General features: G+C 42.8%; 1 protein-coding gene across 1 annotated transcript; it reads left to right on the forward strand.

Annotated features, from left to right (window-relative positions):
• The first annotated feature begins 5,349 nt into the window (after nt 1-5,349).
• LOC121282616 (26S proteasome non-ATPase regulatory subunit 13-like) lies at nt 5,350-56,454 on the forward strand. The gene is made up of 13 exons (XM_041196396.1): nt 5,350-5,489; nt 6,025-6,103; nt 8,989-9,023; nt 11,259-11,314; nt 14,883-14,926; nt 17,085-17,171; nt 19,677-19,848; nt 27,096-27,175; nt 39,933-40,058; nt 42,857-42,919; nt 51,219-51,299; nt 52,165-52,281; nt 56,284-56,454. The coding sequence occupies exons 1-13, from the start codon at nt 5,389-5,391 to the stop codon at nt 56,377-56,379; spliced, it is 1,137 nt and encodes a 378-aa protein (XP_041052330.1). The 5' UTR covers nt 5,350-5,388; the 3' UTR covers nt 56,380-56,454.
• The last annotated feature ends 15,635 nt before the right edge of the window (nt 56,455-72,089 follow it).

Below are 72,089 nucleotides of genomic sequence, written 5' to 3' on the forward strand. Positions count from 1 at the left end.
CGTCATGGGATGTTGGCTTCGCTGACTGGACCAGCATTTATTGCCCATCCCTAGTTGCCCTTGAGAAAGTGGTGGTGAGCTGCCTTCTTGAACTGCTGCAGTCTGTGTGTTGTAGGTACACCCACAATGTTGTTAGGAAGGGAGTTCTGGGATTTTGTCCCAGCAACAGTGATGGAACAGCGATATATTTCCAAGTTAGGATGGTGAGTGGCTTGGAGGGAAACTTCCAGGTGGTGGTGTTCCCATATACCTGCTGCCCTTGTCCTTCTAGGTGGTAGTGGTCGTGGGTTTGGAAGATACTGTCGAAGGAGCCTTGGTGAATTCCTGCAGTACATCTTGTAGAAGGTACACACTGCTGCTACTGTACGTCAATGATGTAGAGAGTGAATGTTTGTGGATGTGGTACCAATCAAGTGGGCTGCTTTGTCCTGGATGGTGTCAAGCTTCTTGAGTGTTGTGGGAGCTGCACTCATCCAGGCAAGTGGAGAGTATTCCATCACACACCTGACTTGTGCCTTGTAGATAGTGGACAGGTTTTGGGGAGTCAGGAGGTGGATTACTCGTCGCACTATACCTAGCCTCTGACCTGCACTTGTAGCCACAGTATTTATATGGCTAGCCCAGTTCAGATTCTAGTCAATGGTAACCCCCAGGATGATGATAGTGGGGGATTCAGTGATGGCAATGCCATTGAACATCAAAGGGCAATGGTTGGATTCTCTCTTGTTGGAGAAAGTCATCGCCTGATACTTGTGTGGTACGAATGTTACTTGCCTCTTGTCAGCCCAAGTCTGGATATTGTCCAGGTCCTGCTGCATTTGGACATAGACTGCTTCAGTATCTGAGGAGTCATGAATGGTGCTGAACATTGTGCAATCATCAGTGAACATCCCTACTTCTGACCTTATGATGGAAACAAGGTCATTGATGAAGCAGCTGAAGATGGTTGGGCCGAGGACACTACCCTGAGGAACTCCTGCACTGATGTCCTGGAGCTGAGATGACTGACCTCCAACAAACACAACCATCTTTCTTTGTGCTAGGTATGACTCCAACCAACAAAGAGTTTCCCCGATTCCCATTGACTCCAGTTTTGCTAGGGTTCCTTGATGCCACACTCTGTCAAATGCCGCCTTGATGTCAAGGGCAGTCACTCTCACCTCATCTCGGGACTTCTTTTTTCCATGTTTGAACCAAGGCTGTAATGAGGTCAGGAGCTGAGTGGCCCTAGAAGAACCCAAACTGGGTGTCAGTGAGCAGGTTATTGCTAAGCAAGTGCCACTTGATAGCACTGCTGAAGACCCCTTCCATTACTTTACTGATGATGGAGAGTAGACTGATGGGGCGGTAACTGGCCGGGTTGGATTTGTCCTGCTTTCTGTTTGCACGACATACCCAGGGAATTTTCCAAATAGCTGGCTAGATACTGGTGTTGTGGTTGTACTGGAACAGCTTGACTAGGGGCACATCAAGTTCTGCAGCACAAGTCTTCAGTACTATTGCTGGAATATTGTCTGGGCCTATAGCCTTTGCAGAATCCAGTACCTTCATCCGTTTCTTGATTTCATGCGGAGTGAATCGAATTGGCTCAAGACTGGCAACTGTGATGCTGGGGACCTCCGGAGGAGGCCGAGATGGATCATCCACTCGGCACTTCTGGCTGAAGATTGTAAAAAATGCTTCAGCCTTATCTTTTACACTGATGTACTGGGCTCCTCCATCATTGAGGATGGGGATATTTGTGGAGCCTCCTCCTCCAGTGAGTTATTTAATTGTCCACCACCATTCACAACTGGATGTGGCAGGACTGCAGAGCTTAGATCTGATCCGTTGGTTGTGGGATTGCTTAGCCCTGTCTATCACTTGCTGATTATGCTGTTTGGCATGCAAGTCGTCCAGTGTTATAGCTTCACCAGATTGAAACCTCATTTTTAGGTATGCCTGGTGCTGCTCCTGGCATGCCCTCCTGCACTCTTCAATGAACTAGGGTTGATCCCCTGGCTTGATGGTAATGGTAGAGTGGGGGAATATGCCGGGCCATGAGGTTACAGATTGTGTTCGAGTACAATTCTGCTGCTGCTGATGGCCCACTGTGCCTCATGCATGCCCAGTCTTGAGTTGCTAGGTCTGTTTGAAATCTATCCCATTTAGCATGATGGTAATGCCACACAACACGATGGAGGGTATCCTTATTGTGAAGCTGGGACTTCATCTCCACAACGACTGTGCGGTAGTCACTCCTACCGATACTGTCATGGACAGATGCATCTGCGGCAGGCAGGTTGGTGAGGGTGAGGTCATGTATATTTTTCCCTCACCACGTGCCGCAGACCCAGTCTAGCAGCTATGTCATTTAGGACTCGGCCAGCTCGGTCAGTAGTGGTGGACCCGAACCGCTCTTGGTGGTGGACATTGAAGTCCCCCACCCAGAGTACATTGTGCGTCCTTGCCACCCTCCGTGTTTCCTCCAAGTGGTGTTCAACGTGCAGAAGCACTGATTCATCAGCTGAGGGAGGGCGGTACTTGGTGCTCAGCAGGAGGTTTCCTTGCCCATGTTTGAACATGAGACTTCATGGGGTCCAGAGTTAATGTTGAGGACACCCAGGGCAACTCCCTCCTGACTGTATACCCCTGTGCTGCCACCTCTGCTGGGTCTGTCCTGCCAGTGGGACAGGAATACCCAGGGATGTGATAGTGGTGTCTGGGACATTATCAGGCTGTTGCTTGACTAGTCTATGAGACAGCTGTCCAAATTATGGCACTAGTCCCAGATGTTAGTAAGGAGGACTTTGCAGGGTCAACAGGGCTGAGATTGCCATTGTTGTTTCCAGTGCCTAACCATCAACACTGGGTGGTCTGTCTGGTTTCATTCCTTTTTTGTGACTTTGTAGCAGTTTGTTACAACTGAGTGGCTGGCTAGGCCATTTCAGAGGGCATTTAAGCGTCAACCACATTGTTGTGGGTCTGGAGTCATGTGTAGACCAGACCAGGTAAGGACAACATGTTTTCTTCCCTAAAGGGCATTATTGAACCAGATGGGTTTTGACAACAATTGACAATGGTTTCCTGGTCATCATTAGACTTTTAATTCCAGATTTTTATTGAATTCAAATTCCACCTTCTGCCGTGGCGGGATTCAAACCCGGGTCCCCAGAGCATTACCCTGGATCTCTGGATCACTCATCCAATGACAATACCACTATACTATTGACAGTCCCTGCAATTGGCTTATAACCCCTTTTCTTGTGTATTCCTGGAAGGGAAAAACAAACATATCTTTCACCCAAAAACTACTTTCTTTATATCCCACAGTCTGGGATATAACTCAACAGGAGATGATTTCTGTTGGGATGGTAATCAGTTTCCATTATCTCCACAATCACAGGAGCTTACAGTTCAATTTTTGCGTTACATCTTTTCCTTTGATGTGGCTCTGTCTGAAGGAGGTCTAAACACCTTTTTAGGTGCGATGTTCCATTGTCTCTGGGCTAGTTGGTCATGTGTAATCCACATAGGAATTTCCAGCAAGTGGTTACTTTACAGTCTCAGCCAGTTTTTGCTTGTAGGTCCTTTTTTAAAAAAAACTCATGTCTTACTTAAATGTTCAATATGTCAGTAAGTAATTAGGGGCTATGATCTGTGATCATGACAATGAAGGAGTGAGATTAATTAAGTAGTGGCTGAGGCTCACGGTGCAGTTTCTAGGATATTAACATTCACTCCTTGACCTTGGCTACTCCTGTGAGGTCATCAAACTTCGTATGGCACTGCATCCAGGCTTTGACCTCTGTTCCTATCTATTCACACTACGTTCTCATCATTTATCTGGAGGTCTCCTGCTTTTAACTGTATGAAGTGTGGCAAAGAACAACAATTTTACTGCAGAGTCCCCAGGAAGAACTCTGACAGATAACATCAGACAAGGTTCTTGGCCAAGGGAGGACAAGAAGAAGGTATTAAGAAATTTACTGCTGTTCTGCCTAAAGAGTCCAGGTAATATGCTGTAACTGCAGAATCAGTGAGGAATAGGAAACCTTTCTCTCCTAAAAACCTGACCTGCTGAATCCACCTGAAAAAGGCAAACGCCAACTAGTCAACTGCAGAAGCAATCACAGCTGCTGAACTAAGTCTCAAGTTACACCTTCACTGGAAAGAATGAATTCAAGCAATGGGCCTGCAACAATATCTCACAGAGACTGATTTGAAATCTCACCTTTGAGTATGTTTTTTCCTTTATCAGCATTTTAATCTTTGTATCCTGCATTTTAGTTAATAAGTTTATCACTTTTAATTAACTTTCAGCAGTAGTTTTGTAATAAGCTAACCTTTATCTTGGTGAAGAATAAAGGTTGACTGCTGGGTTATTTTTAAATTGAATCACTTGCAAATTGTAAGGGGACTACATACACACACAAATTCTTAGTTCACAGACCACTCTGAAGAAACGCCTTTTATGTGGCTGTGACAGAATGCAGCAATGAAGGGGTAAAGAAAGAAACAAGATGAAGACTGACCCAACAAAACAAAAAAAAGAGAAAACACACATAGAGCAAAATGGAAACAGGGGTTATGATCTAAAATTGTTCAACTCAATGTTGAGTCCAGAGTTGTTCGTCAACTCTGAATGTTAGAAGGGATATATATATATATATATATGTATATATCATATATCTGGGCACTTACCAGTGTGTCACACATACTCTTCGCGACTACCTTTCCTTATTTGTTACAGAGCGGTTGAGAGTAAATATTTATAGACAATCCCTTCATTCAGGGTATCAGGTGCCATATTTTGCTGGGACATCTTTTGGCAGCACGAAGTGCCAGGAGGGCAGCAAGTTCTCTTTCTGTTGATAACATACAAGCCAATGAGAACAAAGTGTTTCCAGGATAGTGGGGCAGAGTAACAGTTGGATTGACAATTATCAAAGCAGCAGGGGCAGAGTGAGAGGCAGACTGACAAAATTCTCTATCTGAGAGAGATAAGGATGCTCAGTGGGTGAGTTGTAGTGGAAGAGAATCAAGAGATATGGAGATAGGATAGCAAAGTAGAGCTGATGTGGAAGATCAACCATGATCTTCTTGCATAGTAGAACAGCTTGAAGGGGCTGAATGGCCGATAAATGCTCCGATTATTAAATTCCATTGAGGTCTCGATTAACAGTTTCCATTGCAGTAGAAGGAGGCGGGACGAGCCGGTTTCCATGACAGCGGGAGGCGGGCCGAGAGATGGTTTCCATGGTAGCAAGGGGCGGAGTGCGAGGCGGTTTCCATGGCAGCACGGGGCGGGGCGAGAGACGGTTTCCATGGCAGCACGGGGCGGGGCGAGACATGATTCCATGGCAGCAGGGGGCGGGGCAAGGCTGCAGTGCGGCTGTGGAAAGCGGGATGATGAAGGATCCGATCGGCTTCCTGCGGCGGCAGCAGGAGGCGGATAACGGGGATGGCGCCGAGCGCTGGCAGCGGATGGAGAACTTCTACAATAGGAGGTAGCAGGCCCCCCCCGGTGTCACCAGGGTCCTGGCCTCGGGCTGGCGATGCTCCAGTGTCTCTGGAGCCTGAGCTGGCTTCAGTGCCGGGAGAGGCTGCAGGACACGCCCTCCTTTACCCTGACATGGGGCTGGGCCGGAGTAAGGGATCGCCCCGCCCGCTGAGTTGCAGGAGGCTGGATTCGACTGGACCCCAAACCCGGCCCGGCCAGGCCATGGTGACTGGGCTAAAAACCCTCATCCTGCACTCCGCCTCCCCTACCCCCTACCCCTCCTCCCTCCCTCCCTCCGTCCCTTGGCTCCGCTCAGCACCCACCCTCTGCTCAGGCTCAGCCCCCCGCGCTCAGCCAGTTGGTTGATCCACCAAGGTCTGCATTTTCTCCATTCGGGTGCATTTCAAGCACCTTCTGTCCTTATTGCTATTCTTTGAAACAGTCCAGAGGGATAGGCTGCCTCACACTACTGTTTCATATGAGTCTTTGACAATCTGTGGCACTTCCTTAAAGATTAACCCTATTCTCTGCTTTCAATCCAGGCTCTGGCATCAACTCACAGTGGAACTACTGGAGTTCACACTGATTCCTTGTTTCCCATCTGGCGATAACCTTTTGCAGGTACGATTATTGATAGTTCAGACTAAATCTTCAAAAGGAAATATAAAGCAGATGTTTCATCAACTCGGTTATTGTGGGTGAAATAGAGGTGGAGTTTTCACTATTCTCATCTGAAATGCAGAGTGACAGATCTGGATCTGCAGTTGCAAAGCCTTAGACTGTCACAATATGTGTTTCGCCATCATTGAATACTGAGAACACTGCAAACGCTGGAACTGTGAAATTAAAACAGAAAATGCTGGATGCACTCAGCAGGTCAGGCAGCATCTGTGGAGAGAGAAATAATTAACATTGTGAATCATCAGATGAAATGTCCTTAATCCTAACATTAATTATTTTCTTCTTCACCGATGCTGCCTGAGCTGCTAAGTGTTTTAGCCCCCTTGAGTTAGCCAGTGCCACTTTACATCCACTGCTCAGTGTCCAACCCAAGTTTTGTCTGACTTCTAAACCATTTCCTGCAGCTTTGTTTGGAGTGTTTTCCCCCTTTTTCATTGCAGAAGGTGACAGGTTTCATACATAACCTCTGAGTCTTCCCTGTACAAATAGCTTGTTAGAAAACACAGTACTGTATAAACTAGTGACTTTTCGCTGCACGTTTATATAGACAGTATAAATAAGACTCGTAACCTGTCCAGACAGTATGTGCATTTGCTCCATTATCAACCTGGATGGATAGATCACACTTGAAATAGGTTGATTTGTTCATCAATCTAGAATTTCTTTGATTGATTTTGATAGATGTTTGATCAAATGATAGCCTGGTCACAACATTTATACAGCATAGCAAACCATCCCAAGATGCTTCACAGAAGTGAGGGTGTTGGGTGGGCACATGTGACTGGAGGCAGCATTGGGCAAGTGGGTCAGAGCCAGCAATGTGGAGCTCCAGCCTCGGTTTGCTTTGTTTGCTTAACTTTGTTGCAATTTCATGTTTGATTCTCATCTATTAGGTTTCCACCCTTACAACACTGCTGAAATGGCCCTTACCAAAGTCAAAAATGACATTCTTGGTGACCATGGCAAGCTATCCCTCCTCATCCTTCTGGACCTGTCTGAAGTCTTAGATGTGGTTGACCACATCATCCTCCTCCAACTCCACTGGGCTGGGTGGGACTGCATTCAACTGGTGTCATTCTTAACTATCCAGTCGTAGCCAGTGAATCATCTTCAGTGACTTCTCTTCCTGCTCCTGCACTTTCCTGATCTCCAAAAAGATCTGTCCTTAACCCCTTCTAATTCTCATCTACCTGTTACCCCTCAGCAATATCATCTGAAAAAAACAATGTCAGGTTCCATATATGTGCTAGCAACACTTACCCTATCACCATCACTTCTCTCAACCCTTCCACTGGCACTGATTTGTCATGCTGCTTATCTGACATTTGCTATTAGGTGGGCAGCCATTTTCTCCAATTTAATATTGGGGAAAGTTGAAGTCATGCCTTTGGTTCTTGCCACAAACTCTGTTCCCTGGCCATCAGTTCAACCTCTCCCTCTAGCAACTGTCTGAATCTGAGCACAAACCATTCACAGCCTTGGTGTAGTGTTTGATCCCAAGATGAACATTCGGCCACATATCCACTCCATCTCTTAGACCACCTGCCACCATCTCTGTAACATCTCTCAAAACTTTGCACTGTCTCAGCTTATGTGCTGCTGAAAGCCTCATCTGTGTCTTTGTTACCTCTAGACTGGACTATTGGGGGAGAGTGATGTGGTGGTGTTGTCACAGGACTGGTAATCCAGAGACCCAGGGTAATACTCTGGGGACTCGGGTTCTAATCCCACCATGGCAGATGGCGGAATTTGAATTCAGTAAAAATCTTGAATTAAAAGTTTAATGATGACCATGAGAAAAAGCCATTGTCGATTGTCAAAAAAACCTATCTGGTTCACTAATGTCCTTTAGGGAGGGAATTCTGCTGACCTTACCTGGTCTGATCTACATGTGACTCCAGACCCGTAGCAATGTGGTTGACTCTGAAATGGCCTAGCAAGCCATTCAGCTCAAGGGCAATTAGGGATAGACAATAAATGCTGGCCTAACCAGCGACGTCCACATCCCATGAACGAATAAAAAAAAAAATTCCACTCCACTTCCATCTACCAACCGACATAAACTTGTGCTCATCCACAACTCTGCTGTTCACAACTTAACTGGCACTAGATCCCCATCATCCATCAGCCCTATGCTTGCTGTCCTATGTTGGCTCCTGGTCCAGCAATATATCAATTTTAAAATTCTCATTTTTTTCAAATCTTTCTATGGCCTCTTATCTCTGTAACTTCCTGCAGCCCTATAAGCCTTTGAGATTATTTGTGCTACTCCAGTTCTATCTTCTTGTGCAGTCCTGATTTTAATCACACTGCCACTGGTGACAGTGCCTTCAGCTGCAATGGCCCTAAGCTCTGGAATCCCTTTCTAAACCTCTCTGCCTCTCCATGTCTCCCTCCTTCTTTAAGATGCTCCTTAAAACCTACCTCTCTGACTAAGAGTTTGGTTAACTCTCCTGATATCTTTTTATGTGGCTTGGTGTCGAATTTTGTTTGATAACGTTCCTGTTAAACACCTTGGGCCATTTTGCTATGTTAAAGGCACTATATAAATATAAGTTGTTACTGATGTTGTTTATATGAGGCTATTAGTTTCGATATCAGCATAGCCTGTTGGTGGAATCAAGTTTGCAGATTGGAGTGACTTCACTGTTGGGTTTTCATCAGCTTTTGATTTTGTCATTACCGTTGATATTTAGCAATTCAGAATAAAAAGTGACTGTAAAAACATGACCAGCTGTGACAAGTCTGCCTACAGAACAGTAACAATCATTCATACCACATGTGTATGCTCCAGATATAACACTGCCTTTTCTAATCTTTTGCAGTTATATGAACACTTCATAAGTGACTTTGAGCATAGGTAAGCATATGACAAGATAATGCAGGCCTGGGACATGATTGCAGACAATTTGGATTTAACCAGGCCTGGAACATATGATCTGTTTTTCCAAGAGTTCTAAAAATGAGCTGAGTTTAAACCTTTGGAGTCTGCACTCCTGACGAGAAACATTGATGAGAATTAATAGGACTCTGCTGACTGGAAAGTGTCAATGTTGGTGTGGCGCATAGTGGAGTGTTTACTCACTCTAGTCTGTGGTAATCACCTCAGTTTAAGATGTAATGGGAATAGAGTGACTTTTGGAATCAATAATAAAAGGGTACCAAGAACATTGTGAATGTGACAGCTATAATATGGCATTTTTAATACATACTCAAAATGATAATAAAAGGTGCTGGAAGTACTCAGGAACATTGGAAGAACGGAAAGGACAAATTAATGTTTTGGATAGATTCTTTGGCTCTCAAATGTTTTTATCCATTCCCATGATATAGACATTGCGAACAATAATGGCATTTATTGCCTGTAGCTAGTTGCTGTTGAAAAGGTGGTGGTTAGCTGCTCTACCTTGAACCACTAGTCTGTGTGGTGAATGTGCTTTCATAGTTCTGTTAGGGTGTTCCAGGATTTTGACTCAACAGTGATGGATAGATGGAGAATTGATCCTTCCTTTCTGCTCTATCTGGGCCCCTCATAATTTTGTATGCCTCAATTAAATCTCCTCTCAGCCACCCAAAGGAAACAACCCCAGCCTATCCAATCTTTCCTCATAGCTAAATTTTTCCACTCGTGGGAACATCCTCATAACTCCTTCGTACCCTCTTTAGTGTGATCACATCCTTTCTGTACACAGTACTCCAACTGTGGCCTGTGTTCCAGCATGGTCACTGGGCAGATAAGTGGCAGATGGAATTTAACCCTGAAAGGTGTGAGGTGATACAGTTTGGAAGGAGTAATTTGACAAGGAAGTATTCAATGAACGGCAGGAACAAAGGGACCTTGGCATGTGTGTCCATAGATCTCTGAAGGCAGAGGGGCATGTTAGTGGGGTGGTGAAAAAGGCATATGGGACACTTGCCTTTAATAATCGAGGCATAGATTACAAAAATAGGTAGGTCATGTTGGAGTTGTATAGAACCTTGGTGAGGCCACAGCTGCAGTACTGTGTGCAGTTGTGGTCACCACATTATAGGAAGGATGTGATTGCACTGGCGGAGGTGCAGAGGAGATTCACCAGGAAGTTGCCTGGGATGAAACATTTAAGTTACGAAGAGAGGTTGGATAGACTTGGATTGTTTTTATTGGAGCAGAGAAGACCGAGGGGCGACCTGATCAAGGTGTACAAGATTATGAGGGGCATGGACAGGGTGGATAGGGAGCAGCTGTTCCCCTTAGTTGAACGGTCAGTCACGAGGGGACATAAGTTCAAGGTGAGGGGCAGGAGGTTTGGGGGGATGTGAGAAAAAACTTTCTTACCCAGAGGGTGGCGATGGTCTGGAGTGCACTGTCTGGGAGGGTGGTGGAAGTGGGTTACCTCACATCTTTTAAAAAGTACTTGGATGAGCACTTGGCACGTCATAATATTCAAGGCCATGGGCCAAGTGCTGATAAATGGGATTAGGTAGGTAGGTCAGGTGTTTCTCACATGTCGGTGCAGATTCAATGGGCCGAAGAGCCTTTTCTGCACTGTGATTCTATGATAACCTCCCTGTTCTTACCAATAAAGGTATGTATCGCATTTACTTTCTTGACCACCTTGTCTAGCTATCCAGCCATCTTCAGGGACTGTGGACATACTCTGAGGAAAAGCTTCTCAGAATCCTACCATTCGTTCTGTATTCCCTTACCTTGTTTCTCCTCTCCAAATTCTCCCGATTAAATTCCATTTGCCATATTCTACCCATTATCTTCTGCAGTCTACAGGTCTCTTCCTCACTATCAACCACACAGCCAATTTTTGTAACAATCATGCCCCTAAATGTTGCCCACATCCCAAAAACAAAGCAAATTCCCAATTGCATGCACAGCACTCTGCGCTGCAGCTGACTTCAGAATACACTCGATGCTGCCAGTTGATGCATACTTGAGAGCTGCCCTTCTCATGAGTGCAAACATTCAGCAGAACGGCCAGGGGATTGATTTGTGACTAATTCAAATATTTTATTTCCATCTATTCTGAAATGGTTGAATTCAGTAGTCAACACTGAAGGTTCACTGTTATAGCACTAATTCTGGGATTAATGTTCTCTCACACAGAATAAATCCATTGTCCCTGGTGGAAATTATTCTACGTGTGGTTCGACAGATGAGTGGTATGTTTTTTAATTCCATTTTGGTATATCTATTTGTCTTGGCGGTTTGTACTTTACCTTATCAACCTTGCATATGTGTTTGTACTCCACATTTTAAAGATTTTAAATCATAATGTAAATGTCCTAAATTAATGGAAATTTGCCCAGGCGCGCAGACCACAGCTAGTTAGAGGGCATGGAATGTGTTTTTGCTGTGTCTGTTTTAACAGGCTGTGAAAGGCTACAGCACCACTTCAAGGCCCAAGTAAGAATAATAGGCATTAGTGTTATTCACTGATTTCAATCTACTGGGAGCATGATGGTGCAGCAGATAGAGGATATTATACTATTATATAATGTTATGGTGTATTTCTCCAAAATTCAGATTGGTTTTGCACTCAGGACTAGGAATGTCTATTAACCATGTGACATCATTGTGTATTAATTTGTCTTCTACGCAGTTCAGTGTTTTAGAGGCAGGACCCTTACAGTAAAAACTCCTGTCATATCTGGAACACTGTTTAATTTGCAGTAACGGGCCATTTGTGGCTAATTGCATTTCTGATCAGTGTGACAAAAGATGAGTAATAGACATCATTGTTGGTCATGTGATCTCTATGCACAGTGTATGGATGTGAAGATAATATAAGAAATAGGAGCAGCCTGTTAAACCTGCACTATCATTCAATACAATTATGGCTGATATGCCCCAACTCTGCTTTCCTGCCTGCTTCCCATATCCTTTGATTCCTTAAGAGATCAACAATCTATCTTTCCCAGCCTTGAATATACTCATTGATGGAGCAACTGCAACCTCTGGGGTTGAGAAATCCAATGATTCACAACCCTTTGAGTAAAGAAACTTCTCATCTTAACCTGAAGCGATCCCTTGTCTTGACACTGTGTACTTTAATCTCGATTTGTTGGTAACATGGTGAGATGAAAAGTAGAGAGGACAACATTTTTGTTCATTAAGAGTGCATTATTTCCTTGGTTACTGGCTGGTAGTGAACGTTTGTAAATATATGCATGTGAAGTACATTTACCTGTGTGGAATGAGTGTATTTAAGATGTTTTTAACTAAAATCAGTAGCTAAAGTAGTATATCTGCAAACACACTCTGTCTAGTCAGTGATCCCCAATCAATAACACTGGCTAGAGACCAAATTTTAATGGCCAGCTTTATTACAATATTGTTACAGTACTGTCCCTACTCTTTTAAAACAACATACTTTAGAACTTGTCAAGAGGAGCAATATTAGTGCAAGGGAATAGATCCCATTTCAGGCAACTAGTGTCAGCATTGAGTGCTCCCTGGTAAGGTACAGTATGAGCTGCATTTAGCATAAAGCTCCCTCTGTTCTGTATCAATAACAAGCCTCAGCTTCACTGAGTGCCCCCTACTGTACTAATGTGAGATTTATTTATCTTTCAGATCAGCTATCCTATATTAGTGATTGTTAATTAGTGCCGAATTGGAGACAGGTGCTATGTCTAATATGAACTGCATGCTAGCTCATTTCATTGCCAAGAGACAGTGGAGGGCTCCATCTCATAAGTCTGTGTGAAGTTGCAGCCAGGTCCTGGAGGTGAAAGACCACTACCACTGTGCTACCAATTCCCTAGTTCCCATTGAATTTAAGTGAGGTCTGAATCCTGTGTGCACATGGTAAACCTACTAGAACAACTTGAATTTAGCATCTTTAACATAGTAAAATATCCCAAGGCATTTCACAAGAGTGTTATCAAATAAAAGCTGACACCCAGCTTTGTAAGTATTAGGAAATATTATCAAAAGCTTCGTCAAAGAAATATGTTTTAAGGAGCTTTTTACAGAAGTTAGAGAAGTGGAGAGGTTCAGGGAGAGAACTCCAGAGTTCAGGATCTGGACAGCCAATTGTAGAGCGATTAAAATCTGGGATGCTCAAGATGCCAAAATTGGAGCAGTGCCAATATCATGAGGTTTTTTGAACTGGAGGAGGTTAATGATGGAGAGGGGCAAGGCCGTGAATGGATTTGAAAACCAGAATGCAAATTTTAAAATTGAGGTGCAGTCAGACCTTATGCTCCTTGGGAGTAATAACAGTTGGGAAAATAAACCGGTAAATCATTTTGACGTGACCTTTACTTTATCTTTTTCCCCCTGAAGGAGCTGAATGTTACTCAGTGTTTACCCTGGGACACTCTTAGCACCCCAATGCCATTTTTTGTGTGAGCCCTCGATAGTGCACAAGCTGCTAATCCATTTAAGACATCTGTCCTGAACCTTCTTGAAAGACTTGAGCTATACAGCTTGATTTATGGATAATAGTTGAGTATGGGAACCTGAGGACCTTTTCCCCTTCTGCAGCCCCTCCTCTCAGCCCAGAGGTGCTAGAAGCAGTTATAGAACTCCTTCAGCTGAGATGGGTTAGCTCAGCACAGACCAGCAGCTGCTGAGGCAGTACGAATAGGTGAATATTTAAGTTACAGAGGATGCATTAAATTGTGTAGACAGCATACACTCTCGCCAGGGATATCCTGATGGTTCGGTGAGTTAGCTGGCGGTCAGTGCTGCACTGAGCCATGTGGACCAGAAGGTTTAGACATTGATCCATGCAGTTGTTCCATCTGAGCCATGACAGCTATTGAGGTGCAACAATCTGTTTTTGATCCCAAAGGCGTTGGATGGGTGGGAGGGGGAAACTACCCTGATTTCCTACTACTCATTGTGAACCATTGAACCCTGCTGGAACGTGCATGTCTGCGAAGGTTGAAAGAAAGAAAAAAGACTTGCATATATATAGTGTCTTTTGTTACCTTGTTGTCCCAAAAACTTTAAAACCAATTAAGTACTTTAATGTGTAGTCGCTATTGTAATGTAGGAAATGCTGCACAGCAAGCTCCCACAAACAGCATTGTGAAGTTGACCAGAATGTGTTTGATGTGGATTGAAGGATAATTATGGGCTTAGAAACCAGGTTGAGCATTCCTCTTCAATATGGTGCTGTGGGATCGTTCATGTCCACCAAGGCACGTAGGAGGGGTCTCAGTTTAATGTTTCACCCGAAAGACATTGCAGCATTTTTTCAGTAGAGTGTCAGCCTGAGTTACATGGTCAAGTCTCTGAAGTGGGACTTGAACCCATGACCTTCTGAGCCACAAGTGAGGGTTTTCACTGAGGCATGGCTGATACGTTGTGTCGGGTGACGATGAGATCGGGCTTGACTCCCAGTTGGAAAGCCTTCCTATGCTTCTTTGTCTTGAATACTTTCCCTTCTGAAGGCTGCTATCAACTACAGAATTGTGCATTAGTGAAACCCAGCACTTATCGGTGGGGGGGAAGTGAGATTGTGTAGTAGCTGGTCCCTGACTTACCTGCCATGGTGACAGGATGGTCTTTGCACAAAATAATCTTTCAGATGCCTCTCTCATTTGAGGATTAAATGTGTCATTGTATCATAAATATGTTGAATGGTTTTGTGTAAAATGCCATCACAATGGAATGAAAATTAAAGTAGTGAAAGATCAATGAAAGGGTTGATTGGCGCCCATCCTGCAAATTGGAGATTTGCACCTTGACTTTGGTTTCCTTGTATTTCTTCCTCAGATGCACAAATGGCTTTAAATCTACTTGAAAAGACATGGGAGAAGGTAAGGTGGAAAAGACAGTATTAAACTGCTTCAGTACCTTAATATCCAATTTATATTGTACTTCAACCAGTAATTGCATTTGAAACTTTCAGAATCTGTTGATGTGTTGAATGCTTATTAAACTAATGCTTTTTCTTACAAAAGCCAAATACTGGGGATGTTGGCAATTGGCAATAACAACAAAATACTGGAAACATTCTGGCCGTACAATGTTTGGGGACAGAGAAACATTCACTGTTTCAGCTCGACCTTTCATAACTGGGAAAAATCAGAAATGTAATAGGTTTTAAGCAAGTGAACTAAAGGGAAGGTCTGTGATGGGGTGGAAGACAGGAGAAATTAAATAGCAAAAAAGTTGGTGGTGTAGGATCAAGGGGAGGCTACTTAATAAGATAAGAGCCCATGGTGTTGGGGTAGTATATTAGCATGGATAGAGAACTGGCTAACTATTGGAAGACAGAGTTGGGATAAGGAGGGCATTTTCAGGATGGCAACCTGTAACTAGTGGAGTGCCACAGGGATCGGTGCTGGGGCCTCAAATTATTTATAATATATATTAATGACTTAGATGAGGGAAGTGAATGTACTGTTGCCAAGTTTGCGGATGACACAAAAATAGGTGGGAAGGCAGTGAGGATGACAGTCTACAGAGGGATATAGACAGGTTAAGTGAGTGGGCAAAAACTTGGCAGATGAAATATAATGTGGGAAAATGTGAGGTTACGTACATTGGCAGGAAGCATAGCGGAGCTGAATATTATTTAAATGGAGAAAGCTTCAGCACATAGATTTGGGAGTTCTTGTGCATGAATCCCAAAAAGCTAACATACAAGTTCAGCAGTTAATAGGGAAGGCAAATGGAATGTTGGCCTTTATTTCAAAGGGAATGGAGTATAAAAATAGGGAAATCTTGCTAAAACTATACAAGGCACTAGTTAGACCACACCTAGAATACTGTGAACAATTTTGGTCCCCTTATCTAAGGAAAGATATACTGGCATTGGAGGCGGTCCAGAGAAGGTTCATAGGTTGATCCTGGGTATGGAGGAATTTTCTTATGAGGAGAGCTTGAGTCGGTTGGGCCTGCACTCATTGGAGTTTAGAAGAATGAGAGGTGACCTTATTGAAACACATAAGATTCTTAAGGGGCTTGACAGGGTAGATGCTGAGAGGTTGTTTCCCTTTTTGGGTGAGTAGGACCAGAGGGCATAATCTCAGAGTAAGGAGGCGCCCATTTAAGACAGAGATGAGGAGGAATTTCTTCTCTGAGGGTAGTGAATCTGTGGAATTCTTTACCACAGAGGGCTGTGGGAGCTGAGTCGTTAAGTATATCCAAGGCTTAGATAGACAGATTTTTAATCAGTAAGGGAATCGGGGGTTATGGGGAAAAGGAAGGAAAATGGAATTGAGGATTATCAGATCAGCCATGACCTCGTTGAATGGTGGAACAGACTCGATGGGCCGAATGACATACTTCTACTCCTACATCTTATGGTTTTATGAGTGGCAACGGGGCAAGTAAAGGAACGCATGCATTTTCATGTTTGGGTATGGTTCCACAGGGACGGGGATTGGTTCAGGTTTGGGTGCAGTTCCATGAGGACCATAAATGATTCAAGTGCTGGTTCAAAGATTTGTGCTGGGAAATTGGCAGAACAAGGCCTGAAGGTGAGCGGCAGTTGTTCCAAGGCCCATGGGAAATGGAAGGATTTTAGGAATGTGGTGTGGAATGGCAAACCCGCAGAAACAACTGTTAAGAGATCCAGTTCGAAGGGTGGCTGGGTAAATATTAGGAAATGCATAATTGGTCAGATGAGGTTGGGAATAGGCCAGAATCTGTCCAGGGCTTCAAGCTAGAATTCTAGAAATGAAGATCTGCTTTACACTAAGTATCTCTGTGAAACTGAAAGGTTAGGTATAATGGCAAGTGTTCAAACCTCTTGCATAAATTAGACCCTAGGAATGACAGAAATAACATGCATGACCTTCCTGTCAGCAATGGAAGTCTTTTATATTTATCGATAAAGGTACAGAGCGTTTGCATGTACTAACTTGATGGACAGCAGACCTGGAGTAAAACCATCTTGGAGAGATCCAAAAGCCATCCATGTGGGATGTCCCAGGAACTGATCACAACCTTTTGTCTTTGATCTGACAGGTGAAGGGTAATGATGAAGCCATGATTCTCTGTAGGACTGCTATTGCTGCCATTAAAATCAAAATTGGGGACCTCCAGGAAACAAAGGTAATAAAGAACACGAAAATTCTGTAGCAGGTGGACAGAGCTGGAAGGAGAGCCAGTGTTAGTCTTATCAGGGGGAGTAAAAAGAGTACAATTTAAAATGGAATATCACTGGCAGCTTTGGATAAGCTCAAGTTTACAGAGGATGCAAGATGGGAGGCTAGCCAGGAGAGCAGAGGTAACAATGGCATGGGCATAAGTGACTACATTTCAAAAGTAATGTACTGCCTGTGACGTATTTTGGTACGTCTTAAGCTCGTAAAATGTGTTATATAAGTGCAAATTCTGCCTTCCTTCCTGAGGGTGGCACCTAAACCCCTCCAACATTGCTGTCTGGTGATCAACTGGGAGTGAAGTTCAGCATATTGAGAATTCCTTGAATTCCAGAAAAAATCACTCCAGTGCATTTGTGATTTTTGTACTATGGGGAAGAATTTGCCCCCCAACCGTTGGGGGGAAGTGCAGGAGCATGCGCGTGTAGGCACGCCTCCGATCGGCACCTCTAATTGGGGGCGCGCCGCCATTTTACATGGGCGGGCCAATTAAGGTCTGCCCAGTGTGATGTCTGCCAAGAATTACTATGCACTCCCTGTGCGTGGCATGTGTGTGAAAGAACACACTCATCTCCCTGAGGCCATGTGTTGCCTCGGAGATCGGTGCCAAATTTAAAAAATGGTCAATGTACAAAAATAAAATTTCCCTGACATGGCCCCTCATGTGACACTGTCACGTGAGTTGGGAAATGTCCATCACTTTTAATCAAACTTCTATTAAATTTTTTAAAACCCTCATGAAATCTAATCCAGTCCGTGGATGAGGTTTCATGCTTTTTCTGAAGCCTGCTAGGGCTTCCAGCGTGCCTGACAACCTTAAGGTTGGACCAGCAGGTCCATTAATTACTTGAATTAGTTTTTAAATGGTCTCAACAGGCTGTTGACAGGTCGGTGGGTGCACAGCTGATTCGGCTGCGTCCCCGCCGAACTGAAAATTGAAATGACGCGGGTGACATCAGGAGTTCTGCGCAACATCATCCCGCATCATTTGACGTGTCGGCAAGCAGCCCCCCCACCCCGCTCACCAACCTCAATATCCTGGCTATGAAGTTGCTGGAGTGTTCTGTTGAGTTGCTGTGTGAAAATGTGCTCACTGAAAGATTAACAGTTATGAAATAATCTGAGAGTTTCGGGAATGATCTGAATCCTATGAGAATAATCTTTGTATCCGTGTATGTGAAACCTGTACAAATTAATACTCCAAAAAAATGGAAACATATTGAGAGACCCAAATAAGTTGCATGCTAAAAGATGAGAGGCATTCTGAAATATCTCAAATTTACAAATTACAAACTATGGCCAACCTTAATTCACCACATTCTTTTACAACTTAAAACATGGCACAGTGGGTCAGTACGGACAGCTTTGGGTTTTTGAAAGAAGCTCCTTACTCAGTAGCCAAAGCAGGCAGAGAAGCCATTTATCTCTGGGATTGACAGTTTGCAAGGCTCTGTCCCAGAGGTAGAACCCTAGGCTTCTCCACCTCAATCGATAGAATTTTGCCCTTGGCAAGTGGGCTCAGCGGTCGGGAAGCCAACTACTGCCCGAGATTGGCACCGCACCGCAATTTCACGTTGGCGGGCCAATTAAGGCCCGCCAGCATGAAACGTGAGCGGCAGCGCTGAGTGCTGTCTGTGTGTGGGGGGTGGGTGAGGAGGGCGAACAGGCCGAGCACGAAATTCGCGTATGAGTGATCGCTTCATAATCTCCCTGAGGCAGAGATGCCCCAGGGAGATGAAGAGATATAAAAAAAAAGAAAATAAAAATGTAATAAAACATGTCTCCCCTTGTGACTCTGTCACATGAGCAGGGACATGTGATTAATGAAAAATTAAAGTTTTTATTTTATTTTTTATTTGCTTTTGGTAACCTCATCCCACCCGTGGATGAGGTTTCTAAAGAAATGCAAAGGCCACTTGGCCTTTTCGCCTGCCCGTCAACCATTAGGTTGGACAGGCAGTGAAAAATTTACGTTAATTGATTACTTAATGGCCTTAACAGGCCTTTTAATTGTTGGCAGGTGTGCTGCCAGCTCTGGCACGCGCCCGCTGACCGAACCACCTCATGACTGCTCATTGACGTCAGCACGCTCGGCCGATGTCAACACGTATCATTTCACGCTCGAGTGGGTCAGGCGCGACCCCGCCCACCAAGTGAAAATTTCCCCCCTAAGCATACTGATGATGAACTCCCATTCTACTAAATGTTTTTACAATGCACACAATGACCATTTTGAAAATAAAGACATCCGCCAGAAAAAAAGCTGATGACTGTCCCTAAGGTGTCTATAATTTACAGGTTGCACTGTATATCAATTGGAGGCAGTGTACAGTGATAAAAGATGTGATTCTTCAATTTATATTGTAATCTTCCAATACATCATTATCTCTTCCTTTGTGTTTGTTTGGTGATATTTCCCAATCTAACCTGTTACATTGACCCTTCCACTTGTTAGAAAATCATTGAAGAAGTTGATGAGATGCTGCAGAAGTTGCCGGGGGTGACATCTGTCCACGGCCGGTTTTATGACACTTCCAGCAGTTACTATCAGGTGGTGGGTGACCATGCTGCTTACTATAGGGAGGCTCTGCGGTATCTCGGCTGCACCGAACTCTCTGACTTATCAAGTAAGTATCAAGCTCTGTTCCTTTTAGAAACATTGCAGTTTATCTCTTTTAGTGACTGCTGGTTTTAGGGAGCTTATTAGAAAGAATCTATATAATTTCTTGCTCTTTCCTCATTCCTCCTTTAACATTTTTTCTCAATTAATTATTTGCAAATCTTCTGCAAACTAATATAGATTCTGATTTCACCTCTGTTTTTGGTTTTACATTCTGGGGAATAAGTTGGATAATTATGAATCTTCAGAAACTTTGCTGTGAATTTAAAATGTGTCTCAAGACATGGCAAATTATTAGAGAGCTTGATTCTACACAGTCAAGCGATAGTGACCTTGAATGAAATGGAAGCATCCAGCAGTCAGAATGACACAACATTGATTCACCTTATTTGCAAAGGGTTTCAAATGTATTTTACTACAAGACAAATTCCTTACGTGTGTGTCTGTGTGTGTGTGCGTGTTTTGTCTGTATTAAGCAGATCAGAGAGCCTGATTTCAATGAGACATAAAAGTTGTCTGATACTCTGCCTCCACAAATTCAGGAGGAGATTTCCTCTGTGTGCAATGTGTAATAAACTCATCAGCTTGCTTCTTTACAGAAGTACATCTTCGTGATTTTGCTAAACGTATCACACGGAAACCACTCTAGCCTCTTAAGGCCAGTTGGGAGTCAACCTTGGCTCAGTTGGTATCACTTGAGCCTTTGAGTCAGAAGGCGGTGGATTCAAGTCCCAGCCCGGAATCTGAGTGCAAAAATCAAGGTTGATTTCCAATGCAATACTGAGAATGCCGTCTTTCAGATAAGTTGAACCAAGGCCTAATCTTCTCCTCAGGTGTACATAAAAGATCCCATGACACTATTCCACTGTCCCATGCCAAATGGCTTCCTTCTGTGCCATACCAATTTTGTGAATTTGAAGAAGAGCAAGGGATCAGGAATCCCCTGGCCCATATATATTCCTCAATTAGCATCACGGAAACTGATTATCTGGTCATTATCCTTTGTAGGAACAAGCTGTGTGCAAATTGTCTGCCAATTTCCTACAATGCAAATGTGACTACATTTTAAAAATACTCATTGGCTGTAAAATGCTTTGAAATGTCCTGTGGTCAAAGGTGCTATATAAACCCAAGTCTTTTCTTTTAAACTCCAGTCTTAGAACTGTATCGTTTATTTATCATTTTGTCCATTTTGAGCAAGATTGCCATTGAACAACAAGTTCTCACTCTTTTGTGCAATGACCTTGACAGCCAGCAGGAGTTAGGTTGAGATTGCCCAAACTTATTTCATGTAGCTTGTTGCTGATAGACAGAAGAGACATATTAATTGCACCCATGAGGTTAAGTATATGCAGGTGTAGGGCATGGATTGGATGGTTACTTGAGCACATATAAAGAGAGACACTGAGTCAAGCTAGGAGGTAAGGTAATCATAGTCCACAATCAAGTGAGACAAGTGGCTATATAGCTTGAGAGGCACCACTCCACACCAAACATTGGGTAAGGCATGGAGGCAGATTTCCATGAATTATCAGAGCTAGTAAGAGGATATAACCCATGCCATTAGGGATGAGTGACTAGAATATGATGGGAGTTTTTCATTTACGTTTGAAAGTGAAGTAGTTTCGGGAAGATGGTGGTGCAGTGACAATGCCGCTGGACTAATTACCAAGAGACCCAGGCTAATGCTCTGGGGACATGGGTTCAAATCCCACCGTGGCAGCTGGTGAAATTTGAATTCAGTTAATAAATCTGGAATATAAAGCTAGTCTCAGTAATGGTGACCATGAAACTACCACCGATTATCATAAAAGCCTATCTGGTTCACTAATGTCCTTTAGGGAAGGAAATCTGCCATCCTTACCTGGTCTGGCCTACGTGTGACTCCAGACCCACAACAATGTGATTGACTCTTAACTGCCCCTCTGAAATAACCTATTTCGATTCAACAAATCCTGGCCTTGTCAGTGACACCCACGTGCCATGAAAGAATAAAAAAATGTTCAATCTGAAGTCAGGGTGTTAAATTTTAACAAAGGAAATTATGACGGTATGAGGGGCAAATTTGCTGAGATGGATTGGGAAAATACTTTAAAAGGTATGACGGTACGTAGGCAATGGATCATCTTAGCATAGTTAGCAACATATTCCTTCAAGGCACAAAAACCCAAAAAGAAAAGTCAGTCAACTGTGGCTAACAAAGCAAGTTAAGGATTGTATAAAATTGAATGAAAAGGCCTATAAAGTTGCCAAAAATAATAGTAAACCTGAGGATTGGGAGGATTTTAGAATACAGCAAAGGAGAGCCAAGAAACTGATAGAGAAAGGGAGAATAGAATATGAATGTAAACAAGCAAAAAACATAAAAATGGATTGTAAACACTTCTATAGGTACATTAAAAGGAAATGTTTGGCTAAGACACAGGCAGTCAGGAGAATTTATAATGGGGAATAGAAAAATGGCAGAGAAGCTAAATGATTACTTTGTGTCTGTGTTCACTGAGGAAGAAACAAGACATCTCCCAGAATTAGAGATCCAAGGGACTAAGAAGAATGTGGAATTGAAGGAAATTAAGATTAGTAAGAATGTTGATTGGAGAAGTTAATGGGACTGAAGGTTGATAAATCCATGGGACCTGATATCCTGCGCCACAGAGTGTTGAAAGAGGTAACTATGGAGTTATCGGATGCATTTGTGATCATCTTCCAAAATTCTATAGATTCTGGAATGCTTCCTGCAGATCAGAGGGTAGCAAATGTGACCCCACTATTTAACAAGGGAGAGAGAAAGCTGACAGGGAACTATAGATCTGTTAGCCTTACATCAATAGTAGGGAAAATGCTAGAATCCATTCTGAAGGATGTGATAAATGGACACTTGGATAATAATGATCTGATTGAGCGTAGTCAACATGAAATTATAGCCACAGAAAAATAGAAGCAGGAGTAGGTCATTCGAGCCTGCTCCGCCATTCAATATGATCATGGCTGATCCTCTACCTCAACGCTATATTCCCACTCTCCCCATGCCCCTTGGTGCCTATGGAGTTTAGAAATCTATCTATTTCCTCCTTAAATATATTCAGTGACTTGGCCTCCACAGCCTTCTATGGTAGAGAATTCCACAGGTTCACCACTCTCCAAGTGAAGAAGCTTCTCCTCATCCCAGTGTACAAGGGCACCCAGGTCCCTTTGTACATCACCATTTCCCAATCTATCGCCATTTAAATAATACTCTGCTATTCTGTTTTTCCTACCAAAGTGGATAACTTCACACTTATCTATGTTATACCGCATCTGCCAGGTATTTGCCCACTCAGCCTGCCTAAATTATGAATGGGAAATTATGTTTGAGGAACCTATTGGAGTTTTCGAGGATGTTACTAACAGAATTGATAAACTTAGATTTTCAGAAGACTTTTGATAAATTCCCCCACAACAGGTTGGTTAGCAAAATTAAAGCACATGGGATAGGAGGTAATATACTAGTATGGATTAAGGATTGGCTAACAGGAGAAAACAGTAGGAATAAATGGGTCATTCTAGTGTTGGGAGGCTGTGACTAGTGGCGCACTGCAAGGAACAGTACTTGAGTGCATATTAATGATTTGGATGTGAGGACCAAATGTAATATTTCCAAGTTTGTGGATGACACAAAGGGAATGTGTATTTTGAGGAAGATGCAAAGTGGCTTCAAAAGGTTTTGGACAGACTTAGTGAGTGGGCAAAAACATGGCAGATGGAATATAGCGTGCAAAAATGTGACGTTATCCACTTTGGTAGGAGGAATGGATGTGCACAGTATTTCTTAAATGGCAAGAGATTAGAAAGTGTAGATGTACAAAGGGACCTGGGTGTCCTCGTCAATAAGCCACTGAAAGCTAACATGCAGGTACTGCAAGCAATTGGGAAGGCTAATGGAATATTAACATTTATCGCAAGAGGATTTGATTACATGAGTGATGAGGCTTGGCCTAAATAGCCAAGTGGTTATGGTACTGGGCTTGTAGCCCCAAGATCAAGAGTTCAAATCTCACAATGGCAAACTATGAAACAATGTAACTTCATCTGAATAGGAACAGATGGAAACGTGTTTGTACTCGAAAGAGTTACATGAGTAACGAGGTCTTGCTTCAATTGTATAGAAACTAGGTTAGACCACACCTGGAGTACTGTGTGCAGTTTTAACTTAGGAAGGATATTATTGCCATAGAGGGAGCGCAATGAAGGTTCACCAGACTTGTTCCCGGGATAGCTGGACGATCTATGAAGGGAGATTGGAGAAACTGGGCCTGTATTCTCTAGCATTTCGAGGAATGAGAGGTGACCTCATTGAAACCTACAAAATACTTAAAGGGATAGACAGGGTATATGCTGGTAAGATGATTCCCCTGGTTGGAACACAATTTCAAAATGAGGGAGAAGCCACTTGGGACCAAGATGAGGAGATTTTTTTTTTTTTACTCAGAGGCTTGTGAATCTTTGGAATTCTCTACCCCATAGGGCTGTGGAAGCTCAGTTATTGAGTATGTTAAAAGCAGAGATTGGAAGATTTCTAAATACCAATGACATCTGGGGATAATGTGGGGAAAAAGGCATTGAAGTGGATGATCTGCCATGATCTTATTGAATAGTGGAGCAAGCTCGATGGGCTGAATGGCCTACTCCTGTTCCTACATTCCTATTCTACATCACAATAGTCACCTAGCCAACTGAACTAACTAACCCCCACAGGAGTATTTTTTATTACCTATAATGATTCTACTTGCGAATTAGTCTATACCAAGTAAAGTTTGGCTCTGGATTTTTCCTTCACCAACTGGCTATCAGGAGTATAACTAGACGGACCTCATTGGCCTGGACTGGATTTGAATTCGCGTCTCATTAGTAAAGGTTGTATTCTAAAGCCAGGTGGTATTCTAAATTGGAGAGTTGTTTTTGTCACTACACCTTCCTCCCTTGGTTAGTCCTCGAAGGTGGGAATTCGGCTATGCAATTCGATGAATGTATGAGTAAAATATGAGTGGGATACACTGATCAATGCCAGCTGTTTTGGGCACAAGTTAGCACTGGGTGCTGTCACTACTATGTTAGCCCCCAGAACTGAATCACCCCTGCTAATTGTGCATTGACTTATGAAATCATAGAATAATACAGCATAGAAGCAGGCCATGTATCCCAGCAATCTGCATCAGTTTACTTTCAAAGAACAATCCAGTTAGTTCCACTTCCCAGTCTTTCCCCATATCACTGCAATTTTTTTCCCTTGAGTATTTATCTAATTCCTTTTTGAAGGCTTATGTTAAATCTGTATCCGCTAGCTTATGTGACAGTGCATTCCAAATCCACACTGCTTGCTATGTTTTTTAAAAAAAAATTCTACCTCATGTCACCCTCTGGTTCTTTTGTCAGTCATCTGAAATATATGCCCCCGGTCATTGGCCCTTCAGCCATTGGAAACAGTTTCTCTTTATTTACTATGTCAAATCTCCTCTTACGATTCTCTGCTCTAAGAAGACTAAGCCCAGCTTCAGTCTGTCCAAAGAACTGTAATCCGTCTTCCCTGGAATGATTCTAGTAAATCTCCTATGCACCTTTCCAAGCCTTCAAATCCTTCCTAAAGTGTGCTGCCCAGAATTAGACAGTACTCCAGCTGGGTCCAAGATAGTATTTAGTATAGTTTTAGCATAACTTCTGGCTTTTTTATTCTCTGCCCCTGTTTATAAAACCCATGATCCCATATGTTTCTTTCTTTCCTTTCAAGGTGGCAAGACAGGTAAACAAAGATTTGTGTGCAAACATCACCAGATCTCTCTGCTCTTTTAGACCCTTAAAATTATACCATTTAGCTTATATTGTCATCTCCATGCTCCTTCCAAAATTTACCACCTTGCACTTTCCTGCATTGAATTTCACGTGCTATATGTATGTCTATTCCACCAGCCTCTCCATGTCATCTTAATGTCTGTCACTATCCTCCTAGTCCCAATTTTGTCATCTGCAGATGTCAGAATTGTGCCCTGAAGCCCCAAGTCCAAGTTATTAATATCCCTTAAAACAGCAGTGACCATGGCACTGAACCCTGGGGAACACTATATACCTCCCTACAGCCTGAGAAACAACCATTCACCCACAACTCTTTTTTTATCCCTTAGCCAATTTTGTATCCATACTGCTACTGCCCCTATTAACCCATTAGCCCAGTTTTGCTAGCAGAGCTAATATGTGGTGCTTTATTAAATGACTTTTGAAAGACTAGATACACAACATCAACTGCACTCCTTACTCCATCCTCACTGTTACCTCATTAAAAATCTCAATCAAGTTAGTTAAACCTGAGATAAAAACAAAAAACTGCGGATGCTGGAAATCCAAAACAAAAACGGACTCTTTTCTTCTCCGCCAATGCTGAGTTTTTCCAGGTAATCCTGTTTTTGTTTTAGTTAAACCTGATTTGCTCTTAACTGTTTACTGCTGGATCTCCTTTGTTAGATCATGTTTATCCAAGTGGCTGTTTATTTTCTCCCAGATTATTGTTTGAGGTTCCCATCACCAACTTGAAACTTGTTAAGCTTGGCCTAAATAGCCAAGTGGTTATGGTACTGGGTTTGTAACCCCAAGATCAAGAGTTCAAATCTCACAATGGCAAACTATGAAACAATGTAACTTCATCTGAAACAGATGGAAACAGGTTTATTCAAAAAGAGTATCAAGAGTTCAAATCTCACAATGGCAAACTATGAAACAATGTAACTTCATCAAGAGTTCAAATCTCACACTGGCAAACTATGAAACAATGTAACTTCATATGAAAAACAGATGGAAACGGGTTTGTACTCGAAAGAGTTGAAACTTGTTAAACCTGTAATTGCCAGGCTTATTCTTCTCTGCTTTTTGAACAAGGGTGTAAAATTAGCAATTTTCCAGTCCTTGGCATCATCCCTGTATCTAGATTGTGGCCAACACCTGTTTAATTTCTACCCTTCCTTCCTTCAACGATCTAAGATGCATTCTCATGTGAACAGTGATTTAGCCACTTTAAGAACTTCCAGCCTTTCTAGTATTGTCTTTACTTTTATCTCAGTATCCCGATAAATTCCTCACTTAGCATAACTTTGGCAGAATCCTCTTCATGGGGAATTGGAATGTTTGTTTTTCTGGGTGACTTGTGCTTGTTGCATTTAATTTCCATTTGTGCTTAGTACAAAGCAGTTCTTCAGCTAGTTTTTAAACTGTTTTTTTCCATCTTGATAGTGGGTTCACAGCAGCAGAGAGCATTCACTCTAGGTCTGGCTGCTCTACTGGGAGAAGGCATTTATAACTTCGGCGAACTGGTAAGTACTGAGTGAAAGGACTTGCAATTAGTCTTGACTTTGCTCATGAATTGTCTTCTCATGCTGCATCAGAATTGTCAGAGTTACTGAATGTGTAGATGGGATTCCCATGCTGTGGGTTGTACGTGTTTATGTAAATTTCCACAATTGTACAGGAAAATTTTTCAATAGTACAGATGTTAACTGTAGAATTCAGGAAACTGTGATGTGAATTTGTTGTGTTCAGTACACTGCTAATCACCTATTAGTGCCATGTGTAGCACTGTGTATTTGAATTTCAGCAGTGCATTGTGAGGAACCCATTGTGTTTGCCCTTCTGATTTACAAACACACGGGGTATATGGGTATGACGTAGTGGTAATGTCACTGGACTAGTAATCCAGAGCAAGCCTAGTGAAATGCTCTGGAAACATGGGTTCAAATCCCACCACGGCAACTGATAGAATTTAAATTCAATTAAGCTAGTCTCTGTAATGGTGACCATGAAATTATGGTCAATTGTTGTAAAAACCCATCTGGTTCACTAATGTCCTTTAGGGGAGGATGTCTACCGTCTTTGCCTGGCCTACTTGTGACTCCAGACCCAAAGCAATGTGGTTAACTCTTAACTGCCCCTCTGAAATGGCCTAGTAAGCCCCTCAGTTCAAGGGCAATTAGGGATGGGCAAAAAATGCTGGCCTTGCCAGTGACTCCCACATCCCTGTAAAATAAAAAAAAACACTAAATTAATTTTTTTAAAAATGTTATGCCTTATCAAATGCCTTTTGGAAATCCAAGTACACCACACCTGCCAGTCCCCTTTTATCCATGTTACTTGTTACTTCCTCAAGGAACTCTGCTAAATTAGTCAAATGCAATTTCCCTTTCACAAAACTATGTTGACTCTGCCTGATTACAATAAAATCTTCCAAGTGCCCTGCTATAACCGCATTAATAATAGATTCTAACATTTTCCCCATGACAGACAGATGTTAGGTTAACTGGCCTGTAGTTTCTTACTTTGTCTCATTCCTTTCTTGAACAGAGGAGTTACATTCCTTATTTTCCAATATGACGGGACCTTGTCAAAAGCTAGAGAGTTTTGGAAAATTACAACCAATGCATCCACTGTTTCAGTTGCCACTTCTTTTAAGGCCACTTTCTTTTAAGATGAAGTCCATCAGGCCCTGAGGATTTGTCAACCTTTAGCTCTAATAGTTTTTTCAATATCCTATCCTTAGTGATTATAATTAGTTTAAGTTCATCTCTCCTTTTCACCTCCCTGATTTACAATTATTTCTGGAATGTTACTTCTATAGTGAAGACAGACAAAAAGTGCCTGAACTTTCTCGGAGTGGCAATCTGCGTGGGATTGCCACTCCATGTCTGATTTCTTATGTCAGAGTTTTTTATGATGCTACGTTGCCTGACCTTCCAACTCAGGCTGGGCGAGATCCAGGCAGTGCAGCATTTTTCCCCCGGGTCCAGTGTCGAAATGCAGGAGAGTAGGAGAGGAGGAGGCTGCGCCCCTTTTTTTTAAGCGGCATCAGCTGCCGTGAAACAGGTAAATTTAAAGGTCCATTGAAATTTAAAAGCCCTTGACAGGCCAGGGAGAAGCTAAGTGTCATAAGTAAGTGTATAGGATTGGGGAAGTCAGGAGCTGGTCAGAGGCCTTCAGGGTAGTGGGGGAAGCAGGTGTCGGGCCCGCTAGGGTGGGTGGTGGTGGTGGTTGTGGCGGGAGGAAGGAGGGGGGTGTCGGTCCACCTGGGAGGGAGGAGTCCCATATGGGTTGGGGGAATCCAGCGAGGGCTGGTAGTGGTGGTGGGAGACCCCTAGGGGTTTGGGGGTGTCCCTTGGGTGAGGTAGTCAGGGGTTGGGGGGGAGTCCGGTGGGGGGTGCCCCTGGTTTAATTCTTATAACTTTTTTTGGGCAACTATTGTAACCCAGTCAGAACCATCTGAAGTCTGTGATTTAAATCACACTTTTGGATGGTTCTCAGTGCAGGGAAATTGTCCAGGGGAAATTTGCACTTCTGTGCAATTGCCGTGTAAACCTTACCTGTAAACATCTGAAAGGGATTCCACAGAGCATTTTTGGGTTACTCCCCCAATCTGATGCTGGGGAGCTCGGAAGTTATGGCCCAAAATATCTGTTGAATGCATCCGCTGTTTCCTTATTTCCCATGTTACAACAGATGGAAGGAGTGCACTCCGTCTGCCTGAAGTTCCATAATTTATAATGGGAGTGAATTAGGTTCCAGCCATCCCAAAGTTTAGATGTTAATTGCGTTTTTTCTCTCACAGAGACTTTACTGTAGTGCAGGCATCAACTGATCCTTTCACTGTTACACATGATTCTCTCTCTGATCCAGCTCCCCCTCCCCTTCCTCCTTATTTATTTTGTTTGCCTTTTCGTGACAGAAATCTGAAGCAGAAAGCACAGTCTGAACCCTGAGCTGAATCCTTTCACTCCACCATTACAGGGAGAGAGATGAAAACGTGGGGTTTAAAGGACCAGGCCCCTCTCTCTTTATTTCCAAGTTATTGACAACATTGACAACAGTTATTGACATTATTGTCCAGAATGGAAACAGTTCACTGCCTGTAATTCTGGCATTTAACCCCCTTATTCCTTCTCTCTCCAACATTTTAATTATGGTCAAATGTCAGGGCCCCACCGTCCAGAGGCCTTTTAAAGCCTCTGTCTTTGGGTGCTCTCTTTTCTCCATCCCGGCTCTAGGTGGCATTGGATGAGCGAATGTATGTTTAAAAAGTTACTGCTTCTTGTTCTGTTGCTGGTTGTTGTTGTGCAACTGACAATTGGGAGGATTGAAGGGGAAGTTGCTTGCTGTTGGCTCTCTCTCGCGTGATTTTGGCGCCTCCCCACCACCCCCTCCTACCACAACCAATAGGGACCTTCATTGGTAACCAGGCCCAAGCAAGAGCTGAGAGCAACCAAACAGACTTTCATCTGTGACAAACATAGCCTGTTTAACTAACCTTCTCTTGCTTATAAAAAAACCTTATCTATATAAATGTGTGCACGTAAACAGCTAACCTGCATCTGTTTTCTCCCCCTGCCGGTGTCACGCACAGACAGTTGCAGAAAGAACTGGCTTGTTAAATAAATTCATTTTTAGTTTGCTTAAATCGCGGATAGGCAAAGAACAGGGATCACAATGGACGATAATGTGTAGAAGGACTTTTGCGCAGCTAAACAAAATCACGAAAGAAGTCGCAACTGTAGGACTTCACTGTTTATTTAAATGATTTCCCAGCTAGCTATTTGGCCAAATGTGTCCTTTACCTATTAATTTCAGAATGACTGCTCAGTGCCCAGGCTTCTTTAATAAACAACACAATTATTAGTTTATTATAAAACCAGACTTTTCAAGTAGAAGGCAAAGCTTATTAATGTATAGTATGAAATATGAAAGTATGATAATTACTCCAAGTGCCCTAACTCTCTCTCGAGCACACCAATAAAAAAAATAGAGGAGTTCTGCCAAAAGGTTAAAAGTCAATGGTTCAAGGGAAGAGGATGGATGGTGGAGTCCTTGAAATGGTGCCCGGGTTATACCGTTGAGGTCTCGACATTGGTCGGTGAAACAATCGATGACTCTTGCAGTATTTCTCAGATTGACTTCGAGGAAAACCTGTACACAGTCGATTTCGGAACATAGAGCGACTTCGGAGCAACGTCCGTTCATTTTTTGCCTTGGACTGGGTCTGGAGCTACAGGACCTGTTGTCCTTTTTGCCCAAGCAATTCACCCTCCTTGTTCTCTCAAAGCAAAAACAGCCGACCAGCTTTTAAACAGTTACCTGGCATGATTTTTTTTTCAAAGCCACAGGCCACCATGTGACCCTTTTGTAAACAGTCCACCGGGGTCAAGAGGTTTCCAACTTCTTTAAAACTGTTTGATTGCCTTGCTGCCTTTTCCAAGAACAGCATCAACCATAGAACTTGCATTAACCCTTTAAGGGACAGTGTCTTTTAAAGAACACAAATTATTCTAAGTTCTTAGCCCTCGAAGATGAACCATTTTCTGTTAATAAAACGTGCATTACAACCATTATTAATTCTCCAGACACACTCTAGAGGACCAACACTCACTTTAGATATTCGTTTCCTTTTTAAATACATGTAGAAAATCTTACTATCTGTTTTCATATTTCTAGCTGGCGTTCTCTCATACTCTAATTTCTCTCTCCTCATTTTTAGTCATACTTCGCTAGTTTTTAAATTCTGTCCAATCTTCTGACCTACCACTAATCTTTGCAGAATTGTATGTTTTTCTTTCAATTTAATACCAGCTTCTAACTAACTTCCTTGGTTAGCCACAGATTGTGCATCCTTCTAGAGTCTTTCTTTCACACTGGAATGTGTCTTTGCTGAATGTTATGAAATATCTCCTTAAATGTCTGCCACTGCATCTCTACTGTCCTACCCTTTACCCTAATTTCCCAGTTCACTTTAGCCAACTCTGACTTCATATCTTTGTAATTACCTTTACTTAAGTCTAAGTTTAGACTGACTCTTCTCGCCCTCAAACCTAATGTGAAATTTAATCATGTGTTATGATTGCTTTAACCTAGAGGCTCCTTTACTACAAGGTCATTAATTAATCCTGTCTCACTGCACATTACCAGGTCTAGAATAGCCCGTTCTCGGATTGGCTGTAGAAAGTGCTGCTCTAAGAAACTGTCCTGAAAACCACTCTATGAATTTATCTTCAGGCTCCCTTTGCCAATCTGATTTGTCCCATCTATATGTAGATTAATTCACCCATGATTATGGCAGTAGCTTTCTTACAAGCCCCCATTATTTCTTCCTGTATACTTCATCCGATAGTGTAGTTACTGTTAGACAACCTGTAAACTACTCCCACAAGTGACTTTTTACCGTTGCTATTTCTTGTCTCTACCCAAACGGATTCTACATTTTGATCTTTAGAACTAAAGTCATTTCTCACTATTCTACTAATGTCATCCTTAATTAACAGTTACCCCATCAACTTTTCCTAGCTTCCAGTCCTGAAATGTAAGTATCCTTGGATGTTCGTGTCCCAGCCTTGCTCACCTTGCAGCCATGGCTCTGTAATGGCTATCATTATTTCTATTTGAGCAGACAATTCATCCGTTTTGTTGCAAATGCTACGAGCATTCAGACACGGAGCCTTTAATTCTGTCATTTTACTATTTTTGCAAACTCCGGCCTAGTTATACACCAGAGCACTGGTCCCAACACAGTTTAGATGAAGGCTGTTCCAGCTGTATAGCTCCCACTTGCCCCAGTACTGCTGCCAGTGCCCCAGAAATTGAACATACGAACTAGGTAAAGGAGTAGGCCACTGAACCCTTCAAGCCTGTTCTGCCATACAATAAGATCATAGCTGATATGATTGCGACTTCCTGCATACCCCCGAAAACCTTTCACTGCCTAGTTAATCAAGAACCTATCTAGCGCTTAATTAAAAATATTCAAAGACCTGCTTCCACTGCCTTTTGGGGAAGAGAGTTCCAAGGCTCACGATCCTCTGAGAGAAAAAAATTCTCATCTGTCCTAAATAGGCAACCCCTTATTTTTAAACCGTGACCCCTTGATCTAGATTCTCCCACAAGAGGAAACATCCTCTCCATATCCACTCTGTCAAGACCCCTCAGGAACTTGTATGTCTCAATCAGCTCACCTTTACTCTTCTAAACTCCAGTGGATATAAGCCTAACCTTTCCTCATGAGACAACCTGCCCATTCCTGGTACTGGCCTAGTAAACTTTCTCTGAACTGCTTCTAATGCATTTACATTTTTCATTAAAAGAGGAGACCAATACTGTACACAGAACTCCAGATATGGTCTCACCAGGACCCTGTACAGCTGAAGCATAACCTCCTTACTTTTGTATTCAATCCTCTCACAATAAATGATAACATTCTAAACCATTTCTCCCACACCAGTCTTTGAGCCATGCATTTAGCATTCTAATCTTATTTACGCTATGCCAATTTACTCGTGGCTCAGGTAGTAATCCAGAGATTATTTTATGGTTCTGCTTTTTTAATTTTCCCCCTAGCTGCTCATAATCTCTAGGCAGAACCTCTCTCCTAGTCCTATCTATGTTGGTACTCATGTGGACCACAACCACTGGATCCTTCCCCCTTCCACTGCAAGTTCCTCTCCAGCACAGAGCAGATGTCCAGAACCCTGACTTTGGGCAGGCAAAACAGGTTTTTGGGCTTCTTGCTCTTGGCTGCAGCAAACTATGTCTGCCTCCCTGACTCTACTATCCCCTACTACCACTACATTCCTGTTTGCTCCTTGCACCATGGTGCCATGGTCAGTTCACTCATCCACTCCACAGTCCCTGCTCTTGCCCATACAAGCTGTAAGAACTTCAAGCCTGTTGGACAGTTGCAAGAGTTGAGGCTCCTCCAAGTCTACATTCTCAATCCCCATATCTGCCAATTTATATCTTTTCTGAATCGGGCACTGTTCCTTCCAACATATTTTAAACATGGCCTCATATTTCAATCAAAATCCACTTTTTGGTGGCTGTATTTCTCTGTTCATCTGTTTTGAGCTTTAAACAAAACTTAGTGAGAGTTGGGTGAATCTGATAAACAGTGGCGAGTGAGAATTTGGTGTAGCAAGGGAAGATGGTGGTAAGTAATTAAATCCAATGTTCAGCAATTAATATATAAATAATTGACTGGACTTCAGGGAATAAAATTAGAATTAACTAAGTAGCGGATACCAACAGTAACAGGATTTGAACAGCATTAAATAAATATATCTACCTACTTTTCAGTCCACCTGTCTGACTGTCTACCCATCTAATCTAATCCATTTTGCACATCAAGCTGGTGATCACTCTGCAGTTAGAGTTCTGGAGGATGTTACGTGGATTCCAGCAGATGAGGAAGAAGCAGACAGTACATAAGTCTTCTGGGTGCATGTAGGAGGGCATCAGATTTCTAGGGCAGGGGAGGCCTGTACAAGCATGATGAGTTGCACCCCAACAGCCTTGGATCAGTGTTCTCGTGGAAAAGTTAACTGGTCCTGTGGGGATGGATTTAAACTAAAACAAAAACAGAATTACCTGGAAAAACTCAGCAGGTCTGGCAGCATCGGCGGAGAAGAAAAGAGTTGACGTTTCGAGTCCTCATGACCCTTCAACAGAACTTGAGTTCGAGTCCAAGAAAGAGTTGAAATATAAGCTGGTTTAAGGTGTGTGGGGGGAGCGGAGAGAGAGAGAGAAGTGGAGGGGGGGGTGTGGTTGTAGGGACAAACAACCAGTGATAGAAGCAGATCATCAAAAGATGTCAACAACAATAGAACAAAAGAACACATAGGTATTAAAGTTGGTGATATTATCTAAACGAATGTGCTAATTAAGAATGGATGGTAGGGCACTCAAGGTATAGTTCTAGTGGGGGTGGGGAGAGCATAAAAGATTTTAAGATATTTAAAAATAATGGAAATAGGTGGGAAAAGAAAAAATCTATATAATTTATTTGGAAAAAAAAAGGAAGGGGGAAACAGAAAGGGGGTGGGGATGGGGGAGGGAGCTCACGACCTAAAGTTGTTGAATTCAATATTCAGTCCGGAAGGCTGTAAAGTGCCTAGTCGGAAGATGAGGTGTTGTTCCTCCAGTTTGCGTTGGGCTTCACTGGAACAATGCAGCAAGCCAAGGACAGACATGTGGGCAAGAGAGCAGGGTGGAGTGTTAAAATGGCAAGCGACAGGGAGATTTGGGTCATTCTTGCGGACAGACCGCAGGTGTTCTGCAAAGCGGTCGCCCAGTTTACGTTTGGTCTCTCCAATGTAGAGACCACATTGGGAGCAACGAATGCAGTAGACTAAGTTGGGGGAAATGCAAGTGAAATGCTGCTTCACTCGAAAGGAGTGTTTGGGCCCTTGGACGGTGAGGAGAGAGGAAGTGAAGGGGCACGTGTTGCATCTTTTGCGTGGGCATGGGGTGGTGCCATAGGAGGGGGTTGAGGAGTAGGGGGTGATGGAGGAGTGGACCAGGGTGTCCCAGAGGGAGCGATCCCTACGGAATGCCGATAGGGGGGGTGAAGGGAAGATGTGTTTGGTGGTGGCATCATGCTGGAGTTGGCGGAAATGGCGGAGGATGATCCTTTGAATGCGGAGGCTGGTGGGGTGATAAGTGAGGACAAGGGGGACCCTATCATGTTTCTGGGAGGGAGGAGAAGGCATGAGGGCGGATGCGCGGGAGATGGGCCGGACATGGTTGAGGGCCCTGTCAACGACCGTGGGTGGAAAACCTCGGTTTAGGAAGAAGGAGGACATGTCAGAGGAACTGTTTTTGAAAGTGGCATCATCGGAACAGATGCGATGGAGGCGAAGGAACTGAGAGAATGGGATGGAGTCCTTACAGGAAGCGGGGTGTGAGGAGCTGTAGTCGAGGTAGCTGTGGGAGTCGGTGGGTTTGTAATGGATATTGGTGGACAGTCTATCACCAGAGACTGAGACAGAGAGGTCAAGGAAGGGAAGGGAAGTGTCAGAGATGGAGCACGTGAAAATGATGGAGGGGTGGAGATTGGAAGCAAAATTAATAAATTTTTCCAAGTCCCGACGAGAGCATGAAGCGGCACCGAAGTAATCATCGATGTACCGGAGAAAGAGTTGTGGAAGGGGGCCGGAGTAGGACCGGAACAAGGAATGTTCCACGTACCCCATAAAGAGACAGGCATAGCTGGGGCCCATGCGGGTACCCATAGCCACACCTTTTATTTGGAGGAAGTGAGAGGAGTTGAAGGAGAAATTGTTCAGCGTGAGAACAAATTCAGCCAGACGGAGGAGAGTAGTGTTGGATGGGGCTTGTTCGGGCCTCTGTTTGAGGAAGAAGCTAAGGGCCCTCAGACCATCCTGGTGGGGGATGGAGCTGTAGAGGGATTGGACGTCCATGGTGAAGAGGAAGCGGTTGGGGCCAGGGAACTGGAAATTGTTGATGTGACGTAAGGTGTCAGAGGAATCACGGATGTAGGTGGGAAGGGACTGGACAAGGGGAGAGAGAAGGGAGTCAAGATAACGAGAAATGAGTTCTGTGGGGCAGGAGCAAGCTGAGACGATCGGTCTACCGGGGCAGTTCTGTTTGTGGATTTTGGGTAGGAGATAGAAGCGGGCCGTCCAAGGTTGGGCGACTATCAGGTTGGAAGCTGTGGGAGGGAGATCCCCAGAGGAGATGAGGTCAGTGACGGTCCTGGAAACAATGGCTTGATGTTCAGTGGTGGGGTCATGGTCCAGGGAGAGGTAGGAGGAAGTGTCTGTGAGTTGACGCTCAGCCTCCGCGAGGTAGAGGTCAATGTGCCAGACAACAACAGCACCACCCTTGTCAGCGGGTTTGATGACAATGTCAGGGTTGGACCTGAGAGAATGGAGTGCAGTAAGTTCAGAGAGAGACAGGTTAGAATGGGTGAGAGGAGCAGAGAAATTGAGACGACTAATGTCGTGCCAACAGTTCTCAATGAAAAGATCAAGAGAAGGTAAGAATCCAGAGGGAGGGGTCCAGGTGGAGGGAGAATATTGGAGATGGGTAAAAGGATCCGTTGAACTGGGAGAGGACTCCTGCCCAAAGAAGTGAGCCCGGAGACGAAGACGGCGGAAGAAGAGTTCAGCATCATGCCGAGCCCGAAATTCATTGAGGTGAGGGCGTAAGGGTATGAAACTAAGTCCTTTTTTTATGGATTTAAATTAATTTGGCACGAGGAGGAACACCCTCCTAATGAAGCATTGGAGAGGGGGTACAAGGTGCGCAAATGATTGGGAGAGACAGACAGTTAGAAGAAAGAGTAGTTCAGAAATAGGAATGATCAAACAGTGAAAATGTGAGGCTGACTACAATGGATTTGCAGAAATGCACACAAACCATGATAAATAAGGGTTGGCGAGCTATGGACACAAGTTGCCATTTTTTTTTAATGATTATGATGTTATGGTTCCTATCTAAAATGTAAAGTTGAGAAGGAAAAAAGGAGGGATAATAGCTATATTGATTGGAGATATTGTCACATCTCTGGAAAGGAAAGATATACATGAGGGCTCAAAAGCAGAACTTATTTGCTTAGAATTAATGAACAATGGAGGAGCTACTACAATGCAGTATGTATGCAACAAGTCACTCAATAGTGGGAAGGAGATGGAGAAGCAAATTGCAGCAAGGTGCAATTACTTCAGAGTAACATAAAGGGGGTTTTCCAATATTCTAATATAGATTGGACAGTAATAGTGTAAGGAGCAAAGAGGGGCAGGAATCCTTGAAAAGCACACAAGAAAAAGTCTTCTTCAGTATGTTTATAGCCCAATGAGGTTGATCTATTTCTGGGGGATTCTGAGGAAAGTGGAGCATGTGTTTTAGTTAGAGAGCATTGGAGAAACAGTGATTGTAACATAATTTGGTTTAGAGTAATTATGGAAAGGCCAAGGAAAAATCAAATGGGGGAAAATACTGAACTGGAGGAAGGCTCACTTCATTGAGCTGCAAATGTATCTGGTCCAGATAGATCGAAATCAAATATTGGCAGGTAAAACTAAATGAGTAATGAGAGGATTTCTAAAAGGAGATAGTTTAGGTATGGACTGGACACATTCCCAAAAGGGATAAAAGAAAGGCATCCAAAGTTAGAGCTCCCTGGATGACTGAAGTTAGAGATTTAAATGAAACAGGAAAAGGAGGTCCATGATAAATGTTGAACTAATAATTTAGAGAACCAAAATGATTACCAAACGTACAGCAGGAAACAGGAGGAAAAACCTTTTATAAACTAATCATAATTTTCAATAAATCTCATTTCCAATGTGAAATAAAAACTCCACGGAAAAAGAGGTCAATCTTTTGATTGACTGACTATTGATTAAAAACAAGAAGCTAATAACATTGCCAAGAAGAGTTACAAATGTAACGACTAGAAGATCTTTAGATACCAGCAAGAGATGACCAAATATTGATAGAGGAAGGAAATAGAGTTAGCTAGCCATAAAAATGTAAACTGATTGTATGAGCTTCTACAAGAACTTAAATGAGTAGCAAAAGTAATGTACATCCCTTTCTTAGAAGCTGAGACAGGAGAAATTATAATGGGGAATTATATGAGCTTCTACAAGAACATAAATGAGTAGCAAAAGTAATGTACATCCCTTTCTTAGAAGCTGAGACAGGAGAAATTATAATGGGGAATAAGAAAATGGCAGAGATGTTAAATATATATTTTGTCAATCTTCACAGTAGAAGGTGCAAAAAATGGCAGTAATAGTGAGGAATCAAGGATTTAATGAAAGTGAGGAATTTACAAAGTAATATTTAATGAAGAAAAAGTACTGAAAAAATTAATGGGACTGAAACCTGACAAATTCCCTGGATATGACTGCCAACATCGTAGGCTTTATAAAGAGGTGGCTGCAGAGATGGTGGATGCACTGGTTGTGATCTTCCAAAATTCCCTAGAGTCTTGAAAGGTTCCAATGGATAGGAAGGTAGCAAAAGTAACACTGCTATTCAGGAAAGAAGGTAGAGGCAAAATGAGGAACTTCAGTCTTCAGGAAAATGCAGGAATCCATTATTAAGGACATGTTAATAGGGTACTTAGAGGGTACTTAGAAAGTCATTATATGGTCAGGCAGATTCGATGTGGATTTATGAAACCGAAATCTGTTCAGCAAATCTATTAAAGTATTTTGAGGAGGGTAAATAAAGGGGAATGGAGGTCTTGTGGCATATTGGGTAGCTTTCCTACCTCTGTGCCAGAAGCTCCAGGTTCAAGATGTTTTTTTTTAAGCCAGCATTTATTGCCTTTTTTTCAGAGGGCATTTAAGAATCAACTGCATTGCTGTGGGTCACGTATAGGCCAGAGCAGCCCTGGTCAGCAGATTTCCTTCCCTAAAGGGGATTAGTGAACCAGATGGGTTTCTACAACAGTCAGCAAGGGTTTCATGGTCATTATGAGACTTTTAATTCCAGAATTTTATTTCACCATCTGCCGTGGTGGGATTCAAACCCTGGTCCCAAGAGCATTACCCTGGGTCTCTGGAATACAAGTCCAGTGACAATACCACTGTGCCACAGCCTCCCCCACTTTGATGGGCAGAGGTGTGCTCATAATGTGGCCAAACAGGTTGATTATCAGCCTGTGAACCCTTCCAATATGCCTGAAGATTGGTGTTAGAGTGGGAGAGTTTCCTGGTCAGCCATCCCACAGAAGGCAACGGCAAACCACTGCAGTACTTTGCCAAACATAATCATGGACCAATCCAATTGAAGCCCAAGATCACCAACACCCTCTTGGGGCATAGCACCTAACGAAAGAGGCGATAATTGTACATCTCAATTTTCAAAAGGCATTTGCTAAGTCACACAAAAGATTGTTGCATATGACCAGGGGTCATGGGTTGGGGGATATATTCACATGAACAGAGGATTGACTAAAGGACAGAAAACAGTAGAAACAAGTGAAGAGGGCACTCTAGAGCGCATACCTCCGCCATGCTGTGTTAACTCAATGTTATTACAATTATTTAACTCTTTCTTGAGCAAAGGAAGTTTGGGAAGGAAACTTTAAAAATTGGAGAAGAAAAAGGTTTGCTTTGAGTTTGTTTTACTTCAACAACTTTGTATGTTTTGAAGTTGTTGATGATTACAGACATCCTCTGAAACTAGCTTGGGAATGATATATCAACTTGTAGAAGTGTATTACTTCGACATAGACTGTTGTTCTTCCTATGTTTGCTGTTGGTAATGCAACTCCTTCATCTTTTGCAGCTGATGCACCCAATCCTGGATTCGTTGCGTGATACAGAGAATCAGTGGCTGATTGATACTCTGTATGCTTTCAATAGTGGAGATGTGGAGACCTTCTTCTGTCTGAAAACCTATTGGGGAGCTCAGGCATGTTGGATCTTTGTCACTGTATAAAACTTAGCTGAATAACTGTATGATGTGGCTTACAGTTTGCAGGTACGGTGGGATTTATATGATGTAATCTGCTGCTATCTTTATTAAATGAAATGGCTGGGACAGACACACTATGATCTGAGAGCCTGATTGACTCCAATTCAGAACCTTTGTCTGAAATGCAATTGGGAGCAGTGCCAGAGCAGTGTCATTCACGGAGCAGGTTGGGGCAGTGCCATGAAGGTAGGCAGTGCCATTCAGAAAGGCAACAGCAGACTAAATTAATTTGTTGCACTGAGCTGATGGACAGCAATTTAGCAGCCTTGTTAATATAGGCAGATGTGGCAGCCATCTTGTACCAGCACTACTTGACAAACCTATTTAATCATTGTATGTTGTGTTAATCTATGGAAAGATTGTTGATGAGCCAGTGTAGAGGGAGAGATCATTGAAGAAATGGGCAAGAATTATGACTTGATAACTAATGACATCATGATGTCTTGGATAAATGTTGTTCAGGTCAGCTCAGAAGAATGAGGGGAGATCTCATAGAAACCTATAAAATTCTAACAGGACTAGACAGGGTAGATGCAGGAAGGATGTTCCCGATGGTGGGGGAGTCCAGAACTAGGGGGTCACAGTCTGAGGATATGGGGTAGACCAGTTAGGACTGAGATGAGGAGAAATTTCTTCACCCAGAGGGTGGTGAGCCTATGGAATTCATTACCACAGAAAGTAGTTGAGACCAAAACATTGTATGCTTTCAAGAAGGAGTTAGATAAACCTCTTGGGGCGAAAGGGATCAAAGGGTATGGGGAAAAGCGGGAGCAGGCTATTGAGTTGGATGATCAGCCATGATCATAATGAATGTTGGAGCAAGCTCGAAGGGCCGAATGGCCTGCTCCTCCTCTTTTCTATGTAGACTAGGAAAAATCCCAGCTTCATCACTGGCACTGAGTGGGTCAGGTGTGTGTAAGTTACCTAAGAACAGATAAAGTTACTAACTCATACACACACTTTTTAGTTGAAGGAAGATAAAAACGATACATATAAGAACTGGATCAGTTCAGTCTCTTTATTGTTTAGTTCAGGCCTGATATGTCTGAAGTCATTGTGTTACCTGAAATGAAGGTCTTGAGTTTGTAGCATTATCTCTGCAGCTGCGATGGCTGGCACTGTCGAATTGCTGGAAGTTGCTTTCATGGGTAGCTTAGTAAATGCAATTAGGTGGGGGGAGAGTGGAGTTTATTTAGTTCTCTTTCAAGGAACTGCAGTGTGGCCCATTTTTTTAACCTGGTTGATTACAGCAGTGCGTGTTGGTCTCTCCGTGTTGAAGCTGTTATCTGCTTCTCTGAAGAATTTTTTTCAGATGGTTCTCTGTGGTTCTGCCTTTTGTAGGCCACTGTCTCAACAATGCCAAAACATGTTCCGAATAAGGAAAGTAGTTGGCTCAGCCCTGGGGCCTAACTTAACCATTTGTTTGTTTGAGGACCTATTGAATTGCAAATATCTTTTGTGAACCCTCTTGAGGTAAACATAGTCTGGGTCCATGTCTGGATGATGAGGGCTGAATCAATGAGAAGTCATGTGACCAATCTGTTTTGTTTCACTTTTTAAAATCAGTTCAAGGTTTTTAAAGGTAACCTTAAAATGCAGTTTCTTTTGAAATTCATAAGGCTGTCATGAAGACAATTGTGACAGCAAACCTATGGCAGTTGGATGAAGATGGAAGTTGGCAGGTTCTTTCTGTCTCCACTAGCTAGCCTCTTCCCTAGGGTTGGTATTGGAGAGCCAAGAAAATGCCTGGATGAGAAGGAATGGGACTTGGTGTGGGGTAGGATCTGGGCAACAAGAGGCACTGACATTTGCAGGATGGGAGGATGGCATGTCTGATGGTGACAAAAACATGGGTGAGGGTTTCAGTAACAGGTAGGCTGAGACAGGGAAGAGATGGGTAATGTTGAGGAAATTTTCATATCTTCACAATTTTCACTTGGAGAACAGTATGAAGTAATGGGAGGCTTCCCAGGCTGTGATTTGAGTGCCACTTCCATGACCGTGGCCATCTTTACCTTCATTAATAGAGGGGGCAGGGTTAGTCCTGTGTGTGCTGTAACAACCCATGCAATGAGACGTTAGGTGGGAGTGTTGGGGTTCCACCCACATCCACAATGAGTATCCCATTGGATGGCTATCCAGATTTCAGAACCGGACTTCTAGTCCTCACTTAATGGGGTTGTCTGAGGTGTATCTCCTTTTGACGTGGCTGAGAATGGTACCACTGAGTTACCGGCTCACTCTGTTGTGGAGGTGAAAGTAGGTGGGCTCTAATGGAGAGGATGTGGGTCAAATATTCCATAGTGTATGATTGTGTTTTCAATTAAATTAAAGAATGAAGATGACCTTGTTAAATAGAGATTTCTTTCTCATGATCCATGAGCAAAATGATTGTGCTGTGTTGGCTCAGTCAAGTTATTTGCTGAATGTGGAAACTGTCCAGCTGCAGCAATAATGCTTTGAGCGACAAAGAGAAACTCAAACTGCTCTACCTCATATAGGTTAATTCTTGCAGCTCAGGCACTCTGTGGTGAGAGACCAATTAGTTCACAACAAACAACAAAGTGTGGGAACAGGTGTTTTTCTTTAATTGAAGTAAAAACAGAATATGATAATGTTTAATAGATGCATGCAGAAAGGTAGCAATAGAACTGGCTCAGCCTAGCCATACCCTGTGCCTATTCTCAGTTTGTGCAATAGTGACAAGCACTAATTCACCTTTCTTTCTCTGGCAGTCTGACCTGGCCAATAATGAACAGCGACTGAAAGCGAAACTTCAGCTACTCTGCCTGATGGAGGTAAGCTTTGCAGTTACCAACTTGCTATGGTAACGTTACAGTAGCAAATGAAGAGTAGGGTGATAGTTATTCTGAAGTAAGCACTTCCTAGGATTGTCACTCCCGGATTGAGATATAATGTTCCAAAATGGAACTTGTCTGACAATTGTTCCGTTTCCTGCCAGTGTAGTTACTGTACTTTAACGTAGGTGGTATATTACTGGACTAGTAATCCATTCACTTGAGCTAATAATCGAGAGAATGAGAGTTCAAGCCTCAGCACAGTTTGAGAATTTGAATCCAGTATTTAAAAAGCAGGAATCAGTAAAAGTGATCAGAAGTGGTCAATTTGTTGTATAAAACATAGCTGGTTCACTTATGCACATGATACACATGTGACTGTAGTCAAACATTAATGTGATTCACTTTTACAAACCTGAAGTGGGCTAGTAAGCCATTCGATCGTTATCAATCTGCTACTCGAGGCAAATAGGGAAGGGTAATAAATGCTGGCATTGCCACCAATGCCCATGTCCTGAAAATTAATTTTGAAAGTTTAGAAAAACAGTGGATTTTATTAAGGACACATTATAACACTTCATAACACTTGAGTTGTTTACAAGGAAGAGTTATCTATTGCCATGTGCCTTATTCCACCCTCTTACCTGTGCCATTCTGGAGCTGACCTTTAGCAGGTATATGAGTGAGCTTGAGCTAAAATGTTTGCCAGTTTTCTCTACCTCTTCCCCCTCTGTCTGACCTCTGCTCAGTACCTGCCCCAGGCATAGGTAAAGGCAGACTCTAATCCCCCAGCACTGTGCCAAGTAAACTTGACAAACCCCTACTGCGATTTTTCTTGTAAACAAGGGGACCGGCAGTAAGATTTCTGGTAAAGGTTTGTGTCATTGTCTTAAAGCAAAAGAGCCTAATGAGGTTTTTACCAAGTTGTGAAGCCAGGAATGTTACAGTTGCTGTGTTAACTTTTAAAAGATTTATCCCTGTTTTAAGCCACTAATCTGAATAGAAGACAGCACAGACAGCTGAGCTTAAATTAATAGGCAATTAACTTCCACAATTAATTGGGCAGGTCACTTGAAGAAGGAACCTCCGTATCTCTGCTGCTTTTAGAAATTATTGATAGGTCTGTTTTTGATATTTGTTCCCAAGATTGAGGATACAACTGTCAGGAAAGATTGGGCAGGTGGGACTCTTTTCTCTGGGAAAGGGAAGACCTGATAGAAGCCTTTAAAATCAGGAAGATAGAACAAATAAAGCATTTAGGAGAGATTTTTTTTAAGCAAAGTGCAGCAAGAATGTAGGAGTTGGCACATGGCGTGATTAAAGCTTGATGCACTGAGGAATGAAAAAGGAATAGAGGGATACTGGAACAGGGTAGGAAGAGGTAGTTAGACTAGGAGGAGACAAGTGTGAAGTATAAACAGGTACTGGTTGAGATGAAAGGCCGGTTTGTGTGTTATAGGTTTAATGTAATCGTATTCAGATTGACCTGTGATTGTGTGGTAGCACAGTAATCATGGTTGGATGTGTGACGGTACATTTCGAGTGCTACAAACTATTTTTTGAAATAACTGATTAAGCCAAGTCAACATTATTTTACAAAAAGGAGATTGTGTTTGGCAAATCCTAGTTTTCTGAGTATAACTAGCAGGGTGGATAAAAGGGAGCTGTGGATGTAGTACATTTGGATTTTAAGAAGGCATTAAATAAGATGCTGCACAAAAGGTTGTTACATAATATTTGAATTGGGAATAATATTAGTGAACATTAACTGACAGAAACTGATTACAAAAAAATGGGTCATATTTGGGGTGGCAGGTTACTAGTTACTTCACTAGACGCTGCACTTAGCAGGTGGGGCAAAATAGAAGCTCAGGGATGGGTGGGACCACGGGAGAGATTTGACAAAGATGTCATGGGCAGAAGACAAAGGGAGTGGTAATGATGGTGTTAAAGAATAAAGAAGATAATAATAGTGGCATAAAGGTAAGGTAACAGAATGTGTTAATAGCAGAACAAGGGTCAGTGCTCTGTGAAAGCAAAACATGAGAACAAGTTACAGATGCCCCTGTGGGGGGAAGGAATTGGGAGGGAAAAAAATCAAAAAAGATCAAAATGGAGGACGGAGTTTGTGGTCTGAAGTTATTGAACCTAATGTTAAGTCCAGAAGGCTGTAAAGTGCCTAATCGTAAAATGAGGTGCTGTTCTTCCAGTTTGCATTGGGCTTCCCTGCAACATTGCTACAGGCAAAGGATGGAAATGTGGGCATGAGAGCAAGATGACGAATTGAAATGGCACGCGACAGAAAGGTTGGGGTCATTCTTGTGGACTGAGTGAAGGTATTCACAAAACGGTCACCCAGTTTGTGTTTAGTCTCCCCATAAAAGAGGAGACCACATTGTGAGCAGCATATACAGTAGACCAAATTGAAGGACGCGCAAGTGAAGTGCTGCTTCACCTGAAAGGAGTGTTTGGGGCCTTGGACGATGAGGAGGGAGGAGGTAAAAGGGGGAGGTGTTACACTTTCTGCGATTGCATAGGAAGGGGCTGAGGTATTGGGGGCGATGGAGTGGACCAGGGTGGCATGGAGGGAACAGATCTTACGGAATGCTGATGGAGGTTGAGAGGAAGATATGTTTGGTGGTAGCATGCTGGAGTTGGTGGAAATAGTGGAGGATGACCCTTTGAATGCAGAGGCTAGTGGGGTGAAAAGTAACAGGGCACTTAGACAAAGACAACACGGATTTATGAAAGGAAAATCATGATTGACAAACCTGCTGGAGTCTTTTGATGACATAACTAGCAGAATATGTAAGGGAGAACCAGTGGATGTGGTGTATTTGTATTTTCAGAAAGCTTTCAATAAAGTTAGTGTACAAAATTAAAGCACTAGGGATTGGGGGTAATATATTGGCATGGATTAAGAATTGGTTAGCAGACAGGAAACAAAGAGTAAGAATAAATGGGTCTCTTTGGGAATGGCAGGCGGTGACTAGTAGGAATCAGGGATCAGTGCTTGGGTCCCAGCTATTCACAATATATATTGATAATTTGGATGAGGGAAACAAATGTAATATTTCCAAGTTTGCTGACGACACAAAACTAGGTGGGAATGAGAGTGGTGAGGAGGATGTTAAATGGCTTCAAGGCGATTTAGGCAAGTTGAACGAGTGGGCAAATACACGGCAGATGTAGTATAACGTGGATAAGTGTAAAGTAATCCAGTTTGGTAGGAAAAACAGAATGGCAGAGTATTATTTCAATGGTAATAGATTGGGAAGTGTTGATGTGCAAAGGGACCTGGTTGTCCTTGTACACCAATCATTGAAAGCAAGCATGCAGGTGCAACAAGCAGTTGGGAAGGCAAATGGTATGTTGGCACTCATTGCGAGAGGACTTGAGTACAGGAGCAAGGATGTCTTACTGCAGCTACAGGCCTTGGTGAGACCACACCTGGAATATTGTGTGCAGTCTTGGTCTCCTTATCTAAGAAAGGATATGCTTGCCATAGAGGGAGTGAAGCGAAGGTTCAGCAGGCTGATTCCTGTGTCGTATGAGGAGAGATTGTATTGACTAGGCCTGTAGCCTGTATTCACTGGAGTTTAGAAGAATGAGAGGGAATATCATTGAAATGTATGAAATTCTAACAGGGCTAGGCACACTAGTTGCAGGGATGATGTTTCCTCTGGCTGGAGGGTCTAGAACAAGGGGTCACAATCTCAGGATACAGGGTAGACCATTTAGGACTGAGATGAGGAGAAACTTCTTCACTCAGAGGGTGGTGAACCTGTGGAATTCTCTACCACAGAAAGCTGTGGAGGCCGGGTCACTGAATATATTTAAGAAGGAAATAGATTTCTAGGCACTAAAGGCGTCAAGGAGTATGGGGAGAGAATGGGAGTATGGTATTGAGATAAAGGATCAGCCATGATCATATTGAATGGCAGGGCAGGCTCGAAGGGCCAAATGACCTACTCCGAGCGCAAAGGGAACCCTATCATGGTTCTGGGAAAGAGGGGAAAGGGGAGGACAGAGGTCAGATGAGGTTGAGGTCCCTGTCAACCACAGTGGAGGGGAGCCTCGACTCAGAAAAGAGTAAAAGTCATGTCAGAAATGCCATCTTGGAAAGTAGCATCATCGGAACAGATGCGACAGAGGCAGAGGAACTGGGAGAATGGGATGGAGACCTTGGAGGAAGCTGGGTGTGAAGAGCTGCAGTCGAGGTAGCTGTGGGAGTCGGTAGGCTTATAATGAATATTGTTGGACATTTTGGTGCTTGACCCTTACATGAGTTAGAACAGTTCCTGTCTACTCTGTCTAGACCAGCCTTATCCAACATAGGGCCTGTGGCCCAGAATGTGGTTCAATGAGGGTTTCCATCCGGCCTGCCAAACAGAGTTCAAAATATAAGCAAGTGGAAATGAAAGATTCTGTAAGGAGCTGCTCCTCCAATCACAGATTGTTTCTCTCTGCATGTGCTGCTGACAGGAGCAAGAGAGAAACAGCTTGTGATTGGAGGAGCAGTGAACAGTGGGAAGGTGTGTGGCGGTGCTCAGCCTGTGACTTGAGGACTGCAGCGGCAGGGATGGAGAGTCAGGTGGGGGTGGAGGAGGCGGCTGGGCTTGAGGCTGTAAGGGAGCATCTGTCTGATGGTGGGGGCTGGGCAGTAAGAAGCTGCGAGGGAGTGTTTGGCTGCTGAGGGGAAGAGGCTGCGAGGGAGTGTTTGGCTGCTGAGGGGAAGAGGCTGCGAGGGAGTGTTTGGCTGCTGAGGGGAAGAGGCTGCGAGGGAGTGTTTGGCTGTTGAGGGGAAGAGGCTGCGAGGGAGTGTTTGGCTGTTGAGGGGAAGAGGCTGCGAGGAAGTGGCTGTTGAGGGGAAGAGGTGCGAGGGAGTGTCTGGCTGTTGGGGGGGAAGAGGCTGCTCAGGAGTATTTGTTGGGGGGAAGAGGCTGCGAGGGAGTGTTTGTCTGTTGGGGGGAAGAGGCTGCGAGGGAGTGTCTGGCTGTTGAGGGGAAGAGGCTGCGAGGGAGTGTCTGGCTGTTGAGGGGAAGAGGCTGCGAGGGAGTGTCTGGCTGTTGAGGGGAAGAGGCTGCGAGGGAGTGTCTGGCTGTTGAGGGGGGAAGAGGCTGCGAGGGAGTGTCTGGCTGTTGCGGGGGGAAGAGGCTGCTAAGGAGTATTTGTCTGCTGGGGGGGGAAGAGGCTGCGAGGGAGTGTTTCTGTTGGGGGGAAGAGGCTGCGAGGGAGTGTTTGTTGGGGGGAAGAGGCTGCGAGGGATTGTTTGTCTGTTGAGGGGAAGAGGCTGCGAGGGAGTGTTTGTCTGTTGAGGGGAAGAGGCTGCGAGGGAGTGTTTGTCTGTTGAGGGGAAGAGGCTGCGAGGGAGTGTTTGTCTGTTGAGGGGAAAAGGCTGCGAGGGAGTGTTTGTTGAGGGGAAGAGGCTGCGAGGGAGTGTTTGTCTGTTGAGGGGAAGAGGCTGCGAGGGAGTGTTTGTCTGTTGAGGGGAAGAGGCTGTGAGGGAGTGTTTGTCTGCCAGGAATGAATTGAAACTGATCAGTAATTGCTCTAACAAATGCTGGATTATTCTGTCAATTTCCTGTCAGCAACAAACACTGATTTGAAATGTTGTTTCACAACAGCAGGAAATTTGTAGATTTGCATCCATATTGCAGCTTTGCTTGTTTGCGTCACGAGTTGCGCCTTTCTGTGCAATTATAAACTCCATGGGGCTGTAGTCTGGAGTTGCCAGATTGGAGCGCTGACTCTCTGGGAGCTTTGGACCTGTCTCGTCATTTCCTGGCAGAAAATACTTATGCAAAAAAGCCAGCAGTTCAGTCCTTCACCTGTTTAATTCTATTGACGGTCACTGACCGTCATTGGGGACTGTCAGATATAGGTCAACAGTCTTAAATCAGCCTTAAAGACTCACTATAGGTAGCTAGTTCAGGTGCTGGACTTGGCAGCAGTGAGTAGCATGTTAATACAAATATATGGCCATGCTAGGGCAGGGGCTTCATTCCATTTTAAAAGCTCTTATAAGAATTTATGTACCAATGCAGTTGGATTCAATTCTAGTGTTAGGCTGGGTCCAGTCTTTGGAGTGGGAAAGAAAGAGAAAAACCAAGAAAAATAAAAGAGTTTGCATTCTAGCACCTTTCACCCCTCTGTTCTAACTTGTACAAGTCCCATTCACCCATCACCCACTGTGCTTGATGACCTACATTTAGGTCCTGGTCAAGCAACTTCTGGATTTCAAAATTCTCATTAAGTAAGCTAATAAATTAGTCTTCTCATTTGAAACTTGTTCTTAAAAATGCACATTTCTTAAATTTTGATAATGAGTTAAATTTCTAATGCCTTATCTTTACAAAATGTGCTTGCCGCCCCTATGAGTGAGAAAAAAAAATTGAAATATCGGCTCTTGCGTGCAAAGGTTTCACACCCTTGATCTAGACTCATGATTTTGAATCTCTTTCAAACTTCCTCTCAACCTTTTCTTCTCCAGGAAGAATAACCCCAGCTTCTCCAATCTATCCATGTAACTCATCCCTGGAGCTGTTGTCATAAATCTTCTCTGCACTCACTGCCTTCATATCCTTTCTAAAGGCCTGTGCCCAGAATTAGACACAGTACTAAAGTTGCAGCTGATAAAAGTTCATCATGACCTCCTTGTTTTTTGATCCTCTGCCTCTATTTATAAAACCCAGGATTGTGAATGTCTTAATAGTGATTTTCCAAAGCTGCTCTGCCATCTTCAACAATATGTACACAAATACCCTCCGGTCTCTCTGCTCTTGCACTTCCTTTATAATTGTACCCTTTATTTTATGTTGTTTCTTCTCGCCCTTCCTACTAAAATGTATTACTTCACACTCCTCTGCATTAACTTTCATCTGCCACGTGATCACCCATTCCACCAGTCTATCCAGCTCACAGTTCACAATACTTACAAGTTTTGTATCATCTGCAAATTTTGAAATTGTGTCGCAGTACACCCAAGTCTTAGTTGTTATATATCAAGAAAAGGAGTATTCCTAGTACACACCCCTGGGGAAGTTCACTTTATACCTTCCTCTGGTCCAAAAGTACAATCGGTCATCACTATGTTTTTTCCTGTCACTCAACCAAGTTCACATGCTGCCATGATCTAATTTTGGGCACCAAAGGAATGAGGGATGTCGGGTTAGGGTTGGAATGTGGATTTGATGTAGAAGCTCAACCATAATATTGAATGGCAAAGCAAGCTCAATGGGCCACATGGCCTATTCCTCCCTTTTCTTATATTATTATCGTTCACTTGGTTTAGGAACAGATGAGCCAATCTTTCAGCCTGATACTTTGAGGACTCAAGAATCAGGAAAGATTATGAATTTGAGGCACTATATTGATCAGTAGGGTCACCAGTTCAATGCAGTTTAACGTCTCTGCAATGAACCCCACTACCGTGTGTGGTGTAAATACAACTGAGATTGTCATGGTCTCCAGAAAAATCCAGAAGGCAATGAAAAGCTTGGAATCTCAACAGTAATCAACTGCTTACCAGTTGCAAAGGGTTCACACATCCTGTGGTTTGTGTCTAGACTCTGCTCCAAACCTCACCATCATTACTGAACTCTGACTGTATTTTGCAATAAAAATAGGAAAACACTTAGCAGATCTGGCAGCATCTGAGGAGAGAAAAAGAGTTAACATTTCAAGGCAGTGACATTTTGTCAGCCTGTTGTTGATCTGAAATGTTAACTCTGTTTCTCTCTCCTCAGATGCTGCCAGTATTTCCAGCACATTGTGTTTCTATGATAAAAGCATAACACTGCGGATGCAGGAAATCTGAAACAAAAACAGAAAATGCTGTAAAATCGCAACAAGCCTGACAGTATCTGTGGAGAGAGAAACAGAGTTAATGTTTCGAGTCCTCGTGGAAATGTTAACTCTGTTTCTCTTTCCATAGATGCTGCTAGACCTGTTGAGTTTTTCCAGCATTTTGTGTTTCTATTTCAGATTTCCAAAATCCACAGCATTCTGCTTTTGTGGGAGCATATTGCACTTTCAGGTTGAAGAAACATTAAATAAACTGATATCTCACTCACTCCTTCCCTCCCCTTTCTCTGACACCAGCCTGCCTGCTGCCCGTGTGTCATGTTGCCCACCCGTTCTCTCTGTCTCTTGCTCTCATAATGGGAGGTGCAGGTGATCAGCTACCGATTGTAAATCCCCAGCAGTTTAAAGCACATTACCAACATTGTCTAATCAGCTAGTTTTTGTTGTTGGCTTTCATTCTGTTGTTTTCACTGAAGTTCTTTGTATTTCTGAGATGGTGTTTACAAGACCAGCAAACCACCGGCAGATGACATTCCAGGAAATATCCCACCAGGCCAAAGTATCTGTCAATGAGGTGAGTTTCAGACTCGATCATTAAGTAGGCGCTCGCGCAGAGTCTGTTCTTTGCAGTAATGACACACCACCCCCATCCATTCACCTCCGCTCATGATGGGTCTTGCATCACCATATCAGAGGGCTTCAACGTTTTTTTTCTCTCTATATTTGAAATTTATAAATTTATGTTATCATGCAAATGACCTGAGTAGATTAAATCCTTCTACTGCCATTTCCTCACTTTGTTGACTCTGTGAGGGCTCACATAAAGATGCCATTGTAGACTGTTTGGCAGTCTCCTTCAAATGCAGAAGTTACACTACATTCAGAGCATGAGGGGCACTAGTAAAGGTTGATAAAATGGGCTGTACTGAATCACAGTTTTAACTAAAAGGCCTAAAGTTTTGTCCAACTCTTGTCATTACTATTTGCAGGGTTGTTTGCCTCTAGTCCATCTATTTTATCAGCTTGTTTCTGAATTGGTATCCAGGTGAGAACTTATCCAGCTATAGAATTGATCTTCACATTTTTGTATTTTTTGTATATTTTTCTTGCATTTATGCATGTTTTTGAATTTCACACCCTTTTTGACTTGCAGCCGAAATAGCTTAGGTTAATAAGACTAATATCAGACCATATCGCTGCTGATATCTGATATGAGCACACAGTCGGATTACCTTGCTCTGATTCAGTTTAATAGAGAGCTCAGTGCGGTACGTTTGCCAGCAATTGACCCACACCCCCATCTTAAGCCATGTTCTAGTAGGTAAGGTGCCATATTGGGGAGGTTGGCATTGGCAAGTGGCATGCAAGGATGGGATTTATTCAGCTGGCTGATGTGAGGTAGTTCCTACACCGTTTTAGTCCTTGTTCTGTTCCATCAGGTTGAAATGCTGGTGATGAAAGCACTATCTGCGGGCCTGGTGAAAGGGAGCATTGATGAGGTGGACCATAAGGTTCACATGACCTGGGTTCAGCCGCGAGTCATGGACCTGCAACAGGTAAAACCTATCAGATAGCAACTTCCAGTTTTGTAGTGTTCAAACATATGTCAAGCTTGTTGCTTTTTTAAATTGAAGCCCTTGAATTAGGATGCACATTTTCCACACAGGATAGTGAAAATTAGGAACATTCTTTTCCCTTCCTTGGCTTGGTCAGTTGAAACTTTCAAGACTGAGATGGATAGATTATTGTTAAGTAAGGGTGACAAGGAATATGGAGCAAAGGCAGGAGAATCGATTTGAGGTACAGATCAACCAACAAAAATAAAAATAGCTGGAAAAACTCAGCAGGTCTGGCAGCATCTGCGGAGAAGAGCACGGTTAACGTTTCGAGTCCGTATGACTCTTCAACAGAAGTAAAAATAGAAAAGAGGTGAAATGTAAGCTGGTTTAAGGGGGCGGGGCACAGGTAGAGCTGGATAGAGGGCCGGTGATAGGTGGAGATCGCCAAAAGATGTCACAGACAAAAGGACAAAGAGATGTTGAAGGTGGTGATATTATTCTAAGGAATGTGCTAATTAAGGGTAGAAAGCAGGACAAGCAAGGTGCAGATAGCCCTAGGTGGGGTGGGGTGAAGGAATCATAAAAGGCTAAAAGGTAGAAATAAAACAATGGATGGAAATACATTTAAAAATAATGGAAATAGGTGGGAAAAGAAAAATCTATATAAATTATTGGAAAAAAAAAGGGGGGGATCGGAAAGGGGGTGGGGGTAGAGGAGAGAGCTCATGATCTAAAATTGTTGAACTCAATATTCAGCCGGAAGGCTGTAAAGTGTCTAGTCGGAAGATGAGGTACTGTTCCTCCAGTTTGCGTTGAGCTTCACTGGAACAATGCAACAAGCCAAGGACGGACATGTGGGCATGAGAGCAGGGTGGAGTGTTGAAATGGCAAGCGACAGGGAGATCTGGGTCATGTCTGCGGACAGATCGAAGGTGTTCTGCAAAGCGGTCACCCAGTCTGCATTTGGTCTCTCCAATGTAGAGGAAACCACATTGGGAGCAACGAATGCAGTAGACTAAATTGAGGGAAGTGCAAGTGAAATGCTGCTTCATTTGAAAGGAGTGTTTGGGCCCTTGGAAGGTAAGGAGAGGGGAAGTAAAGGGGCAGGTGTTGCACCTTCTGCGGTTGCATGGGAAGGTGCCGTGGGAGGGGGTTGAGGTGTGGGGGTGATAGAGGAGTGGACCAGGGTGTCCCGGAGGGAACGATCCCTGCGGAATGCCGCCTGGGGGGTGAAGGGAAGCTGTGTTTGGTGGTGACATCATGCTGGAGATGGCGGAGGATGATCCTTTGAATGCGGAGGCTGGTGGGGTGATAGGTGAGGACAAGGGGGATCCTATCATGGTTCTGGGAGGGAGAGGAAGGTGTGAGGGCGGATGCGCAGGAGATGGGCCGGACACGGTTGAGGGCCCTGTCAACCACCGTGGGTGGAAAATCTCGGTTAAGGAAGAAGGAAGACATGTCAGAGGAACTGTTTTTGAAGGTAGCATCATCAGAACAGATGCGACGGAGGCGAAGGAACTGAGAGAATGGGATGGAGTCCTTACAGGAAGCGGGGTGTGAGGAGCTGTAGTCGAGGTAGCTGTGGAAGTCGGTAGGCTAGTAATGAATATTGGTGGATAGTCTATCAACAGAAATTGAGACAGGTCAAGGAAGGGAAGTGTCAGAGATGGACCATGTGAAAATGATGGAGGGGTGGAAATTGGAAGCAAAATTAATACATTTTTCCAGGTTCAGACGAGAGCATGAAGCAGCACCGAAGCAATCATCAATGTACTGGAGAAAGAGTTGTGGGAGGGGGCTGGAGTAGGACTGGAACAAGGAATGTTCCACATACCCCATAAAGAGACAGGCATAACTGGGGCCCATGCAGGTACCCATAGCCACACCTTTTATTTGGAGAAAGTGAGAGGAGTTTAAGGAGAAATTGTTCAGTGTGAGAACAAGTTCAGCCAAACGGAGGAGAGTAGTGGTGGATGGGGATTGTTCGGGCCTCTGTTTGAGGAAGAAGCTAAGGGCCATCAGACCATCCTGGTGGGGGATGGAGCTGTAGAGGGATTGGACGGCCATGGTGAAGAGGAGGCAGTTGGGGCCAAGGAACTGGAAATTGTTGATATGATGTAAGGTGTCAGAGGAATCACGGATGTAGGTGGAAAAGGACTGGACAAGGGGAGAGAGAAGGGAGTCAAGATAGCAAGAAATGAGTCCCGTGGGGCAGGAACAGGCTGACACGATCGGTCTGCTGGGACAGTCCTGTTTGTGGATTCTGGGTAGGAGGTAGAAGCGGGCCATCCGAGATTGGGAGACTGAGGTTGGAAGCTGTGGAAGGAAGATCTCCAGATGAGATGAGGTCAGTAACAGTCCTGGAAACAATGGCTTGATGTTCGGTGGTGGGGTCATGGTCCAGGGGGAGGTAGGAGGTAGTGTCTGCGAGTTGATGCTCAACCTCTGTGAGGAAGAGGTCAGTGTGCCAGACAACAACAGCACCACCCTTGTCAGCAGGTTTGATGACAATGTCAGGGTTGGACCTGAGAGAACGGAGTGCAGCAAGTTCAGAAAGAGACAGGTTAGAGTGGGTGATCTAATTGGGCTTGAGTGGCTGACTGGAACACAGTTGTTACTAAGTTCCTCTTCTGCCTTAGTTATAAATGTTAATTCCAAGCAATCAAGCTTATGAAAGGATTTATTCATTGGCTTTTATGCCCTGCCTGGGATAATCTTCATGATGTGTTCTGTTCCTCAAAGATAAATTATTTTTTAAAAAAAGAACAGCAGAAATTATTGAGTGATCCCTAAACCAGCGGCATTTACTCATTGTGGAATTGGGTTGGATGAACTTGTCTGTTAAATTTAGGTGCACAATTTAAAGTGAAAAACCTGAAACCTTCTAACTTTGGGTGGAGATTACCATTTTATGTAGAGATGAGATTCTGAGCTACCTTATGGTCCAACACACGCAGCAGCAGAAAGGAGACTCGGTTTATAAGAGTTGAACTGTTGTTCAGTGGCAGCTCTCTTACCTATGAGTTAGAAAGTCACGGGCTCAACTCCAGCATTTAATCCAGGCTGACACTCCCAATGTAGTGCCAAGGAAGAGATGTTAAACTAAAGCCCCCTTGTTTTGATGGATGCAATGCACTTGCCCTGGCCAGCATTTAACACTTACTGACCTCTAGTTGCCTACTTTTAGCAGTTCCAAATTAATCCATTATTTGTGAAGTATTTTGTGACAGCCTGAGGGTGTGAAGCTTGCTATATAAGTATCGATTCCTTCTTTAAGAAGACACAGCCTATGATTTACACTACATGGTCACGTATGTTCCACAACAATTCCAGTAATAATTGCAATGGTGACTCACTGGTTGTTGCAATATATCAACTTGTAATTTAAAGTATTTTTAAGATATAATAACTTAAACCTAGTCATGTGAATCAATGTTTCAGACCATTTGGAGCTTAAAAAATCAGAATTGCTGTTCGGTTCTTGGTAAGGATTTACTAAATACCTTTCCTTCCAGATACTCACCATGGATGTTTATGATGCAGTCAGATTTAATTCTGACAGCCCCTTAACTAAAACAAGCCCCAACCCAGCAGAGTCCATTCGGGTGGGTTGCGGGGGGTGGTTACCAGCCCTGCAGCCTCCATTCGGGGAGTGGAGGCTGGCTGGAGGTTGAAAGTGATTTTGATGCTGCGGAAGCAAATTGAAATTTGTTATTTTAGTATAAAAATGTAATTTGTATATGAAAAACCAAATTTGTGGTCACATCCATCTGTCATATTCTCAACCTGTTCTATATAGCCAGCCCCCTAAATATACAATCAAGATATTACAATGAACCTTATTAAACCAGAAGCGTGGGCAGGTGGGGAGGTATTCAGGGTGTTTAAACACATCCCAATATATCTTTTGAACGAATGTCCACATGAGGGAGTGTTGTTCTGGTGATATTTCCTGGTTATATTAAGTAATTTGAATGTGTGACTATCTTTAACCTTTAGGTATCTGCCATGAAGGAGCGTCTGGAAGCATGGTGTGCTGATGTGAAGAACATTTCCATCCTAGTTGAAGACCATGCACATGAGGTTCTTGGCTGAAACCCCATTGTACTGGCTTGTGATTTGCATTTTAGCATTCGTTCTTGCAAAAATTAAAAAACTGTTCTAATGTTTTGTTTGCTGCAGAAGCAAGTTAATCCTGTTATTTTCTTGTGAGATTTACATAAACATATATCCCTTTGTGTGTTTACACTGGATACGAGGTTTGTTAATCCAGTGTGTTTACACCAGAGGAACGAAGCAGACCTGGACCTAGTTCTGGAGAATACATAAGAAATAAGAACAGGAGCAGTCCATTTGACCCCTTGAGCCTCTTCTATAGTTCAATAAGATCATGGCTGATCTGACTGTGATCTCAACTTTCCTCCCTCTCCCAATAACTGTTGACTCCCTTGTAAATCAAAAATCTGTCAAACTCATCCTTGAATATATTCAATGACCCAGCCTCCACAACTCTCTGGGTAGAGAATTCCAATGACCCTCTGAGAAAAGAAATTCCTCCTCATGCCATTATAAATGGGAGACCTCTTAGTTTGAAACTATCCCTTAGTTCTAGATTCCCCCACGAGGGGAAATCCTCTGCATCTACCCTGTCAAGAATCTTGCGTATCAATCAGATCACCTCTCATTCTACTAAACTGCAATGAGTATAGGACACAGTATTTATAGGAAACAATGTAGAGAACCTTCTCTGAACTGCTTTCAATGCAAGTATATCCCTCCTTAAATAAGGATACCAAAACTGTATGGCGTACTCTAGGAGCAGAATTCTTCTCTCATTGGGTGGGTCTGCGCCCAATCTGAATGAACATAAAATGACACGCGATAGTTCAGCTAGCGGGCACACATGGGAGTCGGCAGTGCGCCTGCCAACAATTAAGTGCTCTATTAAGGCCCTTATTCAATTAGTTGACTAGAATTTTCCCCTGTCCGTTCAACTGTTTGGTTGGCGGGTGGGCAAAAAGACATTTTTGGCAAAACCTCATCCACAGGCAGGATAAGGTTTGGACCAATGATTTAAAAAAAAAACCTTTTAACACATATTTAACATGTCCCTGCTCATGTGACAGGGTCACATGAGGGGGCATGTTTTCATTATTTTTAATATCTTTACTTTTTTATTTTAAGAATCTTCAGCACCCTGAGTCAACTTTCATTGCGAGTGCCTGTGCACATGAGCAAACTTCTGTGCTCGCCCTCCTCCCCCACCCCCCCAGCATGCTGCAGCGCGCAATTCACTCTGGCTGATAGTTAATTGGCCAGCCAGCATGAAATCGTGACCAGGGCCCGATCCAGGGCGGTGGTCAGCTTCCCGACCGCCCCCGGGCCCACCCGCCGAACCCGCCCGACGACTGAAAAATCCTGGCCTAGGTGTAGCCTCACCAATTCCCTGTACATTTGTAACAAGATTTTTGTACTTTTATACTCCATTCCCTTTGCAATAAAGGCCAACATTTAATTTACCTTCCTAACTACCTGCTGTACCTACGTGCTAATTTTTTGTAATTCATGTATAAGGATATCCAGATCCCTCTGTACTGCAGCATTCTTCTGTCTCTCTTGATTTAAATCTGATTTTCTATTCTTTCTGCCAAGTGGACAACCTCATTTTCCCACATACTCCATCTCATGAAATGGGACAAATGGAGCATTTTTCAGTGCAGGAGCAGTTGGGAAACTGATTACAATACATTAGGTTCAGAGTAGTTATAGAAAAGGACAAGGAACATTCTGATACTCAACAGGAGGAAGACTAATTTCAGCAAGTTGAAAAGAGATCTGGCCCAGGTGGGTTTGAATCAAAGTCCTGGATTTTCTTAGAGTTGGGAGTCCTTAAAAATAGTGGGCGGATTCCAATTCTGGGATTCCTGCCCCATTCCTGTTTTTAGTAATTTTCACCAACATGGGATAAAGGTGTGGGTAGCCAGCCCCCACACACTGCTCCAACCATTGCTGGCTCCATTGCAGTGATGGGCATTTCGGACCCCTGCCCCCACAATTTTTATGGAGTCAGGCCTGTTCTTTTAGACGTGCTTTATGGCTTCTCAGAGGAGTCATGAACCAAGGGAGACTCCTCATCCTGAGTCAGGAATTGAAAAAAACAGCCATTCAACATTTGCCCTATTACCTTCTCATAAAGCTATCAATCAACCATAAAATCAATAACAAAACACTTATGAACCTCACACCTCTTGATCTTGAGTAAATAAACATAGGCATTGAGAAATCGCATCAAAGAAAGGATAACTTTTTGAAGGTCATTGAGACGTTAATCAAACAAAGCTTGTGCTCCCCTTTACATGCTGTATTGCATTGGCTGCTGAGCTGAGTGGGTTTGTCATTCTTGGACTGAGCTAAGCATTCATTTTGAGGCCATCTGGAAAAACAGATGTCATAGCCATGTGTTATAGCTGCTTTTGTAGATACAGATGATTGTTTGGTGTTACAAAAAACACGATTAGTCTCATAGTCCACCGGACATGCTGAGTGTCCAATATTATGCAACTTTTGTTGCAACCCTGGGCTTCGTCTCCAAAAAGTGAAGTTAAATAGAGGGGAAAGTAGCCTCGACCCAGCCCAGTGACACAATTATTACAGTGCAGAAGGAGGCCATTCAGCCCTCATATCTGCACCAGCCCTCTGAGCAATTCACAGTGCCATTTTCTTGGCTTCTCTCTGTGCGTACTTCTTCAATTAACAGTCTAATTTCCTTTCTGAATAGTTCAATTGAAGCTGCCTCTGCCACACTCTCAGGCAGTGCGTTCCAGACCTTAATTACTTGCTGCGTGAAAAAGTTTTTTCTCATAGCACTTTTGCTTTTGCCAATTACTTTAAATCTGTGCCCCCTCATTCTCGATCCTTTCACTAGTGGGAACAAGTTTCTCCCTGTCTACTCTGTCCAAACCCCTCATGATTTTGAATACTTCTATCAGATCTCCTCTCAGCCTTCTCTTCAAGGAAACAGTCCCAACCTCTCCAGTCTATCTACATAACTGAAGCTCCTCATCCTGGAACTATTCTCATGAACTTTCTGTACTTTCTCTAATGCCTTCATGTCCATCCTAAAGAGCAGCACCCAGAACTAAACACAACACTCAATTGCATATAATAAATTATAATTAAATTACACTCCTGAATAAGTTGGCCCTGAACACAGGTGCTCAATATCTCTACTTAAGGTGACCTAGCAGCAAAGTCCCTTGATATGACATGTGTAACACCACTGAATGTAGCAGCATTAGTAAATTAAATGCTCATAAAAATGACCTGCTAGCAAACTTTACGACTGCTGTATTTAAACAAATGTAAGTTTGTGGGAAAAATTTTATGACATGATAACCCACCAGAACAACATTGGGATCTTTTAGTAGTGAAAGCCAAGTGTTTCAGTCTTAAAACAGTGAATGAATTCCCAACTTTTATTCTTAAAAAAAAAGTTGACAAAACTTACCTCAAAATAAATACTTGGTCCAGAATAGTGTGGAGCTTCTTGCTAAGTTAAGTCTTCTACAAAGAGAAGCAAAATGGATATACTTCGCTGAGTCAAAGTGCATGGACTGCTGGAACATGAGCAGCAATGGCCAAAGCAACTGATTATTGTTGAACCAAACAGTCAAAAAACTGTGCAGTGCTATGTTGCTATGTTTAGAGATGTCAAGGACTAATTCTAAGGTGAGGGAATTTCACAATAGAGTTTATAGTGTGGTTGGGCATTGGAAGCTGTCATTGCCAAGGCCATCCCACTGTCAAAGATGGGCAAATCTTTATCCTATCAAATAGAACTCCAGAATTAGGTTGTCAAATCGTGATTATTATCAAGCACTGTCATACTCTCAGACAGAGTTGGAGGGAATGTCTGTCTATATCAGGGCCTTTCCCAGTGTAATATAGCCTCTGATAGATTACTGTCTGCTACTGTGCAATTTTTAACTGAATATTTGAAAACTACTCAAGTTAACCTGCGTTATTTTAGCCATGATTTTATTAAATGGTGGAGCAGGCTGGTAAGGCTGAATGGCCTACTCCTGCTCATAACTCTTACGTTCTTATGTTTATATTCTTAAGTTACCTGCTGAACCTTGGTCCTGATAGAGAAAGACCTAAAACAGTTTCTGATCCTTGCATGTTAATTGATCACAAATTTCCATCTGCAAGAAGTTGAAGTATTTTCTTTGGAGATGAATCATAGAATCTTATCACTCAACAGGAGGCCATTTGGCCCACAGTGCCTGTAATAGCTCTTTGAAAGAGCAACCTGATCAGTCCCACCCCTCCCCCCTTTCTCCATTGCTCTCAATTTCGATGTCTAATTAGTTAAATACTTGGGGTATTAAACCTCATGTAACGTGGAAAGATCTATGCTTATCTCTTCCTCAGAACATTCAATGAGTCCAGCAAAATAATTTTTACTAAGACTTGTATAAATAAAACAAAGAACAAAGAAAAGTACAGCACAGGAACAAGCCCTTTGGCTCTCCAAGCCTGCGTCGATCATATTGCCTGTCAAACTAAAACATTTTGCACTTCCGGGGTCCGTATCCCTCTATTCCCATCCTATTCATGTTTTTGTCAAGCTGCCTCTTAAACACCACTATCGTACCTGCTTCCACTACCTCCTCTGGCAGCGAATTCCTGACACTCAATACCCTCTGCGTAAAAAACTTGCCCCGCACATCTCCTCTAAAGTTTTCCCCTCCCACCTTAAATCTATGTCCCCTGGTAATTGACTCTTCCACCTTGGGATAAAGCTTCTGACTATCTACTCTGTCCATGCCACTCATAATTTTGTAAACTTCTATCAAGTCGCCCCCTCAATCTTTGTTGCTCTAGTGAGAACAATCTGAGTTTCTCCAACCTCTCCTCATAACTAATAACCTCCAGACCAGGCAGCATCCTGGTAAACCTCCTCTACAACCTCCAACACCTCCATATCCTTCTGGTTATGTGGCAACCAGAATTGCATGCAATATTCCAAGTGTGGCCTAACCAAAGTTCTATACAGCTGCAGCATGACTTCCCAGCTTTTATACTCAATACCCCTGCCGATGAAGGCAAGCATGCCATATGCCTTCCTGACTACCTTATCCACCTGCGTTGCCACTTTCAGTGACCTGTGGACCTGTACGCCCAGATCACTCTGCCCTCGAAGCACTTAAGGGTTCTGCCATTTACTGTTTAATTCCTACCTGTATTAGACCTTCCAAAATGCATTACCTCACATTTGTCCGGATTAAACTCCATCCGCCATTTCTCCGCCCAAGTCTCCAACTGATCCATAGCCCATTGTATGCTTTGACAATCCTCTTCACTATCTGCAACTCCTCCAACCTTAGTGTTGTCTGCAAACTTACTAATTAGCCCAGTTACATTTTCCTCCAAATCATTTATGTATACTACAAACAGCAAAGGTCCCAGCACTGATCCCTGTGGAAAACCACTAGTCACAGCTCTCTAATCAGAAAAGTACCCTTCCACTGCTACCCTCTGTCTTCTATAACCAAGCCAATTCTGTATCCATCTTGCCAGCTCATCTGTGATCCCGTGTGACTAATATAGGACTTCCTCCCCTGAACATAATAGATTATATTACAGTGAAATGACTTTTATGTGGACAATAACAGTAGCCATTTTTCACACACAAAGATCACACAGGATCACTGTGAATGACCACCCACTCAGTCAGTGCATGGTGATGTTGATGTGAAGGATGAATGTTGGACAGGACACCCAAAGAACTCATTTCAGTCTTCTTGGAATGTGATCATGAACATCCACCTGCACTATCAAGATATTAAGATAGGCTTCGATTGTGAAGTCTCACCTCCGCTAATGCAGGAACCCCCTCAGTACTACTACACCTTGCCTAACAATGAATAATAATGTTAAAGTAGTTATGGATTTACAATGAGTTCTAATGTTCTTAACAAATTGATACAGGTAGGTCAAAAGGCAGAAAGTTGAAAGTCAACTCACTGCAAAACCAGTGATTTTGGTCAATTTATTTCCAACCACAAAAGTTTTTTTTGTCCTATAATTAAATTTAATGGGCTTTATGTTCCATATCTTCTGGTTACTTTGGGTTTCATTAACACACTGCTTTATGATGTCTTAGGCCAAAATAGAATGAACTTGAGAGACCAGAGTATCCTGTTTTTGTTAGGGCCCTTTTTCAGAACTAAGGAGCATTGTTTCAGGTGATGGGGCTGATCATTAAAGAGCTAGAGTGGGAGGAATTTCTTCATTCAGAGGGTTATGAATCTTTGGTATTCTCTACCCCAGGGAGCTGTGGATGCTCAGTTATTGAGTATCTTCAAAGAAGAAAAGAAAGATTTGCATTTATATATCTTCTTTCATGGCTTCAGGTCATTCCAAAGCACTTTAAAGCGAATTAAGCACTTTTGAAATATAATCACTGTTGTAATGTAGGGAACATGACAGCCAATGTGCACATAGCAAACTCCGACAAACAGCAATGTTAATGACCAGATAACTTTTTTAAGATGTTGATTGGTGGCTAAATATTAGCCATGGGGATAATGCCCCTGCTGTTCTTCAAAATAGCACAATACAATCTTTCACATCAACCTGAGAAGACAGACAGGGCCTCAAGTTTAACATCTCAGCCACAGTATTATATTTCACCCCTTTCCTAATTTTACTCAGTTCTGTTGAAGGGTCATGAGGACTCGAAACGTCAACTTTATTCTTCTCCGCCGATGCTGCCAGACCTGCTGAGTTTTTCCAGGTAATTCTGTTTTTGTTTTGGATTTCCAGCATCTGCAGTTTTGTTTTTATCTCAGCCACACTCTGATTGTGCAGCATTCCCACACTTCTGTACTGGAGTGGCAGATTAGGTTAAATTTTATAATAATATAAAAGCAAAATACTGTGGATGTTGGAAGAACTCAGCAGATCTGACAGCATCTGTGGAGAGAGAAACAGAGTTAACGTATCAAGTCTGTATGACCCTTCTTCAGGGGTTTAAATTTGAGCTTAGAATGAGACTTGAACCCACAACCTTCTGACTTAACAGTAAGTATGTTATCAACTAAGCCATGGTTGATTTGCAAATGCAAGCACTGGATTTTTGGGGATTAGGCAGGCTAATAGAATTGAGATCCAAGATCAGGCATGATCATATTGAATTGTGGAACAGGCTCAAGGAGCTGGATGGGCTTCTCCTGCTCCTAATTCTTATGTTTTTATATTCAACATACAACTAACAAGCCTGTCAAACCTATGATTTGTTCCTATTTGAATGCTTTTAAATTTGAATTTTCTCTAGGCTGTAGCACATGATAGTCAGCATTTTTCACAACAGCATTAGCACAATGTTCCCTGCACAACAGTCTGTTTAGTACAGGTATTGATCCAAGTGGAACGGATGTTTCACAGAGTCCAGCATTAATTGCATTATTGCTGTGTTTGATTCCTGTGTGAGAGGTTTTATCAAACTTATGTCCCAATAACTGGGAGTCATCATGTTGTAGGATTTTGTCCACATTGTGACCCTGAGCTGGAGGAGACATAGCACATTTCAGGTGAGGGCCATTTAGAGGTCTGGACAGATTTTTTGAAATCAGCTTCCCAATATTAAGATATTTTAGGTCTTGCTTATGGTTTCTGTTGATTTTTTTCTTTGGAAATTCCTGTGTAGACATTATTGAAAGCATCCTCAGTAAACATGTCACATTGTAATTACACCCACCTGTCAGTAGGGATGTTGCAGTGCCAGCACTGTTGAGAGGGTATAATTACTGCAGAACAAATTTGAAGCAAAGCTTTCATGTATACATAGGGATATATAATGACATTGCTATGACCAGTCCCTGGGCAAGGTCCCCCAATTTGTTAACTTTCTGAACAGGACCCCAATTTTGTTATGCTGCCGGGTGAGGAGGAATGAGCTGGCTCCCCTTCTTTATTCAACCCCTTCAGTTTATGGCAACAAGATTAATTTAAAAGGGATCCCTGCCCCCTTGGATACCCTTTCCCAGTCCAAATATATTTATTTTTAGAAGGAGCCAATTTAACCAGGCTTTCTTGAGTCAAAGAAAGAGTAAGTTTATTACTTACTAAAAACCCAAGAAAAAAATGATATGGATGCAATACACAAACACACATCAGAAATGAGAAGAGTCCAAATAAAAGTTGAAAAGTTATACAAAGCAGTCTTTGGTTTGTCTGTGAGACATAAATAATGATACGTTGTGGCCCTTAAGTTGGGTGATTCTGGTAGAACTGACTGGCGGTTTGGCAGTGGGTTTGAGACACTTGGTTCTGCAGGTTAGCTGAAGAAGCTGTCCTATTTCCTTTTTGATTGAGCCTGCAACTCCAGCAACAGAGTGAGAGAAACTTTGTTTGCAACTGTAGGGGTGACTAGTTGGTCTTCTTGTGCTGTCACTCTCACAGCACACTAGCACACATTGCACTGCTCTGAAGCTAGCTTTTTAACCCATGTTTCTCTGTGTGTTTCTGTAAGGGAAAAAAAAACATGTGCTCAAAGTCTGTTTTCATTTATCTCTGACCATTTTACACATTTTGGGATATGAATCAACAGGATGTGGGTTTTAGATGACAGCTGAGACATGGTGATCAGTCTTTTGTCTCTGCAACTGCAGGAGATTAAAGTTCAGCCATCTGCATCTTTCCTATCTCCCTTTTAAGTGTCTCTGCCTGAAGAAGGTCATGACACCTTTTCAGGTGCGACATTCCATGTTCTCTCAGAACAGGTCTGTCAGCATAATCCACATAGGAATCTTTCCAGAGGGTGATCACTTTACATTATCAGCAATCTTTTAGTCAGTGCCCTTGCTTGTATATTCTTAAAAACACAAATGTCTTCCTTAAAAAGCTCAATATGCCCATGAGTAATTCATGGCCGTAATCAGCTTTTCATGACAACATTAATAAAAAGAGAATTTATGGCTTCACATTGTGACAACTTTCATGCCTGCACACTGTTGTCCAATTATCCCTTGCCCACAAATCCAGCTTAATCTGAGGATAGCAGCAATATCAATAACAACTTGTATTATAATAAACCTTTAATGTAATAAAATGTCCCAAAATGCTTCACAGAGGCATAATAAGACAAAACGTGACACAGAACCACATAAGGAGATAGAATGGCAAATGACCAGAAGCTTGTACAAAGAGATAGGTTTTAAGGAGTGTCTTAAAGGAAGAAAGCAAGGTAGAGAAGTGGAGAGTCAATGGAACGAATTGCAGAGCTCAGGGCCTAGGCAACTGAAGGTACAGCACCAATGGTGGAGTGATTGAAATCGGGAATATTTAAGAGGCCAGAGTCAGCAGAGTGCAGATATCTCAGAGGGTTTTAGGACTATAGAAAATTTACAGAGATAGGGAGGGGCCAGGCCACGGAGGCATTTGAAAACAAGGATGTGAATTTTAAAATTGAGGTGTTGCTTAACTGGGAGGCAGTGTAGGTCAGCAAGCACGAGGTGGTGGGTGAACACGATTCGGTATGAGTTAGGGAATAAGCAGCAGACTTTTAGATAACCTCAAGTTTACAGAGGGTGGAATGTGAGAGGCCAGCCAGGAGTGTGTTAGAATATTGAAGTCAGGAGGTAATAAAGGCATGAATGAGGGTTTCTACAGCTGATGACCTGAGGCAGGGTTGAAGTTGGGTGATGTTAAGAGCTGGAAATAAGTGGTATTAGCGACAGCACTGAAATGTGGTTGAACGCCAAACTGGGGTCAAATATGACACTAAGGTTGCAAACAGCCGCAGCCTCAGCCAATTGTCTAAGAGAGGGATGGAGTCAATGGTTAGGGAACAGAATTTGTGACAGAGGCTAAAGACAATGGCTTCAATCCTCCCAATATTTAATTGGAGGAAATTTCTGTTCATCCAGAACTGGATGACATACAAGTTGTATTATATTAAGAAACTAGAGGGATTGAGAAAGGTAGTGGTGAGGTGGAGCTGGGTGTCTTCAACATGCATGTGGAAACTGACATTGTATTTTTGGATGATGTCAATGAGGGGCAGCATGTAGATGAGAAATTGGAGCAGGGAAAGGAAAAATCCTGGAGTACCACGGAGGTCCATTTACAAGAGTGGGAAGATTAGCCATTGATGGTGATTCTGTGGCTATGATTAGGTAGATAAGAATGGAACCAGACAAGTGCAGTCCCATCCAGCTGATCAACTCTGGAGAGGCATTGGATAGTGTGATCAACTGTGTCAAAGGCTGCAGACAGGTCGAGAAGGACAAGAAGAGATAGTTTATCTCTGTGACAGTCACATTGGATGCCATTTGTGACTTTGATAAAAGCCATATCAGTACCATGGAAGGGGCAGAAACCTGAGTGTTAGAGGTGTCACAATATGTGACACACAATAGCTGCTATTCTATAATGACAGTATATCACCCTGTGATTATGTGATCTGACCAATGGGTTCCCATAAGTTCCTCAATCTGAAAGCTTTTTCTTTTCCCATATTTCATCCAAAACCAAAGTTGTTAATGTCCAAGTAATAGTTTAAAAAATATTAGATCATTCACAATAATGTGATTAAACTTATCAACAGAATTGTTCTCCGTGTCTTTCAATGCCTTCATTAAATAAATTATTTGAAGACTCAGCCTCTCTTAAAAACCTGGGTTTGGTCAGTGCTGTCAGCCTGTAATTCAAAACTTGTATGGCCCAAATATGTGCAGTGTGCAGAATTTCCCATTTCCATCAAAATAGCTGTATGGATGGCACACATTGTCTTCAGTTCTGAGCATTTTCTTTCGGGAAATTGATCTTACATGTTTTGAAAAACAAGAGGAAAAATTTTAAAAGCTTGAAACATATTTTGAGTCTTGTCTTCAAAACTAGAAGTGATACATTTTATGGGAATGTGACCGAAATGGTACAATGGACCCAGGTGTAGTTGGATGGTGATATCACAGAGCGGCTGCAGATGAGCTACAGTGGATATGTGAGGATGGTGCAGAACACATGGGCATGACACACATGACAGCAAATCTCCTGGGTAGCTACAAACAGCAGCAGCAGCAGGTCCAATTTGAAAGTGGTTGCAGGAACAGATAGACTTGGGGGTGAATGTTCCCAAGTCTTTGAAGGTGGCAGGGAAACTGAGAAAGCTGTTGAAGAAAGCAAACAGAATCTTTAGCTTTATAATTAGAGGCATAGAGTACAAAAGCAAGGAAGTTATGCTAAAGCCTTTATAAATCACTATTTAGGCTCCAGCTGAAATATTGTGTCCAATTCTTGGCACCAGAGGATGTCAAATGCTTAGAGAGGATTCTACTAGATTTACCAAGGATGGAGGGCTTCAGTTACATGGAGAGACTGGAGAAGCTGGATTGTTGTCCTTGTAGCAGAGAAGGTTGGGATGAGATTCATGAAGGGTTTTATTAGAGAAGACAGGTTGAAACTGTTGCCATTGCAGAATGGTCGGCATTCAGAGGCAAAAGAACGAGAGGTGAGATGAGCTTTTTTAAAAAACACTGAGTTACTTCAATCTGGAATTAAATTCCCTGAAATTGGTGATGGAAACAGATTCAATAATAACTTTAAAAAGGGATATTGAAGAAATACTTGAAGGGCAACATCTTCTAGGGCTATGGGGAAAAGAGGAGAGTGGGACTAAATGCCAGCACATGTATGATGTACCAAATAGCCTTTGTATTAGATCATTCCGTGATTCTAAGTTGGTGAGAAAAAAGGCTGTGGATGCTCGTTAGAGCATTCTTCTCTTGTTTTGGAACATACTTTATGTGAGTTGGGAGAGAAAGAGTTAGAAAAAGAGAGAGGTGTAAGAGGGGAAAGTAATTTAAATTAAAGTTTGTTTAATTCTAAAACAAAAATTGATTTTTGAAGCTAATTATCTCAGAAATTATCACACAGTTATGAAAGGTCCTTTTCAAAATTATTAGTTTTACCTTTAAGAATAGAGCGGGGCTAGGGGAGTGTCAGAGACAGACTGGGCTCACAGACAGAGAGAGATGGAGAGAGGGAGAGAGAGAGTGAGGAACTGTTATCACAGTGGGGAGGAGTGAGGGAGATATTATTGAGTCTCAATTTATTTAGTGTTTCTTCAACATTTTAAAAGATTGAATTTTGAGGCTACTTACCTCATCTTCTTGAAAAACATACAAACATATGAATTAGGAACAGAAGTAGGCCCCTCGCACCTGCTCTACCATTCAATAAGATCATAGCTGATCTGATTGTGATCTCAATTTCATATTCTGTCCACCCCTGTTAATCTTTGACTCACTTGTTAATCAAGAATCTATCTACCTCTGCTTTAAAAATATTCATTTACCCTGCCTCCACTGCTCACTGGGGAAGAGAGTTCCAAAGACTCATGATTCCCTGAGAAAAACAAATTCTTCTCATCTCAGCCTTAAATAAGAGACCTCTTATTTTTAAACTGTGTCTCCTAGTTCTAGTCTCTCCCACAAGGGGAACCATCCTTTCAGCATCCACCCTGTCAAGTCACCTCAAGATCTTATATGTTTCAATAAGATCACCTCTCATTCTTCTAAACTCTAATGGGAGTCCAGCCTGTCCAACCTTTCCTCATAAGATAACCCCAACACCAAATATCAGTCAAGTGAACCTTCTCTGAACTGCCTCTAATGCATTTATATCATTTCTTAGATAAGAAGACCAGAACTATACACAATACTTCAGATGTGGTCTAAGAAGACCAAAACTATACACAATACTTCAGATGTGGTCTCTCCAAGGTTCTGTACAGCTGCAGTAAAACTTCCCTACTTGTATATTCTGTTCCCCTTACAATAAAAGACAATGTTCCATTTGCTTCCTAATCACTTACTGTACCTGCATACTAACTTTTTGTGATTTGTGTACCGAGACACCCAGATCCCTCTGTACCGCAGGGTTCTGCAATCTCTCTCCATTTAAATGGTACACTGTTTTTTTATTCTTCCTGCCAAAGTGGACAAGTTCACATTTTCTCATATTATATTCATCTGCTAAATTTTTGTCCACTCACAAGATGGATTTTGAAAACATATAAAACCTCTGATGAAAACAGGAAAAACGATCAGGTTTATGGCATTGTGGAACACTCTTAGGGACAGGAAGTGTGAGTTGGCAAAGCAGGTGAAGATTTAAAAGTGAGGAGAATGGAAGTGGAGCAATATTAAAGGGAAGATATGAAGGTTGAGCAGGTAATTCAAAGAAAGAGGGGAGGGATAGTGATGGGATGAAGGAGGTGATAGGAAGTGGAGGGGTAGTGAAAAGGTGCAGAAGATCAACAGTAGTGAAAGGGTATAAAAAGAATGAGCGATTGGAGCAGAAGGTGTGAAGATGCTCCTCAGGACATTTTTTCTCCACAACCACCATCATATTGTTGGCTGGTGGCCATTGATGCCTCCTGTCCTTTCCAAACCATGCCATACAATTCCCAATTCCCTCACTTTTCCCTATCCCCTTCCTCGCATCCACCCCAGCCTTTCACCTCTTCACTCCTATCCACACCTCCCTATCCACTTGCCATCCCATATCAATGTTTGGAGTTCCACTCCCTTCTGACCTTTGTCTGTAGCCTTGCTCCTCTTTCAGCTCTAGCAGTACCTCCCCTCCTGATAATCAACAATACTTTCTGATTACTTTGGCCCCTGAAGCCATTGTTCTATTGATTGGATTCTTGCTCCCTGTGTGGACAAGAGCGGGGACAGTAGGGATGATGAGCAAACTGACCATAGCACCGTGGTACAGGGAGCTATTCTAGTGGGGGGAGAAAAGAGAAATGTAGTTGTAAACGGGGAAAGTATAGTTAGGGAAATAGATACTGTTCTCTGTATCCAGGATCAAGAGTCCCGAAGGCTGTGTTGTCCTACTGGTGCCAGGGTTAAGGATATCTCATCTGGGCTGCAGAAAAACTTGGAGTGGGAGGGGAAAGATCCAGTTGTCATGGTCCACGAGAGAGATTGCAGAACCCTGCGGTACAGAGGGATCTGGGTGTCTCGGTACACAAATCACAAAAAGTTAGTATCTACCAATGATATAGGTAGAACGAGGAAAGAAGTTCTGCTGAGGGAATACGAGCAGCTAGGGGCTAAATTAAAAAGCAGAACCAAAAAATTAATAATAACCAGATTAGTACCTGAGCCAGGAGCTAATTGGCACAGGGTCAATAAGATTAAAGAGGTTAATGCGTGGGTCAAAGATTTGTGTGGGAGAAATGGGTTCGAATTCATGGGACACTGGCACCAGTACTGGGGAGAGAGGGAGCTATTCTGTTCGGATGGGCTCCACTTGAATCACGCTGGGACCAATGTCCTGGCAAATCACATAACTAGGGTTGTAGATAGGGCTTTAAACTAAATAGTGGGGGTTGAGGGTTCAGTTGCATGGAAATATAAAAAATCAAAGTTTAAGGAGAGGGTAAGAGTGCAGGTTAGTGACAAGGCTGATTGTTACCAAAAAGTGAAAGGAAGGGACAGAATGTGTGAATGCCATATTTCACCAAAGAATCGTAAAAGAGTAGAGAAAGTTGAAAATAGGGCAAACTTAAAGGCTTTGTATCTGAATGTGTGTAGCATCAGAATAAAACTAATGAGTTAACAGTGCAAGTAGAGATAAATAGATATGATTTGGTGGTGATTACTGAGACGTGGTTACAGGGAGAACAGGTTTGGGAGTTGAATATCCAAGGTTATTCAGTTTCGGAAGGATAGGCAGGAAGGAAAAGGAGGTGGTGTAGCTTTGTTAGTAAAGGAAGAGATCGGTGTTATAGTGAGAAATGATATAGGCACTGGAGAGCAAGACGTGGAGTCAGTCTGGGTAGAAGTAAGAAATAGCAAGGGAAAGAAGTCCCTGGTGGGAGTAATCTATAGGTCCCCAACCAGTAGTTCAGCAGTAGGGCACGATATAAACCAGGAAATACTGGGAGCATGTAAGAAAGGTATGGCAATAATCATGGGTGGTTTTAATATGCATATAGACTGGACTAATCAAATTGGCGAGGGTAGCCTTGAGGGAGAGTTCATAGTGTATTAGAGATAGTTTCTTGGAGCAATATGTTGTGGAACCAACCAGGGAGCAGGCTATTCTGGATTTGGTTTTGTGTAATGAGATGGGACTAATTAATGATCTTATGGTAAAGGATCCTCAAGGGAAGAGTGATCATAGCATGCTAGAATTTCAAGTTCAGTTTGAGAGTGAGAAATTTGAGTCCCACACTAGTGTTCTGGAGTTAAACAAAGGTAACTACATTGGCATGAGGGCAGATTTGGCCCTAGTGGACCGGGCAGGAAGACTACAAGGTAGGACAGTTGATGAACAGTGGCAGATATTTAAGGAGATGTTCAATTCCTCCCAAGTAAAATATATTCCAAAGAGGAAGAAAGATGGTAAGAGAGGGAAAGAGCATCCATTGTTAAGCAAGGAAGTTAAAGGTAACATAAAGGCAAAAACTAAGGCATACCAAATTGCAAAAGTCAGTAGCAAGCTGGAAGATTGGGAAACTTTTAAAGATCAACAAAGGGTTACTAAAAAATAATTAAAAAGAGCAAAGGTAAATTATGAAAGAAAACTGGGGCAAAATGTAAAAACTGATAGCAAAAGCTTCTACAGGTATATAAAAGGAAAGTAGCTCAAGCGAATGTTGGTCCCTTTGAGGGTGAGTTAATAGTGGGGAACGCAGAAATGGCAGAGACGCTCAATCAATATTTTGCCTCAGTTTTCACCAGGGAGGACACTAGTACCACCCCAATAGTGCAGAGGGTATT

Source organism: Carcharodon carcharias, chromosome 9 (assembly GCF_017639515.1).
Source record: "Carcharodon carcharias isolate sCarCar2 chromosome 9, sCarCar2.pri, whole genome shotgun sequence".
Lineage (NCBI taxonomy): Eukaryota > Metazoa > Chordata > Chondrichthyes > Lamniformes > Lamnidae > Carcharodon > Carcharodon carcharias.

Bases quoted from the DNA above. Each gene is read 5' to 3' on its own strand.
- LOC121282616 (XM_041196396.1), top strand. From the start codon at position 5,389: ATGATGAAGGATCCGATCGGCTTCCTGCGGCGGCAGCAGGAGGCGGAT. The intron at 27,176-39,932 runs GTAAGTACTGAG...CATCTTTTGCAG, and splicing joins TTTATAACTTCGGCGAACTG to CTGATGCACCCAATCCTGGA. The intron at 40,059-42,856 runs GCATGTTGGATC...TTTCTCTGGCAG, and splicing joins AAACCTATTGGGGAGCTCAG to TCTGACCTGGCCAATAATGA.